A 72,089-nucleotide genomic window follows, 5' to 3' on the forward strand; every position below is an offset into this window, starting at 1 on the left:
CTCCCCCAATCTGCCCTCCCTTTTTATCACCCCCTCCCTTTTCTTTACCCTTTTCTCCCTTGCTTCTTCCCTCCCTCCTATCCATCCCCCCTTTCCCCTTACCCTTTTACTTCCCTAAAGAATAAGCTAAGTTTCTTTATCCAAATGAATGTATATGTTAGTCCCTCTTTAAATCAAATCTAGTGAGAGTAAGGTTGAAATAATGTTCACCCCTCCCTTCTTTCCCTCTATTGTAATAGGTTTTTTCACCACTTAATATGATGTAATTCAACCCGTTCCACCTCCACTTTCCTCTTCTTCCCATAAACTCCCTTTTTAACCCCTTAGTTTTCTTTATATCATCATATCAAAGAAAATTTATATTTGTTCCCTCTGTATATAACCCTTCTTTCTGCCCAAATACATATATATTTCTCAAGAGTTATAAGTATTATTTTCCTATGTAGAGATGTAAAAAGTTTAACTTTATTAAGTATCCTTTTTTCCCCCTTGTTTACCTTTTCAAATTTCTATTGAGTCTTGTCTGTTAAGATCACATTTTCTATTCAGTTCTGGTCTTTTCATCAGGAAACCTTGAAAGTCCCCAATTTCATTGATTGTCCATCTTTTCCCCTGAAAGAGAATGATCACTTTTGCTGGGTAATAGATTCTTGGCTGCAATCCAAGCTCCTTTGCCTTCTGGAATATCATATTCCAAGCCTTGTGATCTTTTAATGTGAAGCTGCCAGATCCTGAGCAATCCTGACTGTGGCTCCATGATATTTAAATTACTTCTTTCTGGGTATTTGGAGTATTTTCTCCTTCACCTGATAATTCTGGAATTTGCCTACAGTATTCCTTGAAGTTTTCATTTTGGGTCTCTTTCAGGAGGTGATCTGTGGATTATTATTTTTTTAATTTTTAAATTTTTTTGGTTAGGCAGTTGGAGTTGTGACTTGCCCAGGATCACACAGCTCATAAGTGTCACGCATCTGAAGCCAGATTTCAACTCAGGTACTCCTGATTCCAGGGCTGGTGCTCTATCTGTTGCACCACCTAGCTGCCCCTTTTCCTTTTTTGTGAGGCAGTTGGGGTTAATTGATTTGCCCAGGGTCACACAGCTAGTAAGTGTCAAGTGTCTGAGTCCGGGTTTGAACTCAGGTCCTCCTGACTCCAGTGAAGGTGTTCCATCCACCATGCCACCCAGCTGCCCCTAAAATCCTGTTTTTTGTTTGTTTGTTTTTGGTGAGGCAGTTGGGGTTAAGTGACTTGCCCAAGGTCACACAGCTAATAAGTGTCACATGTCTGAGGCCAGATTTGAACTCAGGTCCTCCTGGGGTGGATTCTTTCAATGACAGTTTTATCCTCTGATTCTATATCAGGGCAGTTATCCTTGATAATTTCCTGGAATGTGGTGTCTAGACTCTTTTTCTGCTCATGGCTATTAGGTAGTCCAATAATTCTCAAAGTATCTCTCCTGGATCTGTTTTTCAGGTCAGTTGTCTTTCCAATGAGGTATTTCACATTTTCTTCTATTTTTTTCATTCTTTTGTTTCTATTTGACTGGTCCCTGGTGTCTTATGGGGTAACTATCTTCCTACTGTCCAATTTTACTTTTTAAGGCATTGTTTTCTTCTTTTTGTTCCATTTGGCCAGATTAATTTTTTAAAGAATTATTTTCTACAGTCAATCTTTGTGCTTCCTTTCCCAAGCTGCTAATTCTTTTTTCATAATTTTCTTGTGTTTCTTTCATTTCTCTCACCATTTTTTTTCTACCTCTCTCAATTGATTTTTAAATTCCTTTTTGAGCTCTTCCAAGAAGGCTTTTTGTTCTTGAAACAAATTCATCTTCCCTCTTGAGGTTTCTCATGTAGGCAATTTGAGAGTATTGTCCTCATGTAAGTTTGTGTTTGTCTCTTCCCTGTTGACACAGAAGCTCTCTGTGATAAGAGCTCTTTTTGTTTGTTTGTTTCTTACTCATATTGCAGCTGGGGCATCAGAGTTCCTGTTTCAAACTTCTTATGCTGGGGTATAGGAGCTGTGTCACTGGATTTCTACACTGAGGCCTCTCTGGCTTGTGGATTTCTCACCACCCTGGGCATGCTCTTGGATGGCTAGGCCTGGTTGTGCCTGTACTGTGGGTGGCCCTCTAGCTGGCAAACTGCCCTCTTGGCTGGTACAAGTGGGTTTCATCACTGTCCTCCTGTGCCACCAGCTCATTGAGCCAGGATCCAGGGTACTCAGTTGCTTGGCTATGCCCTACAGCTTCCTCCTGACTTACCCCTACCCCCTCCATACTATACTATGCTACAGTGTGCTACACCTCCCTTTTGCCTGAGTGAGACAGACCTTTCCTGAAGTTTTCTAAATTATTTCTGATTGGAAGATTGTGTCTCTCTGTCTCTTTGCAGGTTCTGTAGTTTCATAATCCATCCAGAGGCTTGATTTAATGTTCTTTTTGAGGGAACCAAAGGACAGCTCAGGCAACTTAATGACTACTCTCCACCATCATGGCTCCACCTTATTTTTATTTTAAAGAAGTCCTCATGGGGCATCTAGGTGACACAGTGGACAAAGAACCTGACCTGGATCCAAGAGGACCCAAACCCCATTCCAGTCTCACAAATAAGATACTCCTTAACTGTGCAATGCTAGGCATGTCCCCCAAGCCTGACTGCCCCCATACACACACTCAAAAGATAAACAAACAATAAATGCTTCATAGATATCATTTCTTCATTATCCATTACCACCTGTGCCCTCTGTCTAAATTTATTCCTTTCAACTCCCCTAATTCTGAGAAATTTCTTATAAGTTAGAAGTATCATCTTCCCATGTAGGAATGTAAACAGTTTAACCTTTGAACATCCCTCATGATGTCTTTTTCCCTTTTGCCTTTTTATGCTTCTCTAGGATCTTGTCAAATTTTCTAATCACTTCAGGTCTTTACATCATGAATTCCTGAAAGTCCTCTTTTTCATTGAAGTCCAACTTTTCCCCCTGAAAAATTATAATTAGTTTTCCTGGGAAGGTGATTCTTGGTTGTAATCCCAGTTCCTTTGCCCTCTGGAATATTATATTCTATGCCCTCTGGTCCTTTAATGTAGAAGCTTCTAGATCTTGTGTTTTCCTGATTGTAGCTTCACAGTATTTGAATTCCTTTTTTCTACCCCTACCTGATCTTGCCTCTCAAGGCTAGTGCCTGGTTCCCACCATAGGCAAGACAACCAAGTTCTGTTTCATTGCCAGCAGTGACCCCTGTAATTTCCCACAGCCAGCTGTTTGACCCTCTCACCAGACTGCGAATTGAGTTTTAGAAATAGCTTCAGCTTCTGCTGATTCAGAAGTTCCAGAGGTCTCTTTCTCTGGTGCAGCCTGCCTTGGGCTGAATCTGTGTCAGTGAAGCCGTAAGGCTGGGCACCACTCCCACCCTAATACAGTAGACCTTTCCTGGTGATATTCTAAGCAATCTTTGGCTGGAAAATGACCTCGCCCTGTCCTTTTGTAAATTCTGCTGCTCCAGGAATTGTCTTTTTGCATTATTTGTAGGTTTTTTGGAGTGATCTTGTGGGGAACTCTGAGAGGTGCCAGCCTTTTCTCCACCATCTTGGCTCTGTCCCCTGAAACTCAAGGAAAACTATTAAGATAACTGACTTATATCAACATTAAAATTTAAAAATATGGGGGCAGCCAGGTGGTGCAGTGGATAGAGCAACAGCCCTGGATTCAGGAGGACCTGATTTCAAATCCAGTCTCAGACCCTTGATACTTAATCTCTGTGTGACCCTGGGCAAGTCACTTAACCACAATTGCCTCACAAAAAAACTTTAAAGTATAATTATCTGAATAGATGCAGAAAAAGCTCTGAATAAAGCAAAACACATTTCTATTAAAAACACTTGATAGGGGCAGCTAGGTGGCAAAGTGGGTAGAGCACTGGCCCTGGATTCAGGAGGACCTGAGTTCAAATCCAGCCTCGGACACTTAACAATTACTAGCTGTGTGACCCCACGTAACCCCACTTGCCTCACCAAAAAAACCCCACAAAACAAACAAAAAACACACTTGAAAGCATAGATATAAATGGATTTTTCCTTAAATTGACAAAAACTATCTAAAACCATCTGCAAACATTATTTGTACTGGGGATATTCCCAGTAAGATCAGGTGTGAAACATGGATACCCAGTGTCACCAATATTATTCAATATTGCATTGTAAAACCTAGCAATACCAGTAAGAGAAGAAAAGGGGATAGAAGGAACCAGAATAGAGAATTAAGTAGTAAAACCATCTCTTTGGCAAATGATAATGATGATATACTTGGAAACCCCAAAAATTCAGCTCAAAATTTCATTGAAAAACTAATAATTCTACAAAATAGCAGGATATTAAGTATACCCACATAAATCATCAGCATTCCTATACACACAAACAATACCCTTCAAAAAAGAGAGTATGACGTATCTCAGTTAAAATAAATCTAGACAGTATAAATACCTGGGAGTTCACCTGCCAAAACAAACCCGGGGACTATATAAAGTTATTTTTAAAGAACCCTCTTTATGCTAATGAAATAAGAGTTACATAGAAATATATTAATTTCTCATGGCTAGGCATGGCCAATATAAAAAATTACGGTTTTATCCAAAGTAATATACATATTCAATTCCATCCCTATTAGATTATTAAAAATTATTTGACTGAATTAAAAATAATAATAATAGGGGCAGCTAGGTGGCACAGTGGTTAGAGCCACGGCCCTGGAGTCATGAGGACCTGAGTTCAAATCCAGCCTCAGACGCTTAACACTTACTAGCTGTGTGACCCTGGGTAAGTCACTTAACTCCAATTGCCTCACTTAAAAAAATAATAATCATTTGGAAGAACAAAAAGTAAAGAATATTGAAGGAAATAATGAAAAAATTTGAAGAATATTTAGGATTTCCATATCTTAAAATATGCAATAAGTCAGTAAGCTATCTGGTACTGGCTAAGAAATAGAAAGGTATATTAGGAGGACAGAGCAGACCAAAATAAATGAACATAATACTCTTGGATTTAATAAATGTAAAGATTTAAGATTTGGGGATAAAATTCATCATTTGGTAAAATTTATTGGGAAAACTGAAAAGTAGTATGGGACAAATTGGGCTTAGAACAGTATCTGACACAATTTTCCAAGATAAGCTCAAAATGGATCCATGACCCAAATACAAAGAAATATTACAAGAAAATGTGAACATCATGGAATATATTACCTAGCATACTTATGGACAGCAAACAGTTTATAAATAATCTAGAGAGAGAGAGAGAGAGCAGAGTTAGGTGTAAAATGGATAGTTTTGATTGAATTAAATTTAAAAGACTTTGTACTAAAAACAGGGGCAGTTGACATCAGAAGGCAAGAAGAAAGTTTTGGGGAAATATTATAAACAGTATCTTAGATAAAGTTCTCATATCTCAAATATATAAAGATCTTTTTAAAATCTATAACAATATGAGTCATTCTCTAATTGATATTTGGTCAACTTACATGAATTGCATTTTTATGATGAAGAATTCAAAATTTATAATCATATAAAATGCTCTAAATCATTATTGATCAGAGAAGTGCAAATTAAAACAACCTGAGATATCATTTTGCACCTGCCAGATTGGCTAAAATAATTGAAGGAGAAAGCAACAAATCTTTGATGGTAAATGGAGAAATTGAGAATCCCATTCATTGTTGGTAGAATTGTGAACTGATTCATTAATTTTGGAGAGGAAGCTGTAATTATTCCTAAAGAGTTACTAAATAGCTGATACACCCTTTGACCCAGCAATACAGTTACTATGTCTATTTCCAAAGATGATTAGAGAAGATCAAAAAGAACATTTATGTTCTAAAACATTTATAACAGCTCTTTCTGGTGGCAAAAGAACTGGAAATTACAGGGATGCCTGTCAATTGGGGAATGGCTGAACAAGTTGTGGTAAATGATTGTGATGGAATACTGCTGTGCCATAAGAGATGATGAGCTTGATGATCTTAGAAAAACTAGGATAGACTTGCATGAAATAATGAAGAGTGGAATGAGCAGAAGCATATAAGAAGCAGTTTCTTGTCTGTGTCTGAGATGATCCCTACAGTGACCTTGTAGCTGATCCCCTAAAGCCCTCAAAACACAATTGAGATCAGCGGTGAAGGAAAATGTGGTCCTGCCAGCAGGAAGTCCATGGACAGGGAAGAGGAAAGGAAGCTTAAAGTAAGTCATCAACATATATGTTGATATATTCCACCTGTTATGTTCCAGACACTGTTCTAGTGTGTTTTAAGAATATAATCTTATTTGATACTCTCAATAAACCTGTGTAGTAAGTGCTATTATCTTTCCATTTTATAGTTTGGGAAAGTCAGGCTGATACAAAGGAAGGTGGATCTGAGGAGGTAGTAGTCAAAAGCAAAACACTTTTGAGGATGGGCAGCATTGAAAGGAGAGAGAGGGAGTAGGATAAACAAAAGGAAAATAGGATGGAAGGAAATGTACAGTTATAATAACTGAAATAATATATATCAAGTTTCTCTGATAAAGGTCTATTTCTTAAATATATAGAGAAGTGAGTCAAGCTTATAAAAATAAGAGCAACTCATATGCATAAACTTTATGAAACATCAGCCCCCTTTTCAGGTCCTTAACAAATTCTTGATGGCAGAATTTGTCACTAAAAATCTTTTTGCTCTAATGTACAAAACATATCAGTAGTAGAGAAAACTGGCCTATCTTATTAATATATCTTTGAATTGGGTATGACATTTGTTCTCCCTTATGGAACTGTTCGAAAGGGAACATGACTTCCCAATATTAGGGCATTATATCCCTTTTAGGTATGACTCTTTCATAGAATCACAAGTTTAAAGTCATCTAGTGATTATATAGGCCAATACTTTCATTACAAATATGTAAACAGCCCCAAAGAAATTAAGGGACTTAACCAATGTGACACAAGTATTGAGCCAGGGTTCTTTGCACTGACCAATTCTACTCCCTTTATCTTCTTATCAAGCTAGCCTTGTAGTCTTCTTTAACTAATCTAGACTATATATTCTTGAAAGGTAATTTTTCCTCCATGTTATGTAAAACTCCCTTTGTCAATTCTCACTCTTATAAAGCCCAATACAATGCAAATTGATGTATCAATTATCAGTCTTCAGTCCTATTGACTGTAATTTGTTTATACAGGGCTCTTGTTTTCATACTGGTTTATTGTTCTCTAATTAAAGGCTGAGTCAGTTTCTTCTAACTCACTTGGCTATCCAAATGCTTTAACTGAAAAAGTGGCACTCCTTGAAGCCAGCAAGCTATATGCATGCACCTGTAGGGTCAGGTCCCAAATGTATTTCTATCAAACAAGTTCAGCTTTCACGCTTGAGATGGTGGTATCAGTTTCATGGCACATCAGAAAAAGTCTATAAGCTTTTCATTTCTTGAGGAAGATATTCTTTAGAAGGAACGTTTACCTATTGATAGAGAAAACAGAAAAGTGTGTTTTGCTTGAGTTTTCTGCTTCTTTTCTTTCTTGGCTCATTAAAAAGCAGGTAAAACATGTTAGATATAAAATCTAATCCAAGAAGGATCATGAGTAAAATTATAGCAGAGAAGTTTTATGTGTATAAAATAAATGTTTGAGCCTGGAATGGTTACACACGTCTGTCTGGGTATATGAACAGCTTAGTGTATGATTTAATCACATTTGGCAGTCACTACATTATAAAAACAAAACAAAGTAAAAGATCAACCTGACAAAAATCAAATACTAAAATACTTTTAAGCTCTGACTTAAATTGTGAAAAGACTTAAGTTTTCTAGTTGGGAATGGTTAAACTGAGCATCAGGATTAATGGCCAAAAGTTTTACTTTTGAACTTTGAAAATACAAATTAACATATGCATGCATACATTAATGTATATTCACACACAATGCACATACACGTACACATACATGTGTGGATGGGTATATATAATGTATGTTATCACTAACCAAAATGGCAGAGCTGATCAGAGAACATTGGAAGTAGTATATCTTAAAATGTTCATTTATCCATCCATTCAGATAGAATTTAAAATACATAATAATGCAACACTCCATAACAAATATTTAATAACTACCATGCAGGATGGATTATACTTTGATAACAAGAGAACCATGAGATCTGTAAGTCTAAGATCAAAAGAGAGATTTAAAATTATAATGATACTGGTCGGTATGGGGAAAATGTTTATGAGTAGAGACAGGTTCTCCCAGGACAATTGTAGTCCATGGACATAAGGAAAAGTGTCACAAAAATGGAGTTCATGGTTGAAAACAAAATGTAATCATTTTCAATGATTCAACTATATAGAACAAGAATAGGTTTTAAAAGGGGGGCAGCTAGGTGGCAAAGTGGAATGAACAGCAGTCCTGGATTCAGGAGGACCTGAGTTCAAATCTGGTATCAGACACTTTACACTTAGTAGCTGTGTGACCCTGGGCAAGTCACTTAACTTCAATTGCCTCACCAAAAAAAAAAAAAAAAAAGAATAGGTTTTAAAAGCATGTAAAAAAGTAATCAGACATGAGATTTCTCAGGTCTCCTATGTTAAAGTATAAAACATCTTTATTTCCTCATCTGTCCTCCATTCCTATAGTTTATTTGCTAAGAAATATGTGTCACTGATTGCAAAGGCTAATTCCTCTGCTTTTGATTCTTTATCCCCCCATCTCCCTCAGGGGCATGTCTTATCAAGTATTTCCTCTTTTGGATCTTCTATATAGTTTTCCTTACTAATTCCTTCTCTGCTGTCAAAGTTAGGTGTCATCTATCCCTAGTGTATTTTCTCTTGACTTTGCCATCCCAGCATATGGTATTATTTAATAAGTCCTTGTTTATGGGATGATTCAAGTTCAGTATTTCCTTCTTTTCATTGCCAAATGCATAAAAAGTCTGTTCACTGCCTCCAGTTTCTCACAATTCATCCCTGTCATAAGCCCTTGCAAACTGGTTTCTTAGACCACCACTTAATTTACTCACACTGTTCTCTCAAAGATGGTAAATACTAAATCCATATTATTTCTATCAACCCACATCCATCTTCTCTGCTGAATTTGATATTAACTTACCCAACCTTGCTGAATACTCTTTCATTCCTTAGCTTCTTTATACCACATCCTCTTGGTCTTCCTATTTTTTTCTCTCTTTTTAAGTTTCCTTTGCATGACCATAAGCTATTTCCTATACTCTGTGTACAGACACTCTACCTTGATGACTTCATCTATTTCTATGGGCTCAAATACCATTGCTATGTAGATGACTGACAAATTATGTGTGTGTGTGTGTGTGTGTGTGTGTGTGTGTGTATGTGTGTGTGTAGATATCAAAAATCTCTCCTGGACTCTAGTAGTCCATCTCTAACTGCTAGATAGCTTCAAATGAATATTCTTTCAGGATCTCTAGTCCATCTGTATAAAATTAATGTCATCATCTTTCTTCCTAAACTTATCCCTTTTTTTTAGTGAGGCAATTGAGGTTAAGTGACTTGCCCAGGGTCACACAGTTAGTAAGTGTTAAGTGTCTGAGGCCAGATTTGAACTCATGCACTCCTAACTCCAGGGCCAGTGCTCTATCCACTGTGCCACCTAACTGCCCCTAAACTTATCCCTTTTAAAAACTTCCCTATTCCTTTTGGGTTTTCTACCCTCTTCCATTATTCCAGCTTCAAATCTCTAGAGCCATGCTTGATTCTTCCCTCTCCATAGCCACTCCTTCTCATAACAAAATTCTTTCCAATAGTCTTTGATTTTACCTTTGCAACAATGCTCCCCTTTTCACCTTTTTCTAATTTCACAAAGCCATTAAATTACTTCTTGCCATTATCACCTCTATCTTGGACTATTTTCTTTCTAATTTGTCTTTTTTTTGTGAGGCAATTGGGGTTTAGTGACTTGCCCAGGGTCACATAGCTAGTAAGTGTCAAATGTCTGAGGTTGATTTGAATTCATGTCCTCCTGAATCCAGGGCTGGTGCTTTATACACTGTGCCACCTAGCTGCCCCTCTAATTTGTCTTTCTATTGGTATTGTTCAGATATCTAATCCATCTATGACTCAAAAGTTTATCTTCCTAAATCATAGATCTACAATGTTTTAAGAAATCAGAAACCTCCAATGACTCCTTATTTCCCCTAGGATAAAATACAAATCCTCAGGCTCTCTAGAATATAATTCCAACCCACCTTTCTATCTCTAACTTGTTATTCATTGTCATGAAGTCTATCACTAAAAAACTAGATTATTAGATATTTCTTGAGCTCAGTGTTCTATTTCCTACATCCAAGCACTTGCATAATATGTCTCCCCATGCCTGGAATGTACTCTTAAAAACTCTAAGATTCATTAAGCCTTTAAGGCTGATTTCACTTACTCCTTTTTGAAGACTTTCTTCTTCTCCCACATTACCATTATTCTCTTACCTTATATTTCCTGTATCTGTGCACATGTTGTATTAGTGAGTAGAGAATAGGCAGCTTGAGAGCACAGCCTATTTTATGTGTCTTGGTGTTTCTAGAAGCTAACACATTTTAGATTTTAATGAATGTTGAATTTAATTAGTTTGAATAATAATGATAACCTGGTTGCTGAAAGAATATGATGTTAAAAATGCTGTATTTTGAGTCAGAGAACATAGGTTCAGATTCGAAGTCGGATAAGAGTATAATGTTATGATAACAAAAGTAATAACTTTTTATAGTGGTCTAAAGTTCACAGTGCTCTTTCCTTTTATCCTCACAGCTACCCTGAGAGATGGGGACTATTTTTGTCCCCATTTTAAAATGAGTATGCTGAAGTTAACAGAGGTTAAATTATTTGTCCAAAGTTACACAGATAATAAATATATTTGCTGGATTTGAACTCATCTTTCTGATTCCAAGTCTATTTCTTTTTCAAGTGTACCACCGCCCCACCCAACCCCTGAGGAAATGAAGGTTAAGTGACTGAGGCTGGATTTGAACTCAGGTCCTCCTGAATCCAGAACCAGTGCTTTATGCACTGTGCCACCTAGCTGTCCCCCAATTTTTTTTTTTTTTTTTGGTATGGCAATGAAGGTTAAGTGACTTGCCCAGCTTCACACAGCTAGTAAGTATCAAGTGTCTGAGACTGGACTTGAATTCAGGTCCTTCTGAATACAGGGCCAGAGCTTTATCCATTGTACCAACTAGCTGCCCCCAACTGTACCAATTTTCTACCTGATTGCTAAAGAGACCTTGGGCAATTCTCGTCCCCTCTGGGTATCAATTTCCTCATTTTTAAGGGGAGGAATTTGGATCAGATGATCCCCAAAGTTTGTTTTAGTTCTAAATTTCTGCTCCTGTTAAATGTCAAATAAATTATATCAGCAGTAATTTCTATAGAAATTCAGGAAACATACTGTTTAACTTGCTGTTTTTTTTTTTTCTGGAATGAGTAAGCTTTTCTTTGGAGTTGGAGTTTTGTAACAGCACTAGAGTAGGATGGAGCTTCCTTTGTTTTTTGTTTTTTCTTCCAAGACCATATACTCATTTTTATCCAAGGGAATAAAATAAACAGGAAATGAAGATTAGAAAAAATGACTTGTAAATGTCTATAGTTAAAGTAGTTAAAGTAGCAAAGTAATAGAACACATTGAGAAAAATATAAATATTTTAAGATGATCTTGAGGATTCAAATTTCTTTGACTCTGATGACTTTTCCTTGTATGAAATTAAATTTTTTCTTCTCAAAAAATCTAAATGAGGCACCTGAGAAAGGAAATATCCTTTTTTTATTACTTTTTTTGAGAGAAGCTGATGATTAGAGAAAAAAACATAGACATAACAAATGTCAATTTCAGAAGTTTTTTGAAAGGCATTTGATGCTTTAAAATTTAAAATTATTTCCTACATTTGCTAATTTTATGTTAAATGGTAAGAGTATAAGAAATACTCTATAAATTCAGATATACTTGGTGGGAGGTGGCGGGGTGGAATTTGGATGTACATTTTTAAAGTGAAGTTATCTTGTTCAAACACTGTTTAGTGAAGGAAAGTCTTAAAATAGATTTACAAACTCATACAGTTGAAGAGATGGAAATGCTCTTGATTTATCAAAAGATAATAGTCAGATATAAATAGAATGCTCTCTGCATAGATCTAGTTACATATAGATATAGCCATATATGAACAATCTTTAACAGACAGGGCCTCATCTTCTTTCCCATGCAAAAATTGCATGGGCTGCTTGTATGTCTCATCAGTAGCAGGAGCTTTTTGCCTAGTTCTAGTTCCATTTTCAAAATGGGTCATTTCATCCATCCTTTGATAACTTGTTTGTTAATCCTTTGCTATTGGGAGCTCACCATATTGATGGAAACTAAGTGTGGTCATTTGATCAACATAGCCTCCTGTAACTTAGATGTATAATACTTAATATATTTGGTAGTGTCAGACTCCCTGGTAGCTGAGATGGCAGATATGCACTGCCATGCCTGGCTTAAATATTGTTCTTAAATGAATGAATTAAGAGGGGAAAAGTGACTTAGTAAAGTTGGTGGAAGCCAGATTTTTGAAAATATAAATAGAATGTGGTTGCAGCTGTACAACTGTGGCCAAAACAAAATAAAACAAAATAAATTGGTTTACTTTACTGTGCTTTTTCTCCATATAAAGGAATTCTGCTTCTGGTCTTGAATCCATTTAGAGACATTCTGGTCTTACCTCTTTTACCATGTTATGGCAGTTCTAATTCAATCTAATTTACTTTGACTTTTGATTGAATATACCCAGACTATTACTGTAGAAACTGGGTTTCCAGCTTTTCCTTTGGCCATTATTGATCTTCCAAAGGTTTTTCACTCTGAAAAATTATATTTAAGTAGAATAGCTCGAAGATATGTTATTAGTGGTGTAGATTAGGTAGAATTGAAGATAACAGCAAAACTGAAGCCAACAATTGAGCAGATCCTGATATCTTCCTTCCCCATCATATCCTCTGAATGGTGTAGGAGTGTATCACATAAGAATCTATTGTCTTATTTTTTTTTCATTTTGTTTTACTATGGATTCAAATAATTTGTTTTGAAATTCCTTTCATGTGGAGAAATTGAGCCTATTTTGTGGTTATAATAATTGATAAATAACCCAGTGATACTGCAGGCACTTAAAAACACTTCACTTTTCAATATTAGTCCTAGCAGCACTTGATAGAGGATGGAAGAGTGAATGAAGGAAGAACTCCATAAACATACTAATACTTTTTTTAGAAGACTGTAACAAGAAATATCATCTGCTATAACTATTCTGAAAACTCAACAATTAGAAAAGTATCAAAAGATACTGACCTTTAATTTTACATAGTTTACCACCATCCACAGTTCCCCTGATCCATCATGTTAGAGTACTGATGGTTTAAAGTCAGAATTTATGAGATTAGATTTCTCTTCTGCCATGTGCATTGTTGTCTCACCTAACACAATGGACTGAAAATCTCTGAGTTTCAGCTTCCTCATATGTAAAATGAGAATACTACTACTTTTATAGTATATCACACAAAGTTATTTCAAGGAAAACACTTAGGTCTAATTTAAAAGGAAATAAGAAATAAGTTAGGTATCTGGAAACAGTAGTATATCAAGAGGAAAAATGACCTGATATGTTTTCTGTGATCACTAAAAATAAATTTTAAGTTTAGATTTCTTTTGCATTTCATATACCTCTTATAAAAAACTGGCCACATGTATGGACATATTTGAGTCACTGTTCCTTTATGAAGTGATTCAAAACCAACTTGATCATTCATGCAATAGTTTTTGTGTTTTTGCAGTGATTACATCAAATGCTGATCACCTTTGCTTTAGTACAACACATTGCAGTTTCTCAACCTCTCATTAAATTGTTTCCAAGCCACAAGTGTTTGACATTCATGAGAACTGATTTAAAATGGATGTGCAGATACATGCATATACTTATATGTAAATTCTGTACACTGCCCTAGAGTTGCTTCCTTATTCTCTTGTTCTCTTCTGTTACTCTGAAATTGTACTTCATCAATTGAATAATCATGTGAATATGATGTTATTAATTTGATAATCATGATATCTGGATATGTATATTACAAGTCATCCTGAAATCATCATGGGTCATCATCATAAAACTTCCTTTATCAATGCATATTTTTGTGTGTGTGTGTGAGGCAATTGGGGTTAAGTGACTTTCCCAGGGTCACACTTCTAGTAAGTGTCAAGTTTCTGAGGCCGGATTTGAACTCAGGTCCTCCTGATTCCAGGGCCAGTGCTCTATCCACTGCACCACCTAGCTGCTCCTACCAGTGCAGATTTAAAATTCATGTAATTTTTAGTTTTACCAAATTCCTAGATCTCTGAGAGATTTAAAAACTTGTCATGGTTCATGCATCCAGTGTTTCAGAAGGACTTGAACCCAAGTCTTTTCACTTTGAGGTCAGCTATTTATTGATTTATTGATGAGGTAATGGCTCCAATGGAACAAATCATAACCAGAATTTAAATAAAGAAAACTACAAATCATTCTTTCTAAAAATAAAAAAAGAATAATTGAAGAGACATTAATTGTTCATGGTTAGACTATAGCTATATTAATAAAATGATTATAATAAAATAAGTTCACAGAATTAATGCTATAATAAGCAAATAACAGAGATTACTTTTCAGAATGAAACATAATAATTACAAAATATTTTAACCTAAAATCTTAAGGGGGGTAGGAGGAGTAGCATTTGGTAAATGTGTTGTAATTCAGGAGAGTAGGCAACACAAGTTACTTAATATGTTTTTAATAGAATGTGGTGCTTGAAAAAGAATTTCATTAGAACTATGTATTTTAATAGGCTGAGATGAAGCAGGAACATAAACCAGGAATTAGGGATAGCTAGTATAAAGAAAGGCTCACATGCAGGAGATATATTGTCACATGTGAGGAACAGCAAATAGGGCAGTTTAGCTGTAACACAGAGTGTAAGAATGAGAGTAATGCATAACAAGTTGTGAAATAGGGCAGCTAGGTGGCACAGTGGTTAAAGCACTGGCCCTGGATTATGGAGTACCTGAGTTCAAATCCGGCCTCAGACACTTGACACTTACCAGCTGTGTGACCCTGGGCAAGTCACTTAACCCCCATTGCCTGCAAACAAACAAACAAAAAAAACCCAAAAGAAGTTGTGAAATATAGTACTGGAGGCAAAATGAAATTGGATTTAAATCTCAGGAGGAGAGTTTGTACTTTATCCTACAGGCTATAGTGAATAATTGTTGTTTTTAAAGTACAAAAGTGACATGGTTGAACCTGGACATGTGAAAAACCAATTTTCTAACTTTATAAAGGATAAATTGGAGAATTTAGGGATATATCCATTCATGCCCTATATATTTATATCAGATGGCTGCTCATAAAAGGTATTTTTGGAATCTGGATTTAAATGCCATGTATTCTGTTACATATTGTTGTGTCTGTTTTATTTAACTATTTATATGCAACTGAGGATTCATTTTCTGTACATTTGGAAGAATAAATTATTGGGAAGTTGTCTAAAAAAGCTAAAATGGCAAAATTTTATTAGTTCATGCCAACAGATTAGATGGCTTTGGGGATGTTGAATAGTTCTTTAATATATCCCAAATAATTTCTGTCTAAAGAAGCCAACCAATTTAAACATTAATGATCTTTTATTTTTTCATCAGTACCAAGTTACCTTTTTGGGATGTAAATGGTGGTAGTTTTTTGGTACAGATTTGGAAAAGTTCAGATATCCAAAATATGTATGCACTGAAAGACAGAAGGAGTGGTGCCCACAGTTTTGTGATGTTTAAAATCTAAATGTGTGGTTAAAATCTAATGTGTTTTCACCTTAAATTAGAAGCTTATAGCACCAGTCTTTGGGCATTAAGCATTCATTAAAGTGTATGAGAAGTTAGCAAAAGAGAGAGGAAGAACATATGGAGTTCAGATAGAAAAAACCTAGCTACTCTCACGACTCCACTGGAACCTCCATCCCCCATGGAGACCTCCAACAGAAAGAGAAAGATCCCCCATTCTCCTCTAGTGGAAGCTCCCTTTGGAATGAAAGAGGGGATGGTCCCCACACACAGCTCCAAGCTAATGGCTGGTAGCATGGATTGACATGACTTACAGGTGGTTCTATGAATAGAGGTAACTTCCAGATGCTAGTCACATGCTTTTTCCTCAGGGTGGCATTGCCCTGGTTCTCACAATGTCTATCTCAGCAGGGTGGTGGCACCCTGATTCTCACAGTTTCCAGGTGCAGGGAAATCCAGGTATGGCTTAGCTCTCATTGTCACTGTCTCCAAGGGCGTGCTTGTCAAAAAGACATCCCACCATGCCAGAACTGGGGCCCCATTTTGCACAGGTTGGTTACACGATCACCCAGTTGTTTTATGGACTTTACCTGCTCATCCAGGTAGTGGGTTTCAGTGAAATCACATAAAGGGGAAATTTTGTCAGTTGCCAGCTTGTGCAGTTCCAGTAATGACTGATTGACAATTTTTTCTTTCCAAGTGCAGAGCACACCTCATTGCCTTCAGTCTGCTCTCCCACTCATTGTGATTTTTTTTTTTAATGTCTTGCATGAAGATGTGGCCGCTGCATTGGTTCTGCAGTTTCATCAGCTTCTTGGCATGTTCCCACTCTCCATGCGATTGGTGGAACAAATACTTGGCAAAGTTCTTCAGGGCCACATCACCTCGGTCAAAGACGTAGGAGGCATAGAGCTCCAGGCTGATCTGCTGGTTGATGGCAGCCTCAGAGTCTTGGTGGTGGTTTATCAAACATGAGGAGGAGACAAGATTGTCATAGAAGTGGAGATGGTGGAGGCGGCAAAGATGAGGAGGTGGAGGGAGGTGGCAGCTGCGCAGCAGCTATGGCTGAGGCTGGGGCAGGGGCACTGATGGCCAGGGCAGCTGAGGCAGATGGCTGCTGCTTAAATGGTAAGGATAGAGAAGTATGGATTAGTGGAGATAAAGGTGAAGAGATGGCTAAGGGAGTCTCCAGCCTGGAATCCTGCAGCGGTTCCTTTCAAGTACTGATAAAGCAGGAAACCACAGCAACTCCCCTTCCCTGCACTTCTGGCCTAAACATTAACAGTCTTATAGTTTGCTAAATGTCTTGAAATAATGTAGCACCATGATTTTGAAAGAATCAAAATTATAAATAACAAGGGGAATGAAAATGATGAGTCATAATGATAATGGCAATCTAAATGGTAAATATGTGTCCTAGTGTATGTCTAAATTTGGCAATATGTATCCAGACATATGCATCAGTATATTTGGGTTATTAATAGTAAACCTATGCTCATAAATCTATATGATTAGTAGGGAAGTTTAGTTTATGAATTGTTGTTACGAGTGGCTGTACCTTGTAAAAGAGGTATTTCTTGTTTGTATAACAGTATGATCATCTATTAGAATGAAAGTTCCTTGAGAATAGGGGTTGTTATATTATGTATATTTATAATAAGTGGGGCTTAGAAGATGGCTATGTGCTTGTTGAATGACTGATTGATCATTGATTCTATATCAGATGAGTAAGATACATAATCAGGCCTTTGATTCATGCATTAGAAGATTGCTAATTATTTGCTTGTACCAATTATTTATTTCTACATTTGATTCCTCTTTCAAATGGGCATAATCTTATACTTCATAAGATTTTATAGTTGGAAACCATGTTAGAAATATTTTGGTCCAATATGAAATACAATGGATCTCATCCTTAAAACTGCCCTCCCCGGGCGGAGCCAAGATGGCTGAGGAAAGGCAGTGAGCTCCCGATCTCATGACACAATCTCTCTAAAAAACATCCAAATAAGGTCATAGGAAAATGCCCAGAGCAGCAAAACTCACAGAAGAATGTGCTGAAATCATCTTCTAATCAAGAATGGCTTGGAAGTCAGAAGGAGGGAGCCCAACCCCACAGTCACCATGATACAGATCCAATCTCAGGAAGTCCTCACCAGAGAAGAAGACCCCCAGAGCCTTTGAATCAGCTGAAGCACCAGTGTCATCTGGAACTAAGCTCACAGTCTGGTGAGTGGGCTGAGCCCTGGGCAGGAGAGAGACTACAGGGGTCTATGCTGGTGCTAAGGCAGAACTTGGATTTTACACCCCTACCAAGAACCAGGTGGTAGGCTTGAGTAGAAGTGGCCTAGGTCGGGGAGGGTCACAGGCTTGTTGGAACTAACAACCACAACACACAAAGCTGGTTGATTGGCAAGTTGGTCTGGGGTCATCTAGGACCAGGAAACAGGCTGGGTGAGGGAAGAACCTGATTCTCCTTAAATCATACCACCTGGGACTTCTAAAGCTTGGGATACTGCAGCCTGGAAACAGTGCCCCACTTTAAGGAGCTAAAAGTCTAGTAAAAGAAAGGCAAGATGAGCCAACAGAGAAAGGTGAGGACCATAGAAAGTTTCTTTAGTAACAAGGAAGACCAAAGGGCATCCTCAGAGGAAGATGTCAACATCAGAGCCCCTATATCTAAAGCTTCCAAGAAAAATAAAAATTGGTATCAGGCCATAGAGGTGCTCAAAAAGGACTTTGAAGATAAAATTAGAGAGGTAGAGGAAAAAATGGAAAGAGAAATGAGGGGGATGCAGGAAAGACATGAGAAAAAAGTCAACAGCTTGAAAAGTCAAATGGAAAAGGAGGTACAAAAGCTCTCTGATGAAAATAATTGCCTAAGAATGAGGATTGAAAAAATGGAAGCCAGTGACTATGAAAAACCAAGACACAATAAACCAAATCCAAATGAATAAAAAAATAGAGGGCAATGTGAAATATCTTCTGGGGAAAACTGCTGACCTGGAAAAGAGGTCCAGGAGAGATAATTTGAAAATTATTGGTCTACCTGAAAACCATGATCAAGGAAAGAGCTTAGACACCATCTTCCAAGATATCCTCAGGGAAAATTGCCCTGAAAGAAGCTAAAATAGAAATTGAAAGACTCCATCAATCACCTCCAGAAAGAGATCCCAAAAGGAAAACTCCTAGGAATATTATAGCCAAATTCCAGAGCCTGCAGATCAAGGAGAAAATATTGCAAGCTGCCAAAAAGAAAGAATTCAAGTACTGTGGAGCCCCAGTCAGGATAGCACAAGATCTAGCAACTTCTACCATAAAGGACTGGAGGGCATGGAATATGATATTCCAAAAGGCAAAGGAAATGGGATTACAACCAAGAATCAGCTACCCAGCAAAACTCATCATTATCTTTCAGCAGAAAAAATGGGACTTTAATGAAAAAGAAGACTTTCAGATATTTGTGATGAAAAGACCTGAACTGATTGGCAAATTTGACTTTCAAATACAAGACCCTAGAGAACCATAAAAAAAAAAAAATTGGAGCTGGGGACATACCTGGGGTCATACAGTGGGCCATTGTCATGTCTGAGGCCAGGTTTTGGCTGGGATCCCCCTGGGTCCAGGGGTGATGATTTGTCCACTGTGTCAGTTAGCTAGATGATAACATCTTTAGGGTTAAATTGAGGGGTGAAGGGCAGAGGTGAAATCCTACATGAAAGTTACAGGAAAAGGCTTATGGAGTGGGGGAAGAGATGGGAGAGGAGCAGGGCAGTAAATGAATTTTACACTCATCAGAAAAGGCTCAAAGATCTTAAACTCATCAGAGCTGCCTCAAGGAGGTACTAATAGATACACCCAACTGGGTGGAGTAATCTATTTAATCTGGGCAGTAAATGAGCCTACACTCATCAAAATTGGCTCAAAGACCTCAATATCATTAGAATTGGCTCAAGGAGGGAATAATGTACACACTCAATTGGGTGGAGTAATCTCTATAACCCTGCAGGAAAATAGGAGGGGAAGGGGATAAAGAGAGAGGGGCAAAAGAATGAAGGGCAGAGTGGGGGAGGGGACAGACAGAAGCAAATCCCTTTTGAAGAGTGATAGGATGAAAGAAGATGGATAATAGAATAAATATCATGGGGAAGGGAATAGGATAGAAGGGAAACAGTTAACAAAAGTAACAATGAAAAAGAGAAAAGGGGGAAAAATTGTACAAAATATATTTATAGCAACTCTTGGTGGAGGCTAAGAATTGAGAATCAAGGGAATGTCCATCAATTGAGGAATGATGGAAAAAGCTGTGCTTTATGATTTTAGTGGAAAAGACTTGTGCTACAGGAAATGACAAACATGTTGATCCCTGAAAAACCTTGAAAGACTAATGAATATCGATGTATAGTGAAGTGAACAGAGCTGAGAGGACATTGTGCATAGTGACAGCACTATTGTTCAATGAGTAATTGTGAATGACTTAACTACTCTCAGCAGTGCAATGATCCAAGACAATGCCAAGGAACTAATGAGGAAGCTTATTATGCACCTCTATAAAAAGAACTGATAAAAAGAACACTTGTGGATTGTACATATATAACCTGATTGCGATCTCCTGGAGGGGGAAGGAAAGGGAGGGGGGGAGGGAGAAAAATTTAGAACTCTAAATCTTATGAAAATGAATGTTGAAAACTACCCTTACATGTAAATTGAAAATAAAAAAGAAATGTTTAAAAAAAAAAAAAAACAACTGCCCTCCCTTTTTTCCTGGACATTGCCTATATATTTCATTGTGTATTGCTTAATACAGTCATGCATTATATTAGTATTTTTGGAAGGAAACACTACATTGTATTCATATTGAGCTTTTAGTCAACTGAAATCAATTTAACTATTTTTTTCATAAATATTATTTTCCCCATTTAGTTAGTTAATAAATATGAAATCAATTAAAAAAATAAAGGAATTACCTGGTCCAAACTCCCTATTTTTCATATGGGAAAAATTAAATCCAGCCCATTTGAATGACTTACCTAATGTCACATGGAGCTTAAATTTGAATGGAGTTCCTCTGATTCAAAATCCAGTATTCATTCTACTGCATAATGCTGCCTTTCTGGGACAATTCTAATACATAGAATGAATTATATTTCAGTAGTACAGTAGAAAGAACATTGAACTTTGCTGCCAAACCTAGAGCCTGGTGAGCTGTTTTGGTTCTCTCACTCCCTAAATGACCTTGATCAAGTTACTTAAGATTTCAGATTATCTGTTTTCTCATTTTCAAATTAATGGGTTGGATTACATGGCATCTGATATATCTTCTAATTTTAAATATCAGATCCTTTCATCTAGAAGACAGGAAAAATGTTTTAGAAATATGGAATAGAGACAGCAAAAATTTGGAGAAAAGTTAGAGTAAAACATTTTTTTTTTGGTGAGGCAATTGGGGTTAAGTGACTTGCCCAGGTTCACACAGCTAGTAATTGTCAAGTGTCTGAGGCTGGATTTGAACTCAGGTCCTCCTGAATCCAGGGCTGGTGCTTTATCCACTGTACCATCTAGCTGCCCCAGAGTAAAACATTTTAAGGAAGTATATCCCTTGTCAATGAGTTCTAGTTTATTGGTATATTTATAGGAACTTTCATGAATAAAGGGAGTCAAAACATCAATGCAGAATGATTATGGAGGTAAAGATATTTTAAATATAGAAACATAAGGAAAGTAAGTGAAAAAAATTACCAGGATTATCTGGGTACAGTCAAGAGGAAAAGGATATCCCTAGGGTGGCTTGTGGCGTACATGCAATGTAAGAACGTGATTATTTGGAAACATTTTTTATAGGCAGTATGGTTAAATCTTAGTTTATTGGATTATTTAGTTGGGCTGTAGGTATTTGTTCATTTTCCTAGTAGTATGCAGTATTTTAACTTTCTAAATGAAATGCTAGAGTTTATGTTAGCTATCTGTATAATAGATGTGCATACTCATGAGTTTAACACAATAGTGCCATATTACTAAAAAACAACTGAGGAGAAGCCCCACCCTATAATTTCTGTGGCCTATCCATACAGGAACTAAGAAGGAATGGAAACTCTAGTTACCACAGTTTCTTTTGCCAGACCCAACTGTTTTGTTTTGTTTTGTTTTTTCCTACCCAGCTCCATTTTTATAGAAGACAATAGAATATAAGCTTTTCCAATAGAATGGCAGCCTCATGAGATGAAGGCTTGTTCCCTTTTTTGTCTTAGTTTTCCAAGCACCTGGTACATAGCTAGTGCTGAGTAAATAATTATTGTTGCAATTTGCATAGTGACTTCACAGCAGAGAACTATCTAAAAAAATACTCTAATCCCTTAGGCATTAGACCTCTAGGAATCTTTCTTTGATAGTTTGCTGGGTGGCGAAAATTATGTAAGAGAATCCATGTATAAATTTCTTAGGTACCTTCTGCGCTGAAAATACATAGGGAGTGAACCTCTTTAGGGGTGTTAAACACTGACTGGAGCATCCTTATTATTTTATTATTCATTTAATAATGATAGCTATAATTTATGTAGTGCCTTAAGATTTACAAAATACTGTACTGCATGATAACATTTCATCTCTTCTAATGAATGCCACATATGAAAACAAAGTTAGAATTTAACATCAAGTAAAATCAACAAACACATTGTGGAACTGATTAGCTCTCCCTATTTATCCAAGGTCCAACAAGAGATATAGATGGTTTTCTTCATCAATGCCATCATTAAAAATTGTTTAACCAACGCAGAATTTAGAATCTTTTTCTGTTATAGATCATAGAATCTTAAATTGATACTTTGCATAATCACTGACCTCTAAGATATCTTCCAACTCTATTTTGACATGAGAAAACACACATTTAAACTCACTGTTTGATGTTTGTATACATAGCCTTTACTTCATCCCACCTAAGCAAATATTTAGCCCCACATTTTAACACCTTCCATGAATGGACTTTGATTTTTGCATTTATAAGTGAGACCATTACATTTGCAAAATTATTAGAAAGTTCTTCATAACTTTAAACCAAAAAATCTTTCTCACAATAGTTACTATCCCTTTTTTCCACCTTGGGGCTCATCAGAATAAGTCATATCTTTATTTTTCTCCATGAAAAATAAAATATATGAAGATAGCTCTTGTTACACTAAGTGGTCTTCTAATTTCCCATTCTTTAACATTTTTGCATAATTTTCCTACATCTTTAGGAGGCAGATGGTTATTTTACTGTTCTATTCATTCAGCAAATATTTGTTGAACATCACTACAGAGTACTATGCTAAATATAGATTGAGCGGGGAAATAAACATATGAGGAAAATACCGTTTCTTCCTTCTAAGGGGTGTTCAATAAATATGTCAGATACAACAAATATAATAATTCTATCACATATCCTATAACTCCCATATGCTTCCTAACATTTCTCATTCAATCCCTGTGCCTCTTATAAGACAATTTGCCTGTAGCTACACTCAACAAAATATAAAATATAAAACTTTGAAGAGACCTTCAAAGATCATCTGGTGAGAAAACTATGGAATTAGGTGGGGAAGGGGTGAAGTACACATTGCAGAGTGCACATTGCAAGGGATTTTTGAACTGATATGTAAAGTCATAAATGAGTAAACTTCTAACATATCTAACTCCAATATCTTATGGTAATAGGTAATGAATCTCAAAGGTTGTACCAAGTGCCATAATAAGACTTAGAGTGTAGTCTCCAAAATGTATTATTCCTGGTTTACAAGGACTAGCCTATTTAAGTACAGATATGTCATAACCAGTAGGTTGCCCACTTTGTTATGAATGTTGTGGCCATGATGGTAACATTGTTGTCTTTTGTGCTCTTAAGAGGACCAAGAAGACATTACTATGTCTGGGTCAAGGTAAAGTGTGACTGACTGTTAATAATCAGACCAGTATAAATTCTTAAGACTCTACCCCATGTTGTGCACAAATAGTTCATATGAACATTTGGAGTGTAGATGTCTTTAAATTTATACATCAGACATTTCTTTCAAGTTACTTCAATTCTGCTTTGCTCACAGAGCACAGTACTTTCTTTGATACAGACACACCCTTTGTCTCCCATGCCTCATAATTGATAACAAAATTCTTCAGAGACCCCTTGACAGTGTCTTTGTTTCTCTTATGATCTCCATGTGAAAACTTGCTTTGCATGAGTTCTCTATAAAAATAGTATTTTAGACAAATTTATGTTTGGCATTCAAATAACGTATCCAGCCTATCAGAGTTGTACATTTCTGCAGTAGAGTTTGAATGCTTGGCAGTTTGGCTCAAGAAAGAACCTCAGTGTCGAATACTTGACCTTGTCAGGTGATATTCAGAGTTTTCCTAAGACAATTCAAATAGAAGCTATTCTGTATCGCAGCATGATTCTGGTAGACTGTCCAGTTTCCACAGGCATATAGAAATGATGTCATCATAATGGCTCTGTAGACCTTCAGTTTGGTAGCAGCCTAATATCTCTTTTCTCCCACTATTTCCTTCAGAGCTTCCAAAACACTGAACTAGCTCTGGCAATGAATGTGTCAGTCTCATCATTTATGTGGAAATCTGTGGAAAGAATACTGCCAAAGCAAGTTAATTTATCCACAACATTCAAAATTTCCCCATTTACTGTAACTAATGGTTTCATGTATGTATGGTGCAATGCTGGCTGGTGGAGGACCTCTATTTTCTTGATAATTGTCAGCCAAAATTAGCACACGTGGCAGAGAATCAATCCATACTCTGGGGCATATCAGTATCAGAGGCTGTATTGAGTGCACAATCATCTGCAAAAAAAAGTCATGCACCAGCTTTCCCTCCACTTTAGTCTTGGCTTGTAGCCTTTTAAGTTAAATAAGTTCCTTTCAGCACAGTATATGATCCTGATGCCATTGAAGGTATCTAACAACACCAAATAAAATAGCATGCTAAAAAGTATGTGAGCAAACCCACAGTGCTTCTGGAAAGCAAGAGAGTATCTTCCATTATCCAGAACTCATGAAAACATTCTGTTGTGGAACTGTCACACAATACTGATGAATATCTACAGGAAACCAAATTTTGCCTTAATCTCCTTCAAGACCTCATGATTGACAATATCAAAAGCCTAGGTCAAATCAAGGACTATTATGTGGAGAATGCTGTTGTGTTCCTAACATTTCTCCTGGAGTTGTTGGGTAGCAAACCGCATGTCAAAAGTTTCTTGACCCTTTCTGAAGGTGCACTAGATCTTGGGGAGATAACTGTCTTCCAGGTGAAGGATCAGCCTATTAAGGAGGACTCTGAAAAGAATCTTGCCAGCAATGATTAACAGAATCCCTTTACCTTTATAGATATGGACAAAGGAGTCATCTTTGAACTTCTGGAGGAAACATCCTCCTGCATTATAACCTGGAATATTTCAGTGAATTTTTGTATGAGCAGTGGCCCTCTTACCTTGTAAATCTCAGTTGGAATAGAATCAACATCAGGTGCTTTGCCACACAAGAGGATTCTAATGGCATTCAAAACCTCTTCTTCATTTGGAAGTTTAACTAGAGAGGGATTAACTTCAATCTGAGATATATGACCACTTCCTTTAGTATTGGTTGAAGACAATCTGTTGAGAATGTTATGAAAGTGTTCAGCCTATTTCTCCAGGATCATGTCCTTATCACTAATCAAAGTGGCTCCAACAGCACTGAGTATTTGAGATGCACCAAAGATCTTTGGTCTATAGAAAGCCTTCGAACCATCATAAAAGAACTTTGGATCATTACTATCAGTGTAAAACTGAATTTAATTTGCCTTGTTATTGAACCAATAAACTTGCATCTCTCTAAGCTTCACTTGCACTTTATGTTTGATGGAGTTAAACTCTGCCTTCTTAGAGGAAACTGAGTTATCCTGCTTGTAAAACCTGTGGATCCTTTCACTTAGCAACTTTTGAATCCCCCCATTTTCATCAAATACATTGTGATGTTTGTGAGTTTTCTGGCCCAGATAAGTAAATATGTTGCTGTACACCAAATCTCTGAAAGCTGCCTACTCCTTTTCTGCTCCACTATTGAAATTGTGTGCTAGATCAGCTTTCCATCCAAGTTAGCAACAAACTGTTCATGCTCAGAAAAGCATTCCAATCTGCTAACATTAAGTCTTCTGACAGTCATTTTGCCTTGGCACTGTGTTTTTATTGAATATGAATTTGTAGCTTGGAGATGATAAATCTATGATTGGTCTAGCACCCTGGGCCACACATTGCCTTCATCATTCTCATATGCAGTGGGTCTCTTATAATGACATTGTCCATTAAATGCCAAAGTTTGTTGCAAGGGTACATCCACAATATTTTATTGCATCTAGGTAAATAGAAGACAGTGTTCGTGATGAGAAGGTCATAAGATGCACAAGTCTACAGTAGTAATTGATCATTGTTGCTCTTTCTGACTCCATTCCCCCTGAAGACTTCCTGCCATGTCTGATAGTTTGTGCCTACTCCGTGATAAAGTCACACAGAATTACAAATTTTTCTTCTTTTGGCACAGTTATAATGAAGGTTTATAGGTTTTCATGTATTTTTCCTTTGCCACATCAGGTTTTTTCATGGTGGGAGCATATTCATTGATGATGGTGGGCTGTGGTGCTTTCCTACAAGTAGCAATCACATTGTCAAGAACCTGACATACACTCCTTTTGGGATGCACACAATCTTATTGACTAGATTAGTTTTAATTGTAAAATATATGCCAGCTTTACAGCATTCCCCAACACTGTGGCCATTCCAGCTAAAAACGTATATTTGGCTCTGACTTCCATAAGCTCACCTTCCTTTGCTAGTCTTACTTCACTGAGGACTTCTATTTGGAGTTATCTCTCAAAAAGACTTGTCTGTCAGATCTACTGGATTTTGTGTTGTCTATAAGCATGTGCACATTTCATGTACCAACAGTGAGTGAAATCATCTTAGCAAACTTTGCTGTATTTTTTTTTTCATTTCTACCACTGGGTAGGATCCCCACCTGCTACAGTAATCAGGGCAAGGTTAAATTAGGTAAAGTAGAAAATTTTAGGGCAGCTTTTCTAGCCCCTTTCTCATGCCAAGAGGTGAGAAGTGTGCTCCTTAATAAAGGTGGCTAACACACCTAGGGGACTGTCAAATCACACTGCTACTTCTGTCCATAGAGATCACTTTATGGCCTATGCTGCCTATGTTCACGGTTGTGACTATAGCTCCCAATGTATCCATACCTGATTCTTTGTCATTTGCCCTTCACCACAGGACTTTGAGGCAGGTAGAAATAGTAGTGATGCCTTTGACTCATGCATGAATTAGATTTAAGTGAGAGATATTTGCAGAACATCTTTGGCCTCATTGTCTCTTCCAGGTATTAGAGTCCAATGGAAAGATAAAAGTCAATATGACTGGTGATGGCTCTGGATGTAGTGGATGACCTTGGTTTCTGTGACATCTAAACAAGCTCTAAATACTACATAGTGTTTCCTTCAACCACTTTCATGGTCTACTGGACCAAATTATCCACATCCACTCATTCCACCAAGGAAATCTTCACATACTTTGGGTAGTCATACCACTAACTCACCAATGGGATGAGGCCTGTTTTAAATCTTCTACTTGGTTTAGCCCATCTGTCAAAATGGTTTAGTAGGCTTCCCTGAATACCTATATACCTCTGGCCATGGTAAAAAATGAGAAAAGTAAAATACAAAATTTCTGTTAGTATGATGTGGCCCACTTACATTTCTTCTGAGATAGAGGTAGAATGCGGAAAAACCCCACAAAATTCCTAATAATCAAGCCATCTTTACACTGTCTATAAACATTAACCTAATTTGTAGGTACTCTAAATATGAAAAATTTGTCCACTGATCAATAAGCAAACATAATACTGAAAGAAGAGAATCCTATTGGTTCTGACATTTGTGCTATAAAGGAAACCAGAAGACAAAGGAAGTTACTGCTAAACAGAAGAATGGCAGAAAGATTCTCCTTAGAGAAACAAATAAAGGAATTGGCAGAGTGAGTTTTATTGTGCATCCAAAGACAATAAAAAACAATTTCATAGAACACTTGGTCATCCTGTCTTGATTTGCTCAAGATAAGTGTTTGTGAAAAGACCACCGTGAAGATAATTATAGCTTGTATGCCAACATCTTGTTGTAGAGAATGAGGAAATAGAGAAGTTCTATGAATAACTCTATGATAACCTCCAAAGGAAATCAGCTTATACATTCATTTGACAGGTATTTGTTAAATGACAATTGTAAAACAAGCACTATCCTAGGCACTGGGAAAAAATAAAAGGCAAAAATAATATGCCACCTGTTTTAAAGGAATTTGCATTTCAATGAGAGAAAACAATACAGAAATGTAATGACAAATTACGAATACATTTAATACAAAGGAATGTGGAAGGGAGGATGGCTGACTACTTGAATAGGAGAGAGGACCTGAGTTATTTCCATCCAGAAGCTAGATATTCTGTCATTTGTTTGTTGTTTGTCCTTTATTTTCCAAGAGGACCAATGATATCACAGGTGATATCTTTACTTGTGGATAAATTGGTTTTAAGCGAGGCAGAGTTGAACGAAGTCATCAGCCTCACTGTCTCTTCCTGAGCTATTTAATCACTCTGGCAAGACAAAAGTCAAGGTGGCTGGCTATGAATACAATGGATGACCTTGGTGTCTTCAATGCCTGACCAAAATCGAAGTGCTCCACAGCACCTGCTTTAAAAGCCTTCCTGCATGTTGGAACAAATTATGCTCATCTGCTCATTGCAATGGGGGAAATCTTCACATCCTTGGGGTAGAAATCTCCTTAACTCACAGACAAGTTAGAGGTCTGTTGGTTAGCAGGTTTTGGCCAATGTGCATGCTACAACTTCCTGGATGCAAAGGTAAGAGTTGGATGAACCAGATGGATACCAAAAGTGGAAGAGCAGCCCTTAAAAGGGCTTGGCAAGCCCCCTCCCCACCAGAAGTGCTAGTCCTCCTAAATACTGTGACCCCATCTTTGGCTGCGATTGGCCCTATACATCCCATATTATGAAAGGGAAGGAGGGAGAAAGGGAGAGAGGGAGAGAGATGTTAGAAAGAAGTGCATTCCAGGATTGAAAGACAACTTGTGAAAAGGTGGGGAAATAGAAGATGGGATGTCATATTAGTTATAGTAGGTAGATTAATTTTGCTGGAAAGTGGAGTTTAAAATGGAGAGTTCCATGTAATCAATCTGGAAAAATAGATAGGATCCATATCATGAAGGTGATTAAATGCCCAAAAGAAGAGTTTGCATTTTATTTATAGAAGCAATAGAGAGAGACTGAAGCTTTTTGAGTAGGAAAGTAAATATGCTAATGCCCAATAATTTTAATGCAAAGGAAGGCATAAGTCAATTCAAGTCAATATGTATTTATTAAGTATTTATCATGCCCTAGGCACTGTGCTAAACACTGGAAATAAAAATAAAGCAGAATAAAAAATGACCCCTGCCCTCCAGGAGCTTACATTCTAATTGAAGAAGACAATAGATAAAAAGAAACTTAAAAGAGTGGAAAGGGATGGTATTTTCTTGCCAGAAAGACAAGATAGAGAAAATTAAGAGAGGCAGGAATAGAGTCCAGAGAGAAATGAAGGCTTGGCTGGTCTGGCTGCTTTCCTTTAAACTGAAAGGTAAAATGTATTCTGTTTGTGCATAACAGGGCTGAAGAGTACAAAATGAAAATGTTCAAAGGCTTGTAGTCTACATCATTGTCTTAAGCATTTGTCTTCTGAATACTCTCTTCAGGAGGTGCTAAACATAATAAGCACTAAATATCATTAAAAATAAAATTGATTAAATTTGCTGGATAGGAAAAATGTTAACAATTTAATAGTCTTTTACACATAATTTGTTTCCATATAAATAACTGATTTTAATGACCAAATATTAAAATCTATATCAAATTGGAAGAAAGTGTACAAATGATATGATGTGCGATGGAGGCAACTTCAACTTGACCAAATTAAACAAATTGTTGACATAGAAAAGCGGAAAATAGATGAAAGATGAAAGAAAATCAGCACTCTCACATGATTTCCTTAGGAAATTTGATCAGTGTAAATCAGCAGCCAGTAAGAAGAGACCAATTGAACCTAAAAATTGCCTCAGCCAGAAAACACTTGAGCTTCTTGCCAGGTGGAAATATGGCATGCAAGCAAGAGCAACACTGGTTTAGAATATAAATTAGTTCATACAATTTTATAGAAGAAACTTGTAGGAGATTCTAATCAGTGGCACCTCATAAAGCAGAGCAAAGGAGTGAATGGAAAACAAGTTGACAGCTTGGGTGGGTGGAGGGAAATGAAGTAAGCCTAAAGGCATGTAAAGATGAAACTAAAAGAAGGACAAAGAATACATGAAAAAAGGAAAATATCTACCAGGATTTCTGCTAAAGAAAAAAAAAAACAAAACTTCAATCTCTATCATTGAAACAGGAGGTACCACATATGAAATTGCCATCATCAATGCAATCTATGAGGAGGACAAATGCAACAAAGAAAAGAAAGATGGAATATGAAGGTAGCAGAGACAAAGGACACAGGAGAAAGTTCATGTTGGAAGTGATAGAATCTTGAGAGCATTGAGGGATAAGTTCCCAAAATAGCTGAAAGAAGAAAGAACCTCAAATACTTGGGAGAACTGTAGAAATTATTACTACTAAAAAAGTGATATTAATAACTACTAACTCATATACTTACTTACTCATATTTATGAAACTTTTTGAAGACCAATGTCTGTAGCTAGGTGGTACAGTGGATCAAGTGCTGGGTTTGAAGTTAGGAAGTCTACTCTTCCTGAATTCAAATCTAGCCCCAGACACTTACTAGTTGTGTGACCCTGGGCAAGTCACTTAACCTCTCTTTTCCTCAGTTTCCTCATCTACAAAATGAGCTGGAGAAGGAAATGGAACATCACTCCACTGTCTTTGCCAAGAACATCCCAAGTGGGGTCATGAAAAGTCAGACATGACCAAACCATGACTGAACAACAACTATCACCCTTGCTAAAGTTATGAAGGGAAAAGCAGACTTCTTCAAATGATATTAAAAAGCAAACCACATCTTCACAATCACAGAATTAAATGGCAGGTATAGAGAATATAAGATATTACTATACTGATTTTTTTAATTAAAAAAGACTAAGTAGACCAGAATGTTTCCTTAAACTCTCCTCTTCAATCATCTTCCACATTCAAAATATCAAGTAAAATACTGAGACATATGCTTCTCACAAGTATCTTCCACCATTTCGACAAATATCAAGTGCAGTCTTCAAGTGGAAGAGAATAGAAGAGGAATTCCCTTATAGATAATAAAATCCTCCAGCTGTTCCTCTTAGTGAATTTCATTTTGTTGTTGGTTGCATCAAACTCAAGAGCATAGAAGAACTTCCAAAATAAAATCTACAATCACTCAAAAGAGTTTGACTTAATCATACAGGAATCACCAGGCATATGAGGATTGTTTGTTGCCTTGGTTATGCTTTGCAGTTGGAAGGGCTGTTCCATTTCTACATATTACTTAGAAAGACATTTCAATTGTCTATGAACTAGGACAAGATCAAATAAAAAGAGAAGAGAGAACTTTGTTGCTTTGGGGGAATTCTGTAGCTCTTTTAATGACCCAAATCTTTTTCCCCAAAAGGTTAATCAATAACATTCCAGTAATGTTGTATAGCTTCAAGTTATTAAATACCTTATTCTTTGAGGAGAGTTGTGAATCATTAATAGGTTGATAGAAAAGTATCTGGTAGGGTTGCATGGAAGATGTCTAATTGAGAGAGAACTTTTAAGTTGTTTATTTTAATTTTCTAAACCATTTTAATAGTAGCAATAAAATGTGGAATTTTGAATTCTCCTTATCTCTCAATTATATGACTATATAAACATTACATTCTGCATGAACCTGTTGTTTTCTCTTATCTCTAGCTAGGATATCCTTGATGTGTATGGAGATTATTTTCATAAAGATTTTGTAGATATGGGAAAGTAGCACTCTATCTTAACCATTTTGGAGGGGGATAGATTAAAGAAGGTAGTGATGAAATCTTTTTTTTTCCTAAACATTTTAATTCTTCCCTGATTTAGTTTTCTTAAGAATGGAGACATTAATGGCCTCAAAAGTGATTAGCTTTCAATGACACTCTGGGTATACTTATTTTATGCTAGAGACTTTTCCCATCTTGGTCTTTTACTCTTCCTCATAAATCACATTAAATACTACATAAGTTCCAATTATTATTACTTCCCCTCATCACCACTTATTTGCTTTGTACTCTTAGGCAACTCAATCTTTCTATCCTGTTTCTTCACTTGCAAAATGGGCATAGCACTTGCATTCCGTATGTTGAATTATAGTTCTCATATGTTCCTAATGCTGGAATGGATAATGATGATTTTATCATCCACACAGAATTCTATGAGAAAAATACTTTGTAAGCAGTCAAATGTTACAAAGCATGAGTTATCATAATATATTTAAAATTGTAATGTCACTGAGTGTTAGAGGGTTTTTTCCCCACCTTAGAATGTCAAAAGAGAAATCTTTCTTGTAAGAGAAAGACATCTGTCCTACAATTAGATGACTGATATAGAGAGGAATAAAGTAAGGAAAATACCTGCTTCCTTTGGGTTGGACTAGGTTCATGGAATGTGGGTCACAGCTGGAGGAAAATGAGTATCTAGAAGGACATGAGGTTTGATTCTAAATAGTTAGGCAGCTCAGAAGCCTCTAAAACTCTAAATTAGTGGTCCCAAGCTCCTGACCACAGAGGTTTGGGCCTTCTTTCAACAAACAGCTGTCCTCTTTTTTAGGACAATTTCGTACTGCAGGCAAACCACATGGATTCTTTTTCAAGCAGTTCAAACTTTTCTCAGTACCATCTGTTATCTTTCCCTTATTTATAAACTGAGAGGAAGATCTTATCAAAGTGAGAATCAAAGGGAGCTTCTGGTTTTATTGTTTTCCAGACAACCTTCTGCAATTCTGAAACATGGAGCTAGACCTCTTGGGAGCCATGATGTGCACTAAAAAGGTGTTTCTTTTTGATGATTTCTCTGCTAATATCTTTAGGCTGCCTGGAAAAAAGCCAAAGAGAACCTGTAAGGGCAGTTAGGTGGCACTGTGAATAGAGCACTGGCCCTGGATTCAGGAGGACCTGAGTTCAAATCTGGCCTCAGACACTTGAAACTTACTAGCTGTGTGACCCTGGGCAAGTCACTTAACCCTCATTGCCCCATCAAAAGGAAACAAAACAAGGAGAACCTGTAGCCAATGTTTCCGAAGACTGTGGTTCTGCATCATTACCAGAAACTCTCCTTACTTTTTCCCTATAGTATATACTAAGGTTGTGAAAAATAATTACTAAAAAACAAAACAAAACAAAACAGAAAAGACAATCCTCTTTCCCCTTATCACTCGAATATCCCATTCATTTTTCTATAGTTTTTATAATTCTATGAGAATCACATTAAAGTAGCATAGTGAATGGGATAGACTTAGAATCCAAAGGAAGAGAATATTTCTGATATTTGCTGAAGTATTCTAGAACCTTCTGTCTGTAGGTGATATTATACTTTACATATCAAGACCCAAATCATTGGGAGTCAGCATGACTGGGTTCAAGTCCAAACTCTGATTCTTTCCAGTTATATAACTATGGACAAGTCACTTCACTTTTCTGAACTATATTTTTCATAGCTATAAAATTGGAATAATAATTATGATAATAATAGTACTTATAATAAGTCTCTCACAGGCTTGTCATAATATTCAAATTCAATTACATAACATCAAAAGGCAAAGAAAGCAATGATTTTGCAGTTGACATAAATGTTAAATGCATTTGGTTCCACAAAATAGATTTGAGTATAAAAAGAAAACCTATCTCTTACATACTTCCTACTTTTTAAGACATACCACTTGAACTATTCTACTGTATTTTATTATCAGATATTAAAACCCTTTCTCTAATAACTTTTCTCTCTACAGTTCTGGAAGCCTTAAAATAAAAATTTCACCATGTATTTTAAAAAAATACCATAGAATAAAATGTACAAATTTTGTAACAGCTTGCTATATCAAATATTTGAGAATTTTCTGCCCTGTACATTAATTTCTAACCATTAATTTGAATTTCTGTTTTGTTCACTTTAAACTGGAAAGATGAACAGTACCTACTACACAACATAATAGTTCCCCACTCACATCTCTCTTGAATGAAAAGTTTCTATCAAAAACAGAAAGAAGCATCATCCTTGGAAAAGTGTTGAAGATAGGGTATATCAATGAAAGCACACGGTTATGAATCAGAAGAACTGGGCTTGAATCACATTTCTGTAACTGACTATGTGATGCTGTCACTTCCTCTGCTTTGGTCTCTATTTATGAATATGGAAATTGATCTGACTGGATGAGATAAACTCTAAAGTCCAATTCCAATCTATCGTTTATTATATCATGATATTATCTAGTTATTATACTTTCTCTTTTATAGGAAGTGTGATTTAATGGATAGAAAGTCTTGGAATCATGAAGATCTGAATTGTAGGCCTGTTACCAAGTCATATACACTTGTGACTGTTGGCCAAGAACTTAATATCTCAGTCCTTTGTAACTCTGTAATATTATAATTTGTAGAGTAGTTACAAAACTGCCTTGGTGGATTTAATTTTTGTCAAATTTTTAGAAAATGTAAATCTTTAAGAGCATGTATAATTCAAATAATACATACTATATTTTGAATATAAATGTAAGTAGTCACCTAAAAGATACAGCCTTAAATTAAGACCCAGACAATGAATAATTTATAATCGGTATGAGACATTTACTTATTGGGAATTGCTGATATCCATGAAACTACAAGTCTAGTCCTCTTTTCACCTCTCCCTTCCCATTTAATTTGTATATTAAAAACAGCTTACCTTATATTTCTTTTTTCCTTAATAGTATTTCATTTTTAACAATTACATGTAAAGACAGTTTTCAACATTCATTTTTGTTAATTTTTGAATTCCAAATTTTTCTCTCACTCCCTTCCCTCTCTCCTCCCCAAGACAATAAGCCATCTGATATAGGTTATACAGTACAATTTTGTTGAAAATATTTCTACATTAATCATTAAGTAAAAGAATAAGAAAAAAAGGGAAAACCCACAAGAAATATAAAAACAAAAAAAACAAAAATAAAGTGAAAAATAGTATGCTTCAATCTATATTCAGAGTCCACGGTTCTTTTTCTAGATATGGAAAGCATTTTCCATCATGATCCTTTTGTAATTGTGTTGCTTAGAAGAGCTAAATCTATCACAGTTGATAATTATACAATACTTTTGTTACTGTGTATAATGTTGTCTTGGTTCTGCTCACTTTACTCAGCATCAGTTCATGTAACTCTTTACAAGGTCTTTCTGAATTCTGCGTACTCATTATTTCATATATCACAATAGTATTCCTTTCTTTTCTTGTACCACAACTTGTTCAGCCATTCCCCAATTGATGGGCATTTCCCCGATTTCCAATTCTTTGCCACCACAAAGAGAACTGCTATCAATATTTTCCTACATGTAAGCCCTTTCCCCTTCTTTGTGATCTATTTGGCTAGGCCTAATAGTGGTATTTCTGGATTAAAGCCCTTTCAGAATATTTCTAAATTGATTTCCAGAATAGTTGGATCAGTTCACAACTCCACCAGCAAATCCATTGGTGTTCCAATTTTCCCACATCTTCTCCAACATTTATCATTTTCTTTTTTTGTCATATTAGCCAATCTGGTAGGTGTGAGGTGGTACCTCAGAGTTGTTTTAATTTCATTCCAATAAATACTGATTTAGACAATTTTATATGATTATTGAGAGCTTTAATTTCTTCATCTTACATTTTATTTTGAATATAAGTAACTGTCTGAAAGATGCTAATTTGGATTAAGACCTAGACCATGAATAATTTATGGTCAGTAAAAGAGAGATCTGGTATAGTGATAATATAGGATAATGGGTAAAGTGCTGGAATTGGAATCAGGAACAACAGGTTCCAGTATTACTTTTGACATGGGTGTGACCCTGTACAAGTCATTTGTCTTTTCAAGATCTCAGCTTCCTCATCTGTAAAATGATTGCATTGGACCTGCTGACCTTTTAGAGGTCTTTTCCATCTTTTGATCTATTATCCTAAGTACACACTTTAGGGTGTAACTTTCTGTTTTTTAAAGAATTTCCACAGATATGTTTAGATTAATACTATGAGATGCATATGACCAAGAAACTTGTACTACATTTCTAGGACAAAACTAAAAGATAGATAATGGTGGAACAAAGATATGTGCTTCTACTGTAGAACACTTCTAACATGGTCCAGTTACTGAGTCACGACTTCATGTTTCTTAATCTTGGCAGTAGAATAAAGTCCTTAGCAGAGCACTTTTTTCAAGTCCAAAAACATGACACTTCAATGCTCTATGCATAACTTCTCTTTTTATGTCTACAGGATTTACAATGCTTGCAGATGGAAGTAATTTAATACCATGGTGATCTTTCATCTAGCCTGTTTCCTTTCAGTGACCTTATGTTTACTATAAGAAAACACCAACAAGGTGTCTGATTTCTTCATGGAAAATGGCAACTATTTAAAACAAAAGGATTTTGTCCAACAGAATCATAAATCTTTCAATGTTTCTGTAATTTAACAAAAAAAGCTTCATTTGTTCTGTGAGGAACATTTGACTAGGAGACAAGGCCAGTTTGACTTTCTAATAAAAGATGTACTTTTTGGAGGGAGAAAAAAAGATAGAGGAATAAAAAGTCAGTGTTCTATCCATGGAAAGAGAAGTAACCCTTCTCATTTCCATGGCCCACATCGAAATGCTTGCAACTCATCATTTTGAATGATGCCCCCAGAATCTTTTCTGACACTTCCCAGGATGCTTTGAGAATAATAGCAAGTTCTATGCTCCCAGCATTCATCTCTGCCTCGACATGTGGAGTTCCTGTTGATTTCAAAGACAGTCCCACACTCTGAAAAGAAGATTCATACTGGGAAGAGGTCATTAGTAATCACAATAATATACCTTTCCATAGAATCTTCCTTCCTCTATCACCTCGTGCAGCACTGACTTCTATTTATGCTTTTGGCATTTGAATAGGTCCCATCATAAATAATGGAATTGAACCCCTTCAGCAGAAAACAGAAGCAGCAACTGGAAGCAGACTTGAGAACATTAAGGAAATAGATAACATCTGCCTTCCCAGGATGCTTTTTTAAGATTGGAAGCAATTTTTTCCAGAGGGAGAAAAAGGCTTAAACAGGAGTGTTTACTCTATTTTCAGAATGGATCAAGTATTTGCAAAACCCAATAAGTTCATTATTAAATGCAGATGTATGTGCAGTATTGTAAAGCCGAGTATGGGATTGTAAATTCAAATTAAAATGATATTGAAGTGCCACATTGTATACAGAACAGTATGATAGACAGTGAGTGGAAAAGCAAGTTATATTACTGGTAATAATAATGATAATGATGACAATAATGATGGTGATAATGAGATTGGATATGTTACATTTCATCCTTGTTCCTTTCTCTGATATTGAAGTTGTAGTGAAGATACCATAATTTATGGAATATTGTATAAATAAGAGTAATTATAGAAAAATGACTTGTCCTATGATAATTTTTATCTGAATTTCCTCAAGAACAATAGTTAAAATGATATAATAATAATCATAATAATGAGAGTGATGAGAGTGATGATGGTAAAACAGGATGAGGTTCATGACATTCCTATTTTACTATCTGCTGATGGAGCTATACAGTTAGGATAAGTCTGCAGCGGATGAAAGTATAGCCTAACCTTATTGAACTATAAAAAGGATTAATTTACCTACCTGTGCAAGAGCCTATAGAACATTAAATATAAAAAAAAATAATAGCAATGAGTGATTTGGTACCAAGACTCTTTTTATCTAAATAGAATTGAAAAATATGGGAAGAATGAGGTAATAATCATGATATTTAACACATTCTACTAATGCAATAATGTCCAAAACAATTCATTTAAAATTTTGCATTTTTCAGGGAGGCAATTTAAGCCCATAATAATTCTTCCTAGTCTTATATGCAACATAATGTCCCTAAATCAAACTGAGTATGACATAAAAGTTTACAGAATTCAGCCAAAACCTTGTATGAAACCCTTGGTGAACATAACTAATAGCAATCTACATAGCTCCATCAAAAAAGGTATCAAGCAGCTTCTTTATCACATGCAATCTTTTCATGTCATCAACGTTATTTAGAGCTAATATCCATAAATACTAAGGGCTTCAAGCTTGAACCAAGTGGTCAAGTTGAGTTAAAAGTGGAAGGCAATACTTATAAATCCTTTCATCCCTTCTAGGCAAGATACAATGAACACAAATCTAGGAAAGAGAAATGTGTCTTAATACATTAGAATTTATGGGCATTCTGAAACCAAAACTTAATGGCAAGAAAACATTCATAACAATTAACACCTTTGAAATACCATTTAATGTACCTTTGTGGAACTGTAAAATGGATTGTGGTAGGATTGGAAATAATTCTAATAAAACCACATAAATATTAATGAAACAAAGGGGTTGTCACCTAAGGCAGCTTTATAAAATTTGCTTGGCAAAAAGGTAGGAGAGACATAATCAGAACAGATGAATAGATTAAAAAAAGAAAAAAAGAAAAACTACAATAATACTTTTGAATAAACAGTTATCACATCATTGAGCAACATAAAGGTGAAAATAGGTACATATTATTGAATTTGTTAAATGTAACCTAAAGTGATTAGTTTCAGGTGGAGTTTATGCAATACAGAGATTCCAGGTGAGGAATTCAATGTTTCCCAATTTGTGATATCTACATACACTTTGCCAAAAATATGTAGATAAAATACTAAACAAATACATGAGTCATTTGAATTTGTCTGTGAAAAAGGAAGTGTTTGTAATGACAATTCATAACCTGATCATCAACACCAGACGTTATAAAGTGTAATCTTTGTGAAGCCTGTAATAAGTGATCAATGTAGATTATACAACAAATCTATAGCAATAGCGAAATGCATTGCTGTTGCTGTAAACATTTAGCACCTATTGAATGATTGTTGAAGACATTGCCTAGATCCAATAACTGTGCATCAAAAGCTGTATTTCAGGCACTGTCAGATGACAAATGTTTCTATCATCAATACCTCAAAATCTCCTGGAGAACTCTTTCAATAACCTATACTATAACCAGAATATTATCTGATCTATTTATTATTAATTAACTAATTAATTTATTCATTCATTCATTTGTTTCTTTGTTTTTGATTGATTTATTTATTAAAGACTGAATTATTACCTCCAGTTATTAAAATGTTTCATTGATACATTTTTTTTTAAACAGGGCAATGAGGGTTAAGTGACTTACCCAGGTCACACAGCTAGTGTCAAGTGTCTGAGGCCAGATTTGAACTCAGATACTCCTGAATCCAAGGCCAGTACTTTATCCACTGAGCCACCTAGCTGCCCCATTGATACATTTTTTTAATGTCTTTTTTTTTTTTTTGCGAGGCAATGAGGGTTAAGTGACTTGCCCAGTGTCACACAGCTAATAAGTGTCAAGTGTCTGAGGCTGAATTTGAACTCATGCCCTTCTGAATCCAGGGCTGTTGCTTTATACACAGAGCTACCTAACTGCCCCCCATTGATACATTTTCTAAAAAGACTTAAGAACAATGTTTTTAATCAAAGTTGCCATTACTAATATATATGTATACACACACACACACACACACACACATATGGAAGAAAATGCTTTCAAAATTTAGAAACCTATCAGACGATATAATATCACATTACAATGTGATAACAATCATATCATTTCTGTTATTTTTCTTTTACTAGAGTTGTACCAAATTATTATTTCACTGAATCTATAGAAAATGAAGTGATATTCTAAAACTTTTCTTCAACCTCAAAACATAGTTATCATATTCACCAATGCAATAGTTTGTAGAAAATTATCTGTAAGGGAATATCAGCAATAAATCAACTGTACAATTCTATCTTAACTCTATTAAAATTACGTACAGATCTTTCATTAAAATATACAAATATGGACACATACAACTGACATTTCTGTGTCACTTTAAACAAGGAATAATCATGGAAATTATGATACAATAGAAGGACAAGACCTTTGCAGAGATATTCATGATGTATAATATTACATGATAATGCCTTTGAAAGATGCTAATAAAAATGGTTTATGGTAAAGAAAGCAAATATAGCAATATAATAGTATTTGGTGCTGTAACATACATTAGAGATCATCTGATTCCTGTGTTTTCTCATTCCATCACATTTACTTTAAGTATTTTTAAATACTGAACAGATTTATATAAATAAGAACAGAACAGTGTGAATTATTTCCAGTAAAAATATAAAACTCAATGCATGGGTTTCAAACTTCTTTCTGCATTCTTGCCACTCTCCAACAAATAGAGAATGATTCCAATAAGACAACCAACCAGGAAAAATATTGGGGTTGGTTGTATCAATTATGATAATATGTGTCAGTTTATGAATGCCATAAAAATAACATTCCTCTGGGGGGGGGAGTTTCATAAGCTTATCAACCCCTTTGCTATTATTCTACATCTCTTGTTATTCAGTCATTTAGACATATCCTACTCTTTGTGATCCCATTGATCAAAACACACCAGGGCATTCTATCCTCTATTTCTCCAAGTCTGTCCAACTTCATATTCATTGTTTCCATTATACTAGCTATTCATCTCATACTCTGCAGTTTCCTTTTCTTTTTCTCTTCAATCTTTCCCAACACCAGGGTCTTTTTCAATGAATCCTATTTTTTTTATTGTTTTTTGTGGGTCAATGAGGATTAAGTGACTTGCCCAGGGTCACACAGCTAGTGTCAAGTGTCTGAGGCCAGATTTGAACTCAGGTCCTCCTGAATCCAGGGCTGCTGCTTTATCCACTGCACCATCTACCTGCCCCCAATGAATCCTATTTTCTCATTATGTAGCCAAAGTATTTAAGCTTCAGTTTCAGTAGTTCAACTTCCAATGAATCATCTGAATTGGTTTCTTTAAGTATTAACTAATTTGACCTTCTTGCTATCCAAGTGCTTCTCAAAAGTCTTCTCCAGTACCACAATTCAAAAGTGTTGATTCTGTGGTGCTCAGCTTTCTTTCTTTTTTGCGAGGCAATTGGGGATAAGTGATTTGCCCAGGGTCACACAGCTAGTAAGTGTTAAGTGTCTGAGGCCAGATTTGAACTCAGGTCCTCCTGAATCCAGGGCTGGTGCTCAGCTTTCTTTAGAGCCCAACTCTTACAGCCATACATTGCTACTGGGACAACTATAGCTTTGAATATATGCAACTTTGTTGGCAAGGTGATGTCTCTGCTTTTGAGTATGTTGTCCAGATTTGCCATAGCTATCCTTCATCACGTTGGATTCATTTCATTAATGGCTACAGTTACTGTCTGAAATTATCATTGAGCCCAAGAATATAAAATCTGACACTGCTTCCATTTCTTCTCCCTCTATTCACCAAGAAGCAATGGTGCTAATTACCAAGATTTGGGTTTTTTATGTAAAACTTCAAGGCAACTTTTACATTCTTCTCTTTCACCATCTTTAAGAAGCTGCTTAACTCCTCTTCACTCTCTGCCATAAGAATGGTATTATCTTTATATGTGAGATTGTTGATATTTTTCCTTGTAACATTAATTCTATCTTTTGAGTCTTTCAGCCTGGCATTTCACATTATGTAATCACATATAAATTAAATAAATAGGGTGGCAATAAACAATATTGTCATACTCCTTTTCCAATACTAAAGGGATCAGTTGTTCTATGTTTGTTTATAATTTTTGCTTCTTGGTCTGCATACAATTTTCTCAAAAGACAAAATGATCTGGTATTTCCCTCTTTTAGAGGACTTGCCACATTTTTTTGTGATCCAGTCAAATGCTTTGGTGTGCTCAAGGAAGAAGAAGCAGTTTTTTTCTGCACCTCCTTGCTTTCTCCATAATCCAGGAAATGTTAGTAATTTGGTCTCTAGTTCTTCTGCCTCTTTTGAAATGATTCTGCTCTTCTGGTAATTCTTGGTTCACATATTGCTGAAGCCTAGCTTGAAGAATCTTAAGCATAACCTTGTTGGCATATGAAATGAGTGTTATTGTGTGGTAATTTGAATGTTGTTTGGTATTACCCTTCTTTACAGTTTTCAGGTTAAAATTATATTTCCAATCTACTAGCCTCTGGTGTGTTTTCCATTCTGACATATTTAGTGAAGCACTTTTTAACAGCATAGTCTTTTGTGATTTTGAATATTTCAGCTGGAATTCCATCACCTCTACTAACCTTATTGTCAGCAATGCTTCCTAAGGTGAACTTGACTTCATTCTCCAGAATGTATGGCTCTAGATCAGAAACCAAAAAATCTATGTTATTGGTGATGCTAAGATCTTTTTGCATAGTTCTTTTGTCTAGTACTGCTACCTCTTTTTATGTTCTGCTTTTAAATCCATACCATTTTGCCTTTTATCATACCCATTTTCACTTGAAAGTTCTCCATGATATATGTAATTTTCTTGAAGAGATCTCATCTTTTTCATTCTGTTGTTTTCTTCTATTTCTTTGCATTGCTTATTTAAAGAGACTTTCTTAATTTTATTCTTTTTCAAAATCTCAGCATCCCCAAATAAGAAATGTCTTCCTGGTAATTATCCCATAAAAAAAAAGAAGTGGTGATACCTAAAGATAGGCTATTTGTGTTATGAGTACTTACTATAGTTACTTAAGTATCTTAAAAGGCCAAAATGTGTATATAGACTATTGTACCTTGTGTGAATCAGTGGAACTAATGATTACAGATATTCTGGAGGACTTAGGATTTTTGATGAACTATTGTAATGTTTTGAATGTGTAGCATATATTTAATTATTGTGGGGCGATATGAAGAAATGTTCTTGAAGTTATATTGTTAATTGATGTGCACCTGCCATAGAATCATGGAATCTTAAAATTCAAAGGGATTTTATAGGCTGTTGTTTTCAATTCCTATAAGCTAAGAAATCCCCACTGAACCATCACCAGTGGATTGTCATTCAAGCTTTTTTAAAGACATGTCATTTGCAGAATGCACTGTCTCCCTAGGAAGCTCATTCTGGTATTGGATAGCTCTAAGTTTTATACAGCTTTTCCTTGCATTGAACTTTCCTTTGTACCTCTTAAACCTTCAGTCATTGCTCCTAGCTCTGGCCTCTAGTGCTAAGAAGAAAAAATCCTCCCCACATGGCAAATATTAAAAACAGCTATCCTGGTGTCCATTTTCCTTATTTTGGATAATTGTCTCAGGGGCCAATATGGCAGAGAGAATTCAGGAAGTTGTCTGAGCTCTCTCAATTTTCCCTCAGAAGCAACATTAAATCAGGCTTTTAAATGGATCCTGAAGCTCCAGAACCCACAACAAAGACAGAAAGACACAAGCTTAAACCTTGAGATAATTTAGGAAAACTTCAGCAAAGGACTGTCTCACTTGGATAAAAGGGGAGGATGTCTGGGAGAGTCATCAGGAGACTCTTGGCCAGAGCACTGATCAGCACGTAAGGCTCCCAAGTCCTGGCTCAATGGGCTGGTGGTACAACAGGATAGTTGTGAGACACTCAGCCCTGGCTTAGAGGGCAAACTGCCAGCTAGAGAACCACCCATAGGACAGCAGCATGAAGTTGGTATACATCAGCACAGAGCAAGCACAGAGCTGTGAGGAATCTGCAAACCACAGAGGCCCCAGAATAGAAAGCTAGTAACAGACTCTTGGCCCCCAGCAGAAGAAGCTTGCAACAGTGACCCCTTTGCCCCAAGAGCAGGACTCTACTATAAAAGTCACAAAATAGGCTAAAATATGAGTAAGAAACAGAAAAAAACCTCTTACCATAGAGAGCTTCTATGGCAAAAGAGAAGACCAAAATCCAAGCTCAGATGAGGACCACACTTCCAAAATACCTATATGTGAGCCTCAAATGGGAAAATGAATTGGTCTCAAAACCAAAAAGCCTTCTTGGAAGAACTCAGGAAGTATATTAAAAATCAAATAAGAGAGGTAGAAGAAAAAAATAGCAAAATAAATTAAAGTTATACAAGAAAACAACAGCTTGGAAAAGGAAGCACAAAAATAGCCTGAAGAAAACAACTTCTTAAAAAATACAAATGGGGAAAAACTATGAAGAAAACAACTACTTAAAAACTAGAATTGGCAAAATGGAAAGGGAGGTACAAAAGCTTACTGAAGAAAATAATGCCTTTAAAATTACATTGGGAAGGTGGAAGCAAATGACTATTACACAATAGGAATAAGTCAAACAGAATCTAAAGAATCAAAAAAATAGAAGAAAATGTGAAATATCTCATTGGCAAGACAACTGACCTGGAAAATAGATCCAGGAGATATTATTTAAGAAGAATAAGATTACCTGAAAGTCATAATCAAAAAAGAGTCTAGACACCATATTCCAGGAAATTATTAAGGATAACTGCCCTGATATCCTAGAACTAGAGGATAAAATAGTCATTGGAAGAATCCATTGGTCACCTCCTGAAAGAGATCTCAAAATGAAAACTCAAAGGAATATTGTAGCCAAATTTCAGAAATATCAGGTGAAGGGGAAAATGCTACAAGCATCAAGAAACAATTTAAACATCACGGTGCCACAGTCATTGGGACCTGGCAGCTTCAACATTAAAGTATTGGAGATCTTGGAATATGATATTCTAGAAGACAAAAGAATTTGGATTGCAACCAAGAATCAACTAGCCAGGGAAATTAAGCATTATCTTTCAAGGGAAAAGATGGACATTTAATGAAATAGGAAACTTTTAAGCTTTCCTTATGAAAAGATCAAAATTGAACAGAAAATTTGATCTTCAAATACAAGATTCAAGAGAAGTATAAAAAGGTAAACAGAAAAAAGCATGTTAATTTATAATTGTCTCTATTTTTTCAACCAATTTTCATTATGCATATTCCTTATTACCTCATAATCCCAACTATCTTTCTCTAGATGCATATCGATTTATAAATGTATTGTTTTAAATGTAGCATCTAGAACTGAATGCAGTGTTTAATAAAGGGTATGATCAAGGCAGAATACTATGGAACTATGACTTTTCAGAACACTGTGTATCTATTAATATCTTAATATCCCCTAAGACAGGATTATTGCTTTTCAGATTAATTGCATTGATTTTAATTTTCACAAATACCCAAAACTTTAAAAACTAAACCCCTTAGGTAGTTTTTTTTTTAATTCAGGTATAAAACTTTACATTTGTTGAATTTAGATTTCATCTCATAGGAGATATCTCAATATTCTAGCCTTCCAGATGTTTAGATCATAAAAATAGCACTTCAGGTTTTTTTCCATAAATTTGACAAGAATAACATTGGAACAAATTAATTAAGTCACTGTGACAATGTTAAGCAACCTAGAACCAAGGACAGATTCCTGAGGTATTCCTGTATAAGTCAATTTTTAATAATTGAACTCAATTAATGACGAAATTATGAGTTCAGTCATGATCTTTATTTTAGGATTGAAAAGGACTTTAGACATCCGCTACTCCAACTCTCTCATTTTCCAGGGACCCAGAGAACTTGTCACTTGCCAAGGTCATACACAAGAAATTAAAAAACAAAAACATCCCGAATTTAAGCTGAATTTCTTTGACTTCAAATCCATCACTCTTTCCACTGTATTTTTCTGATTCTATGTAATCATTCTAAAACCAATCTCATATTTTTCCGTTTAGTCTATAAAAATAGGCTGATCAATTTTGTGAAAAGTTTTGAAGAAATCTAGCTAAAGGCTTTCTGTATCATTCTTCTCATCTGCCAATTTGATAACACTGTCAAATAAAAGCATGAAGATAGTCTGAATTATTTTTTTTAGTGAGGCAATTGGGGTTAAGTGACTTGCCCAAGGTCACACAGCTAGTAAGTGTTAAGTGTCTGAGGGCGGATTTGAACTCAGGTACTCCTGACTCCAGGGTCAGTGCTCTATCCACTGTGCCACCTAGATGCCCCGATAGTCTGAATTCTTGATGAATTCATATTGACTTTTATTCTTCACTATTTTACTTTATACATGTTTCCAGGGCATATTTTATGTAATATGCTCTAGAATTCTACCAAGAATGAATCAATTCCATGGGCTATCACTTTCAGATTCCATCCTTTTTCTCTTTTGAAAATTGCAACACTTTCCATTTCCATTCCCTCAATACTTCTCCCATTCTTTATAATCTTTCAAGGATAAATAGATAGGTAATTTTATATCATGTCTCTGCCACTAATTTTGTGATCTTGGATAAGTCACTTCTCTGGGACTCAGTTTACTTATTGGTAAAGTGTGTGGGGAAGTGAGATATAAAATTCCACTTAATTCTAAATCCCTAGATTCCTCTTTTCCTTACTAGGTCATTTTTATAGATTGGTATGGGTATCAAATCATTACCTAATAGCCAAATCTCTAGTGATAAGTTACTTTTATATTTTTATTCATGGCTGGGGTGTACTTTATTCCTCATTATCAGGACAAATAATTCTTCTGGGGTCAAAATAGTTGGAAGTCATAAGGGGAAGGCTCTGGGCCTCCCTTAGCTTCAGCAGTTGCTCTGCCTCCCTCCGCCTCCATTCTTTCATCTTATAGTCAGGGAGATAAGCCAGAAAGGTAGAGCCTAGGACAATGGCAATAGAGATGCCAAAGAAGAACACAACTCTCATGTTCCAGAGGTCTATGATGGGGTCTGGGTTCTTCTTGTAAAGGTTTATATCTTCTGTTTCTGGGTCTTCTCCCCAGGGGCCATCCAATCCCTGGAGCCATTTCTCCACCACTGGTGGGGTGACCATGGCTCCTGTCATGGTGGAGGTCCATCAGAGAGAACCAGCAGCTGGCACATGCTGCCCCAAGAAATCACCAAGAGCAAATCCCTAACAACCCCACTGCTGCTCTTGAGGCCGCCATGTTTCCAAACCTGCTAGTGCAGGAAATCGGATAGGAACTCATCATGAGCTACATTGAACTTAATTAGGTTACTCCTTTTCTGGGCCCACATTGGAAGTCTTTTGAGTTTTTAGAGTACAACATGCTATGATTTATATTCTCCCTAACCTCTGAGAAACAATATTCAGCAGGATATCAGGATAGAATTTACATGGGGATATTATTACTAGAATGGATATGAGATCCCATAATTGACATTAGGGAGCCCTTAAATGGTAGAACTTATAATCCATCCACAATTTCTCATACTGTTTGATTCTTGTCGGTGTTCTCTGAACAAAGGATATTCCAGTGTGTTAGAGAAATTGCTCTGGATTTTTGACATTTTGAAGGTAGTAGAGCAGCATTAAGACTTGTCCTCAAAACATGACATGACTAGATTTTTTGTTATATGTATTATTACATTTCTAGGGTAACTGGTAATGTGCTGTAGTATACTTACACACATGATATTGGGGATTGTTCAGAGACTGCAATTCCATGATTTGGAGGAATGGACCTTTTTTGTGGTAAAACATTGGTGTTAAAGAGTTGGACTTTTGCATCCAGGATCTATATGAGATCATTGAAAATTTTATATAAATTCTCAAATTCATTTTAGCCCACTCTTTTCTTCATATTCAATTCTGAGTAAGTCAGTTAACAAACATGTGATGGAGTCAGTTTAAACTGGCTGATAAGAACCAATTGTTAAATATATATTGTGAGTATCTATACCGCAGATATTGGCCAACATGACAAATAAGGACTTGATGTATAAGTGATGGAAAAAATTGTGGTCTAGACCTAAGACAATGATGATAAAATGATAACAAGGAAAATTGAGCTTAAAAAGGTGTTGTATGTAAATACTTTTTGTTAATGAGCCTGTTAAATATTTTCCAGAAAACACCTCTTAATATAGAGTAAATTGAGGGTAATTTTAGTAGGAAAGCTTTAGCGTTAAAGGGGACCAGTAAATTCTTTCCAGCAGAAGTTAGATTTTAACTGAAACTTAAAGGGAAATCAAGAAATCCAGAAAGTAGAAGTAATGAGGGTTGACATTCTAGGCATAGGGGGCAACCAAATGCACTGATTTGGGAGATGCTGTGTTTTATGTGAGGAACAGGAAAAAGGCTAATGTCATTGGATTATAGTGCACAAGGAGATGAGTAAACTATAAAAAGAATAGAAAAGGGGGCAGCTAGGTGGCACAGTGGACAGAACACTGGCCTTGAATTCAGGTGGACCTGAGTTCAAATCTGGCCTCAGACACTTAACACTTACTGGCTGTGTGACCCTGGGCAAGTCACTTAACCCCAATTGCCTCATCAAAAAACAAAAAAACAAAAAGAATAGAAAAGTAGGAAGGATTGAGGTTATAAGAAGTTTTAAAAGCTAAACAGAAGACTTTCTTTTCTGTTTCTGTTCTTATGTTTGATCCTGGAGATATTAGAAAGTCACTGGAGTTTTTTGGATAAAATGGGATGACATAGTTAGACATGCACTTTAGGTAGACATTTTTGATAGTTTAATGGACTAGATGGACTAGGCAATGGAGAGGTGAGGCTGGGACAAAACCCAGAAAGATAATATAATAGCCTAACTGTTAGGTGATTAGGACCTGTACAAAGCATGGTGGCAGTATATTATGCAAATAGAATATACAGGGCTTGGCAACAGATTGGATATAAACATTGAAGGAGAGTTAAAAATTGAGGATGAAACCATGACTACAATCCTGGGTAACTGGGAAGAATGAGATGTCCTTATGGTAATAGAGAATTGATGAAGAGGGAAGGGTTTTTTGGAGAAAGTAGTAAATTCAGCTTTGGACATGTCGAATTTAGCTTGTCTATGGGATATGCAGTCTATGATGTCCAATATACAGCTAGAGCTACATGACCGGAGTTCAGAAGAAAAAGTAAAGATAGAAAATAGATAATAAAGATACTATTTTTTTTTACAGGGCAGTAAAGGTTAAGTGACTTGCCCAGGGTCACACAGCTAGTAAGCATCAAATGTGTGACACCAAATTTGAACTCAGGTCCATCTGAATCTAGGGCCAGTGTGTCAACCTAGCTGTCCTTCTAGATAATAATTGAATCTATGGGAGATGATGGAATCACCCAGCAAAACAGTATCAAGGTTAAGGAGAAGACTCAGGGAAAAGTCGTGAGGGACACCCATGGTTATTGGGCATGTCATAAGAGAAAATTTATCAAAGAAACTGAGAAGGTAGGAGAACCAGGAGAGAGAAGTGTCACAAAAAACAAGAGAAAGGCATACCAAGGAGAGCAAGGTGATTGACAGCATCAAAGATTTCAAAGGAGTCGAGGAAGAAGATTGGAAAGCGCTATTAGATTTGGCTATTAAAAGGTCAATGAACAACTTGGAGTGTAGTTTCAGTTGAATCGAGAAGTTGCAAGCAAGGCTTTGAAAAATTAAGAAGAACATGAAGGAAAAGAAAGTGAAAAGACTGATTTTAAGCTTCATTCTGAAGTAGTCACACTAAAAAATGGAGGTGAAATATTCTGGGTCCAACTTATTGTCTATTTGTAGTCCCTGTCTAACATAATGTCCTGATGAATTGCTTCAGTATACTACTTGTGTGATTACCTACCACAACTAGAGCAAGATCTCAGTCTTCTACCACTTGTTATTTTGTTGTGTGAGTTTCTATGATGATCCTTTAGAGGCAGATAATGATCTCATTAAGGAGATCCATTATTATTCAAGGTGCTGATAAAATAACACCAATATTCTCCATTAAGAGGAATAGCTAGAAAATTTCATCCCCTATAAAAAATTTCCCCAAGTCAAGTATTTATTCATTCAACAATTACTAATTAAACATATATTATGAACTAAAGCAACTGCTGTGTGGTGGAGATATAAAAACAGCTCTGAACCTCAGAGAGATTACACCCTGCTTTGGGGAAAAAAATTTACATTGTTTTAAAAATGGAAAAAAGCCATGGAGGAGAAAATAAGACTTCAGAAATGTGGATATTAAAATCAAATAAACCAGATTATCCTGTGAGAATTAATGGATGAAATGAGAAGAGGGTCATTAAATCAGTAGAGATAAGAAAACTCTTCTGGAAGAATGAAAGATCAAGGATATCAATGGAATCAATACAAAAATGTGAACAAAAGTAGCTTGGCAGGGCCAGATTTCAAACTGAAGAAGAGGTTGAAGTAAAGCAATTTAGCCAGGGTCACAGACTTTAATCTAGGTCTAAATCTAGATTTGAATCCAGGATTTTCACCTACAACTCTCTGTTTTTTAGGTCTTTTTTCTTTTTGAAATCATTTGTTCCTCAGTACCTAGTTTGGTATAGTTGTTTTGCCTGAAACACTGAGCAGTCATTGACTATTTAGGTGCTTCCATATAATTTAACAACTATAATAAAAATTATTAAGCAGTTACTTTTATAGAAAGCATTGAAACTTTATGTGTGAAAGATACAAAGACAGAAAAAGAAGTCCCAACCTTCAATGAGCTTAGAGTCATGTGGAGCAATATAACTATATACTGAAGTGTCAGTACAATCGATATCTAGTATATAAAAATCTATACAAATTAATGATGAGAGGGAGAGAACAGTAAAATCTCAGAGGTGGGATGAAGATTTGGGGGCAAGGAACTCCTCTTGTATTACATTGAACTGTGAACTATACATTTAAAAAAAAATCATGCTTTTTACAATCATAGGTGAAGAGGGATTGAATCCCCCATATGGGACACCACCTATGTAAAAACATGGAGTTGAGAAATCAGAGATCATGTATTGGAAACAGGCAACAGCCAATCTAACTTGCAATAAATAGTATGCATAAAAATGAATAAAGAAATAACTCTTAAATTGAATTCCTAGAATCTTTACCATAAAAAAAACATCAATGGGGTGCAGCTAGGTGGCGCAGTGGATAAAGTACTAATTCATGAGGACCTGAGTTCAAATCCAGCCTCAGACACTTGACACTTTACTAGCTGTGTGACCCTGGGCAAGTCACTTAAACCTCATTGCCCTGCCAAAAAAACCCCAAAAAAACAAAACTCTCAATGAATAAATGTTTATTTAGCACCTACTATGTGCTAGGTATTGTGCCAAGTGCTGAGGATACAAAAAAGAGGCAAAAGACATTACCTGCCCTCAAAACAAGTAGGTCCCAGGTTGAAGAAGCTTCAGATATCAGGCTAAGGGATTTATATTTATATGCATGTTTTTCTATTTTATCCTGAGTCAATAAGGAGCCACTGAAAATTTTAATAGGAAAATGACACGATTATAACCATACTTAAAGAATATCAATTTAGCTGTTAAACTGAGGAGAATTTTGGAGATGAGAAACCACAAGCAAGGAAATGTCCACAGTATCCAAAGAAGTGATGATTTATTTGTCAGACTAACTTATCTTTTCTAATCACCTTTTCTTGGTATATCAGAAAAACTGGAAAAAAAAAAGGTTGTATTTGATCAATTCTGGTTAGTAATTGGACTCAATGGGTATAAGGTTATAACTCTTACACTGGAAAGAAACTTCCTGCAGGATAGGGAATATGAAACTTAAAACTGTTTAAATGAGGAACAAATGGTTCCAGTAAAATAAAATAAATGTTTTTCAAATATGCATTCTTAATTATTTTTTTAGGATGAGGGTTTACATCAACATTTGATCCAATAATTCCTAACCTTAATAAAAACTGCATGTTGCAACAAATTCCCACCAGAAAGTTGAGAGGTATCTGGAACACAGAAGACAGGTTTGGCTCACAACAAAAAAGGCATTTGACTCCCAGAGGCAATAATTTTTTTTTCTTTGAAAATTATTAAACAGTTCAAATTTTGTGAATAAATCTGTTTGAAGTAAAAATGCAACTTAAATAGTGGATGCTATTACAAATTACAAAGTTAAAACATTGACTGATTTTTCTCTACATTTTTGAAACTTACATTTTTTTTTTTACTCCCAAGCTTTGTTCTCCATATATGGGCTGTATTTGTACCTCCATAGGAACAGGTGAAATTCAAGGGTGTTGAAATGTAAAAAGTGCCTTTAGAAGTTAGAGTTAAGAACTTTTAGAAAACAATAACATAGCTGCACTTAGGAAAGGACTTTAGTTCAAACACAGATGTAAAAAAAAAAAAAAAAAAAGAGGAAATAAGCTTCCCTTCTCTCCCTAGAGTCCTGTGAATATTATCAAGGACTAAAATTAATTGCCACTAAAAGCAGCTTTTCCCAAATATCATTTACATCAGAATTGTGAATTCTTTTTACTAAACTTAATAGCCAATTAAAATGTAAGAAAGTGCCCATTAAGTACTACTGCAAAAGGCTTCTAGAGCCAAGAAACAACAGTAGGAGTGCTCATCTAGCAATACACAGACATTTTGTAGCATGGTCTTTGTCATTAATAAACATCTCCGAGGCATCAGAGGGAAGATACATTAGATACTTTCTTCATGGATTTGGAGCTCCTGATAGAAAATGTGTATTTTGAGAATACCTGATAAATAAAAATTTGGATTTAGAGAACTGACAATTATTGACTTAAAGAATCTATTTTTGCTTTACTAGTGGAATCATCATTTCTTTAAATACAGGGCTCCATGATATATTCAGCTATATTCAGAGATTCTTAATTGCACTTATAAATAGTGAAGTACCTAGCTACATAGAAAATTTGGAACTTAAATATTGGTTTTGCTTTTTTTCATATTTTGGAAACTTTCAGTTCTGTCAATAAGACATGCAGTCTTTCATTCCAATTCAAAAAGAAGTCACACTCAGAAGATTTGCTATTACAATACAATTATTTTAATATTATAAAGTCCCAATTTCATGCAAGACAGTGACAAATGTAGAGATAGTACAAACTTTGCTCTCAAAGAATAGGAAAAGTACAATGAACTATTATCAAAGTTCAAAGCTGAAGGAGGTTCAAATAAAATGCTATAAGAAATTTTATAGGGAGGAAAATATTTGTACCTGGAGATATGGTAGTGGGGGAAGAAAGTTGACAGAGAGTTGGGCCTTCCAAGAAAGTAGGGAAGGATTTTGAGAAGCAATGGAGTGATGAATTGAGAGAATGAGGAAAAGGGTTAAGAAGTCCCAACTTTTTAACTTCTGTATTTACTACAGATATTGAAAGTCAAGGCATAGGTTATACTATAGATAAAACCGTAGAAACAGGAGAAGGAAGGATAGCAATCGGGAAATGGAGAACAGATTTGTCTGGGAAAATATTTGTTGAGATCTGAAAAAAAAAAAAAGACCACAATGCTCATGAAGTGACTTTCTTCTTTTCTCTGTACAGATCAGCATGTATTTTCATATATGATTCAAATTGAATAATCTTGGTGAACAAATGTATTTGGCACTTGGAGGTGGAATAATCATGAAAGATGTAGACAATGACTCAAAACATTCCTTGTGAGACCACACAACTAATAGTGCACTTTTTGCTTCAATTCATTACTTATAGCCCAAAACACATTCTTTTAATAAATGAGAAATATGTTCTCTCTTTCAACACTTCTAAATGTTGGGAAATCGCTCATTATTGTATGAACACAAAGCATATTTAAGAAATAGCTCATTTCTACTTCCTTTTAATGTTACTTGCAATTTAAAAAATCTTATTGTAAAAGAATCGAGGCATTTCAGGAAGCTGTAGTCTCACTTATAGAGTACTATTGGTATGTGCTGATTTTCATGACATTTTTCAACTTTGTGCATTTTTTGCATTATGGAAAATTCATGGGTTCATCACAGCCTGGATGGATGTCCCTTTCTCTCTCAAGTTCCAATTTATTTAGGAAATTGAGTTAGGAGCCAGGAAGGGCTGGTGATTGTGTGTGTGTGTGTGTGTGTGTGTGTGTGTGTGTGTGGTGTGTGTGTGTGTGTGTGTGTGTGTGTGTGTGTGTGTGTGTACAAAACACAGCCAATCAATTCCCTTACTCCCTCAGCATAATCCACAAATATGTAACTCTTTTCCTACTAACTCATTGCTGTCCATTTTGAGTTGTTGAAAGGTTAGTGTCTCTGGGAATTCCGAGCTATTATCAAAACAGTCTCCTTCCTTTCCATTGTACTTAACTATATTGTTACATATGTACTTTATATCTAGACTGTTAATCATACTTTTCCAGAAACCTTTTAAGAGGCAAAAGTTATCAAGGCAATGTGTTTGCAAATGATCTGTGTTGTTTCATATTTTAACAAAGCTTCTGTCTAAATTTTAACTTTTTCTTCTACTGCCGTCCAGCATATCTATGAGTTAGAGCATTTAGAAATCAGTAGTTTCTATAGTTACTACAAGAACTGAAAATTAATCTTGAAATTGGAGGAGGGATTATATTAAAAAACCTTTAACCATATGCATTCCATTAATGATTCAATGTCTATGAGTAAGTTTTTAGAAATTGACTTTTAGTGACCAAAATGTGAAGCAAAATTATATGCTTTAAAAGATTAAGTGAAATTAGCTTAGGCATCAGTGGTTTGGCCTGAGAAACATGCATTCTTCAAGCCACATCTCCCATAGCAGGTGGTGTTGGTTGTATTTTTCTGCAGTATTTGCTCTCTGGCTGTCCCCTTAGATGACCTGAAAAGATTCTTTATTCACTTGGTCAAAATTGCTATAATGTTTATTTCTTAGTCTCTAATATAATATGATTTGGGCCTGAACATGCAGGTAATTTTATGTTGGAATCTTCTTCCTCCCAGCCAGTGGGGTAGGTGGGGCATGCTTCAGAACAATCCATCTTCCTTTGGTTTCTAAGAAGGTAAGAAACTCATCCCGGATTAGAAAATAAATAAAATATTGTAATATATTGTAGTCCAGAGCAGAAGAAAAGGAAGGAGGGTGGAAGGTTTGTTTAAGGTCTTTCTTACATTATGTTCCATGATTCAGAAAGTTTGATGACCTAGTAGGCATTTATTCTTTGATAGTTGATTTGCCAATCACCATATCCCCATTTTCATGTAGACCATTGTACTATAACAATTGCTAGTCTAATTATTACATAGAAATAGAAATAGAGAGATACTCATTCAAGCTTAAAAAGGTGATAACATTAGAAGAAATAAAAGAAGTGCTATTTTAGCAGATGTTAAAAGGTGATGATATTTAAAAAGTGACAGGCAGAAAACCGATATTTTTACAACTTCAGTTAAAATTCATGCATCCATAATGATTACTAAGGGGAATTTAGGAAATTATCTTTAACTTCTGAGGATGATGTCAGTGAGATAATCACACTATTGAGTAGTAATAATAGCAAAAATTATTAAAGTGATAATACACTTATTAAATAACTCTCATGTAATATTTCAGGATTACAAAGTTTTTTATATCCATTGTCATATTTGATCCTCACAATACCCATATAAAGTAGGAAGGAAAGTTATAGTTATATCCCATTTTACAGATGAAGAAATTATAACAATGAAATTTGATAGAATTGTTCCAAAATCATATAGCTAATAAGACTAAAGCTGAAACGTGAACTCAGGTCTCATTTGTAAAATCAATGCAAATTACATAACACAATCAATGTTATTGTTTACAAAAAAATTGCTTGCTATCTATGGTCAACCTTTTGCTCAACCTCTCTGTAGTTAATTATGTTTATGCTTGAAGCAAGGCTACAATGTAGACCCTTATTTCCAGCTTATCTGGGCAAAATAGGTATGCTGATAGAACTGTGAGAACCCATACATAACATGAGAAGAGCTCAGAGGAGAATTTTGATGGAGGATCAGTATAGATACCTAGAATAAATATACCTATGCCAAATTATGAGTTCCTCCTGAGATATTTAGTAGATAATAGGAAAACCTAAAATTTATACATTTTCATGTTGGATTTAGGTTTATACAGTGTGATCCTTTGCATATCTAATTTTTCACATATATTTTAATTTAAATGATAATCACATGCATACCCCATTCTAGGGAAATTCAAAATACATATTTATTCTTCCTCAAATACCTTAGTCACTCAGTTCCTCAACCTACTTAGCTCCCATGAGTGATTTCTCTTCCATCTAACCTCACCCACACAAAAAGATGGTCATATCTCAACTGGACCCTCACTGATCCTAGTCAATCCTACCATACCTCCCTTATCAACTCACTATCCTATTCTGCAGAGTAGATCTTCCATACCTTTCCACAACTCCTCAAATCTCCCATAAGTCACCCTCCACTCCATTTCCTTAGCTGAGAGAATACCTCATGTCTTAGAGCAAAAAGTTGAAGTCATTTACCATGAACTTCTTCTTCTCCTCTCACTCAGATGCCTTCTGTCACTTTTTCCTTCTCCATCCCTCTGCCAGCTGATAAAGTGGCCTTATACCTTATCAAGACTAACCCCTCTACTTATTTAAAAGATCCTATTCCATCATGTTCCATTCAACAGGTTGCTAGCTCAATCCCTTCTTTCACTTATTTTTAATCTCTCCCTCTCTACTGGATCATTTCCTAACACCTACAAACATGCTCTTGTATCACCTATCCTGAAAAAAACTCACTTGATGCTTCATCCCTGTAAAGTATTTTCCTATATCTCATCTACCCTTTTAGATAAACTCATCAAAAAAGCAGTCTACAATATGTGCCTTCACCACCCACTCTCTTCTTAACCTCTTAAAACTGTTTTTTTTTTACTTACCATTTTACCAAAACTGCTCTCTCTAAAGTTACTACTGATCTCTTAGTTGTTAACTCCAATGGCCTTTCCTTCCTTTACTTCTTTGCAGCCTTTGACACTTTTGATCACTCTTCCTTGATACTCTCTTCTCTCTAGATTTTTGGGATACCACCGTCTGCTGCTTTTCTGCCTATCTGACCACTGCTTTTTCTATCTCCCTTGCTGGATCTTCCAGATCATGTTCCTTAATCAAAAGTGCCATAGGTTCAGAATCTTAAGCTTTCTGTTCTGGGCCTTCTTTTCTCCCTCTATACTATTTCATTTAGTTCTTTCATCAGCTCCATTGTATTTAATGAACATCTCTGTGCTGATAATTTTCAAATTTACCTATCCAGTTCCACTCTCTTTGATGACCTCTGCCCTTATATCTCCAATTGCCTTTCAGAGATATCAAACTGGATATCCAGTAGACATGTTAAACTCAATATGTCTGAAACCAGAACTCAGTATCTTTCTTCCAAACCTTCCTGCTCTCTCCTAACTTCCCTATTATTGTAGGAAACAACGTTATCCTCCCAGTGACTCAGGTTTCAATCCTAGGAATCATTCTGGATTACTTATTATCTCTCACTTCACCATGTCTAACCAAAACCTTTGCAACATCTCTTGAATACATTCCCTTCTATTCCCTGACACTGATACAGTTTGAGTGAAGGCATTCATCACCTCACACCTGAACTATTACTATAGCCTGATAGTGGGTCTGCCTGCCTCAAATCTCTACCCACTCCATCCATCCTCCATTCATCCACTAAAGTTATTTTGATAAAGCACAGCTCTAATCATGTTAACACCTTTCCCATCCCAATAAACTCCAATGGCAACCTCTTGCTTCCATAATCAAACCCAAATGTTCTATTTGACATTCAAATTCCTTCATAACATAGCCCACTCTCACCTTTCCACTTTTCTTACTCTTTACTCCTTGCAATATGCTCTTATACACTGATATTGACCTCTTGGCTGTTCTACAAAGAGGACACCCCATCTCTCACCTATGGGGATCTTCCTGGCTGCCCTTCATACCTGTAATGCTCTTTCTCTTCTGTCCTGACTTTTGAACTCCCTGGCTTTCTTTTAGTCATAATTAAAATTCCAACTTTTACAGGAAGTCTTTCACAACTCCACTTAATTTCAGTTGCTTTCCTCTGTTGGTTTCCTATTTACCCTGTGTATAGATTGATATATATATATATATATATATATATATATATATGTGTGTGTGTGTGTGTGTGTGTTTTGTATCCATAATTAGATTGTAATCCCCTTGAAGGCAGGTATTTTCTTTTTTTAACCCCAGTGCTTAGGATAGTGATAGAATAGGTGCTTTATAAATATTGAATTTTGATGCATATCTCCCATGTCTTACCTTCCACAGTGTATAACATGTTTTATTTATCTTTTTTAATGATCACAGAGCCTAGTACAGTGTCTTACCTACTATAAGTACTCCATAATATATTTGTTGAATGAACTTTGTATGCTAATGTTATATTGTTTATTTAGCAAAATATCATTAAAAATGTTTATCTAATTCCCACTGTGTGTGCCATACTGTTCAAGGTACCATGTGGAAAGATGATGGTTGTTGGAGACAATGATATTGTATTCTCATAAAAGAGTCAAGAAAAGCATAATTTATAAAAAGCATCACAAGAAAGATAAATAAATGTAGAAATAAATCCAACTATGATTTTGAAGTTTTAAGTAAACAACTGCTAAGAAGACTGCTAGACAGATTAGAAAGACTGGGACCTGGTAGATTTCGTTTAGGAGGGCCTTAAGAAAGTAAGGCATTTTTGAATTTATTTCAAGTTACACAATGCATTTGAGTATTACTTTGGAATATTTATGTTCAAAAGGCTTTAGATATACTTTTTTCTTTTATGTTAGTTAACATTTTATTTTTTTTCTTCAGTATCACATGTCTCTTTTAGTATCATTATTCTCTTGGAATGCTTTAAGTCGTGAATACCAGGATCTAAGAACCACAAAAGCCAATAGAAAGATGCACATTGTTCATAATAAGGACATTGGATATTAACAAAAAAAAACTTTTTACTTTTGACCAAGTGATATCACACACACACACAAACACATACACAAATCAGCAAGGATCAGGGATATGAGGGATGGAATCAAAGAAACCAGTGGAAAACTAGAGTCAGTGGGAGAAATCTATGGTGGACTTTATGAAGTCCAATGATGCAATGGGACGAAAAGATATGGATGGGTTTTGATCTTCACTTATGGAAGGAAAACCTTTATGCATGAATATATGCATAAAGTATTTATATGTATACTTACATATGTTACTATATGAATTTATTTAATATATATTGAACTTCAGGGTTTCTCTTGAGATCATGGTAAAATTTTGACCAGGAGAAATGTATTCCTTATATTTAACATGCATCTTTATTTCATCTTTTGTGGTTCTTCTGAAATCATGGTATTCAGAACTCCAAGACTTAGAAAATCAATGGACAAATAAAGAAAGATATTCTAAATGTCCTGATCTGCAGAAGACAAAATTTGAATGGCAGTTAATATAAGAGGAATATTCAAAACCTTCTGAATAATACTTAGATGTATTATATGATTTGAAATCATTCCAAAAATGCTTTATGAGTATATGACTACTGTTATATTTGCATAATGTTTCTCCTATTAGAAGATGAGCTCTTTGAGGACAAGGTCAGTGTTCTATTTTACTCTGTGTCCCTGCAAATAACTACAGTGAATGAGATATAGTACAGCTTTTGACATAATAGCATTCTATTATCTCCAATGTTACCAATAAGGAGACTGGTTAAGAAAACTTAACTGACTTATATTGGATTAAACAGTTTTTAAGATTCTATACCCTATTTTAAACACGTCTTCCTTGCAACAAGTCTACCTCCCTATTCACTCTCCCATTTTGTATCAAACAAGTCATAACTGAACCTCAGTATCCTTGCCTGTAAAATGAAGTAATTGAACTATTGGATCTGTAAATCTTTTACCTCTGAAAATTTATGCCATAAGATTATGTCCTATGCATTTGGGACTCAAATTAATTGGAAAATAAATACTTTAAATATATAGAATACTGGGAAATGATAAGGAGAGCAAATGAAATAATTGCAAAACATACATATACATGTATATATGTATGCATGTATATATGTGTATACATATATGCATATACATACACATATATGTGTGTGTTTGTATATATATGTATATATACACACACATAGATAACTTAACAAAGTAAAAAATGTCATGGGAAAGGAAAGTTTGAACATCCAACATCTTGAAGCATCATGGTGGATATTACTCTATAATGTTGAATAACTATGTGACCCTAGACAATTTAACGTTTATGTACCCTAATTAGCTCCCTAGAATGCATTGCAATCTATGCTGAAAATTTACAGATCCTTTACTTACCCATGCAACATATAATCATCATTTATCCTCCTCTCTCAATAAACTCAGCTGACTTTTTAAGTGTAAGTGACTAGACAAGTAGACATATATTTCTTGGAATGAAATTTCACATGAACTATTTGAGAAATATAGGCTTTACAACCTAGATGAGCAAAATTACCCCTGATTACATGTGTAAGGTCATTAATTTCAATAACATATCAAGATCCCTGGCATGGTGACAAGGACACCCAGCATGGACAGATGTTGAATTCTCATGTCATCATTAAATAATTTACCAAATTAATACTATGTAAGTTAGAGTCTTGTCATTTTTCTATCTGTTGTCTTTACTGCTATTTCCAGTGGCTCATTGACACATTCAATCTTGTATAATCTACAGAGAAACACTATTTTTATAAGTGTCTAACATCTGCCCTATATCCCTACAAGTTTTTTTCAAAAAATGTTTTTATTAAAATTTTAATTTTATTAAAAAGATAAACTCTATTTCAGTTTGTTGTGGTTCAAAAGTTGGTTGGTCAGAGACAGCTAGGTGGTGCAGTGGATAAAGCACTAGCCCTGGATTCAGGAGGACATGAGTTCAAATCCAGCCTGAGACACTTGACACTTACTCACTGTGTGACACTGGGAAAGTCATTTAACCCTTTTTGCCCCACCCCCCCAAAAAAAAGTCGGTTGGTGAAGGCTCATTTGCTCAAAATTAACCTTTCTGTTTGATTTGTTGAAAACATTTGGAATAGTGAATCATAAGTCTCCAGCATGTAAAGGTAAAGAAGAGGTAAAAGAAAAATGGCTACTTTAATGTTGTTGTCATTCAGTTTTTTCCAGTCATGTGCAACATTTCTTGACTTGATTTGGGGTTTTCTTGCCAAATATACTGTAGTGCTTTGCCATTTACTTCTCCAGCTCAATTTATAGATGTTGAGACCGAGGCAAAGTGTCTGAGGCCAGATAAGAACTCAGAAAGACAAGTCTTCCTGAATCCAGACCCGACACTCAATCCATTGTTCCACCTACATAGTACAAAAGGCAAATTACAGAGGAAGGGGACTTTTTCAGAAAGAGCAATTGGCCTTAAGAAAGCATTGACTACTTCAGCAATTAAGATTAGGTCATTTCAAGACATTATGTCTCTGAGTGATTATGTGAGTAGTACATTGATATTGAGAGGTTTGCAGTTAGTGGCAAGGCCCTCCAGTGATAGCTCAATATATCCCAGTATATCAAAGCTATTTAGAGGGACTTAAAGGCTTTTCCTGAAGAATCACATTAGCTATTCATGCTAAGAGAAATAAGTCTTTATTTGACATAATTTAATACGAGGAAAGGCATGTGAATTAACTTGAGACATCCAGGGACAAAATAATTGGGAGAGGAAGAGAAAGCACAAGGAGACATTTCTACCATAGTTAGTAGGTCTCTCAGTACATCTAAGGTATCTTTATGGATTTGGAGGATTATTTCCTTAGATGAGAAAGAGGTGCAATGGAATTTATAACCCAGCAGGACACTCTGTTCTAATCTACTACACACGTTTTTCTAGATAACTGCCATTCTTTCTATTTTTTTGTTTTTGTTTTTGTTTTTGTTTTTGTTTTTGCAAGAACTAGGCTGTGTCACACAAAAAAAGGTTATTCATGGATATGGAGTGGGTGTAGTGCTATTATTGGAAATTGAAGGAATTAGTTCAGATGGTTTTCTGTGGCTGATGTTGGTTTTTGTTTTTGTTTGTTTGTTTTGGCCAGGGAGATGCCAATTAGCAAAGTAAAAATTTCCAAAATGGAAGTTTTCAAATATAGAGGTAAGGTAGAGATAGAAAACAAGCATATTTAGAGGAAAGATCACCTATTCTGAGAGGGCTAGCTCAGTCTTGGGATGTGAGACACAACAGAATTATTACAATCAAGTTAATAAGAGATGGTTTGGTGTAGTGAAAAAAGTTAGGGGACAGGAAGGAAGTAAACATTTATTAAGTGCTTACTTTGTGCCAGGTACTGTGCTGAGTATATTATAGATATTTCATTTGATCCTCACAACAATCCTTAGAGGAAAGGTGCTATTATTATTCTTATTTTAACTATCAAAAATGAAACAAATAGAATTTTAGTGACTTGCAACTAGTAAGCATTTGAGACTGAAATTGGTATTGTGACTTCCCGACTCTAGGTCCAGCACCCTATTCATTGTATCACTAGTTACCAAGTGAAGGAGACTTGGGTTACAAGTAAAGTTGAGCCAGGAACAAGTTCTTCAACTTGAGATTACTCACTTAAAATTTGGAGGCTTGGAAATTTTTGTAGAATCACAAAATTTGAGTTGGAATTGGTTACAGAAGTCATGTGGTCCAACCCCATTCCTTATGAAGAACCCCCCAGGTAATATTGCATTTCTTTGTGTATCTCCTGCTAATGGGGCCAGGGATTGGGCCCACTACCATGGAGGGTGGTCTAGTCCTCTTTGAGATAGTTCTAAGTATTAGGAAATATTTCTTTATATTGTCTAAATCTGACCTTCAGCACTGTCAACCCTCCTAATTCTACCTTCTTCACCTGCAAAATGAGAATAAAGATACCTTGACTGCCTGAGTCATAGGATTAAAGTGAAGAATAAATATATTAATGTACTTGAAATTGCTTGTAAAATCCTGAAAAAATTCAGAGATATTTGTGACAGATGACAGAGTACACTGCTATACTTGGAATGTTTTTAATGGTGTTGTGTCTTTATTTGGGTTTGTGCCTTATAAATGAGAACTAATTTATGTTTGTGTGTATAAAGAAATAGTTGTATAGATAGATGTGTGTATACATACATATATACACATATAAAAGTATACATATACATATTCATATGTTTTATGTGTGTTATTATATACACATAATGTATATATATACAATGTATACAGATATGTGAATGCATAGAGTCACATATACATGCATTTTATATATAATAGATACATGTGTGTATGAAATTATAAAAAGAAACTGTAAGGCTTCTTAGTTGTCTACAATTAGTTCTGTATATATTTAAAAAACTATTATGTTTGTTAGAATACCAAACAAACTTATCTGGTTGAAGCAAAAAAGAAAGAAAAGAAAAGAAAAGAAAAGAAAAGAAAAGAAAAGAAAAGAAAAGAAAAGAAAAGAAAAGAAAAGAAAGAGAAAAAGAGAAAGAAAGAAAAAAAAGAAAAGAAAAGAAAGAATGCTTTAGAAGGATGACTGACTTTTTTTAAAAGCACAACTATTTAAAATTGGGATTCTTAACCTTTTTTTTTGTGCCATAGATTCCTTTGGCAGTCTGGTAAATCCTATGCACCCCTTCTCAGAACCAAGCTTTTAAATGCATAATTTAAAATGCATAAGGTTACAAAGAAAATGAATTATTTTGAAATAAAGTTATCAAATTTGCTGTTTTTTTCATGGATCTCAGGTTATAAACCTGTGATTTAAGAGTACAATCCCAGATGTCAAAATAATAATAAATAAACATTTTGATACATATCTTCATGAAAGGAAATTATCTTATCTACTTTCTAGTGATTCTGAAAGCATAACCATGAATTGAGTAAAAATGCACATTCCCAGAGACTAAGTCAAAGATATTGTCTTCTCATTGGCCTTCCCATTTATTTTTATTCAGGGCTCAAAGTAAAGTTCCGTTTGAATATTTTTAAAACTCTCTTGAAAACTTTTAAGTGTACATTGGAATTAAGCTAAGGGGCAACTTGCTGGGGTACTAATCTTTTATTCACAAATTTCTTAGGTTTCTAATCTGAAGAAAGTAAGATATTAACTACTTTCCTTAAAGATGGAATTTCATTTTTGTGCACATTGTGTTTTAAGAATCTGTCATGAGGGGGATAAAGCACCAGCACTGGATTCAGGAGGACCTGAGTTCAAATCCAGCCTCCAACACTTGACACTTACTAGCTGTGTGACCCTGGGCAAGTCAACCCTCATTGCCCTGCATGCACATGAGAGAGAGAAAGAGAGAGAGAGAGACAGAGAGAGACAGAGACAGAGACAGAGAGAGACAGAGACAGAGAGAGAGACAGAGACAGAGAGAGAAAGAAAAAGAGGGATAGAGGGAGAGAGGGAGGGAGTGGGAGGGAGGGAGGAGGGAGTGGGAGGGAGAGAGAAAAAGGGAGAGTGGGAGAGAGAGGGAGGGAGAGACTGTCATGAAATTGATATATCTGATTGCCTTACCTTGAGAGATTAGACTATAAATTACCTCAGGGAAGGGACCATGTCAGCTAAAATTTGTAGTTTCCTCCATGCATGTGGCTCTGTACAGAGTAGGTGCTTAATAAATATTTGTCATTTGATTGTATTATTCACTGGCTTAGGGATCCAAAGACCTGAGTTCTAGTCTGAAGTCCATGAATTAACTATGAGACTCAGGAAAATACCCTTCACTTTTTCACTGTGAGATGGAGAAAGTTATAATTATAGTATTTACTTCACAAACTTGTACTAAGGAGATTCCTTTATCAAACTTAAAGTGCTGCTTAATATGAATGTTATCCTTGTCATCACTCTCAACATCAAATCCATCATAATCACCATAGTACAGTGGAGATTTCTTTCCCATTAGAAGACCCAAAATTATTTACACAAAGTATGGTTTTCATATAATCCTGTGTATGTAGAATGGAAAAAAATGCTGTTTCTTATCAATCCATTCAGTTACACAGCACATAAAGATAGCAAGAAATTCCTAGTAAAATGTGTATTGCCTCCCTCTGTGCTCTTTCTTTCATAGATCTTTAAATTTGCCAGAAATTCTAGTCTTGTAATCTAACCTTCCATATAGCCCAGTAAGTACAAACTTTCTGCTATAGGCTTAATGTATAAAATTATAATTATTTTATTAAATAGCTAAATATCACACCCACCCAGGAGCAAGGACTTCATAAATTAACTTCTTGCTAGTTAAATATATGAAGATTTTTATGATTTCATCTACACAGATATTCCCTCCACTGATGTAGATCAAACCTCCTCTGTGTCTCTGTTAAATAGATTCATCCTGTTGTGCCCAATCTGCTGGAAGGGATGACCTTTGATCATATTTAGGCCAGTGGAGGGATGATGGACATATCATGCTCATTCTAGAAGTCTTTCTGACTTGGTAGAAAATGTAAGAGATTGTGACATGCTGATATGACTTTCAAAAATCTACATCATCATATCCCAAACAAAGAGAAAAAAGTAGCAATATGTACAAAATTATTTATAGCAGCTTTTTATTGTAGTGACAAAGCATTGGAAATGAAGGAGACAACTTTAAATAGTCAAATTAAGAGTTTACAATTATAATGGGATACTATTAAGACTATTTCAGAGAAATTAGGGATGACAAGGAAAATAATGCAATGAAGTGAGCAGAACCAGGAGAAAAAAAAAAGGTATCAAGTTTCCTCTTTTTTTAAAATTTGTGGATCTCAGGTTATAAACCTGTGCTTTAAGAATATAACCCAAGACCTCAAAATAGAAACATGTGAGCATTTCAATACATATCTTCATGGAAGGAAATTCTCTCATCTACTTTATCTTTGTAGTGATTCTTTTTCTTTTTTTTTGGTGGGGCAATGAGGGTTAAGTGACTTGCCCAGTGTCACACAGCTAGTAAGTGTCAAATGTCTTAGGTCAAATTTGAACTCAGGTCCTCCTGAATCCAGGGCTGGTACATTATCCACTATGTCACCTAGCTGCCCCCCTTTGTAGTGATTCTGAAAGCTTAACACTGAATTGAGTAAAACTACACATTCACAGAGACTAAGAAAAAGATATGGTATTCTCATTGGCCTTCCTAATTAATTAATTAATTGATTGATTGATCAATTTGTTTGTTTGTTTATTTATTTAATTAATTTATTCATTCATTCCATCAGTCATTTATTTATTTATTCATTTACTTATTTGCCTATCTACTTATTTATCTTTTTATATATTTCTTTGTTTATTCATTCAATCATTCATTAGTTTGCTTATTTAATTATTTGTTCATTCATTCATTCATTTATCCATTCATTAATTCATTTATTATTTTGTTTGTTAGTTTAGTCATTAATTAATTAATTAATTAATTAATTTATTTGTTTATTCATTCATTTATTTATCCTATTAATTTGTTTACTTATCTATTGTGGGTTTTGGGGGGGTTATTTATTTTATTCATAGAAAAAAATTTATATAATAAAATCAGTATTTTTAAAAAAAGCAATAAAGAGTTATAAACTATGGTCAATGCAATGACCAATTGTAATTCCAGAGGAACCATGATGAAGCATTCAACCCACCTCCTGAAAGAGAGGTAATGGCATTGGGTTAGATTGGAAGAAACATCTTTTTTTTTTTGTATGAACAATGTAGAAAACAACTTTTCTTAACTAGCATATTGTTACAAAGGGATTATTATTCTTTCTTTCTTTTTAAATGGTGGGGGATTTGGGAAGGAAAGAAAATAGATTTTTGTCGAATGTAAAACAATAATATAAAAAATATTCCATGCCCAACTTTATACCTTGATGTGGCATCAAAGTTAGACTTTGGGATTAAATAGCAAAGTAGAACAAATAACATAGATTTGATTACGAGTTTGTTTGTTGTTGTTCAATTGATTCAGTTATGCCCAACCCTTTGCAATCAAATGTACCCTAATGTCTATTGGGTTTTCTTGACAAAGATGCTCTATGGGCTTGACATTTTCTTCTCAAGTGAGTTAAGGTAAAGGTTATGTGAATTGCCCAGGGTCACACAGCTAGTAAGTGTCTGAGGCCATATTTGAACTCAAGTCTTACTGACTCCAGGTCCAGTGTTCTATCCACTGAGTCACCTTGCTACTTCCACTGGAGAGTGAGTTTAAGGGATAGTTTATGTTGCTCACTGTTTCTTACACAAGTAAAATCTCTGTTGTTTTGATTCTCTACCTGGAAAAAAGAAAATTTGTTTATCTGCCAATTGGGTTGTAGAAACCAGTTGTTAACCTTTTAATACTGCAGAAAGAATGAACTATGGGACTTTTATGTATTGAAGGAAATTAGGAATATAAAATGAATTAAAGAAATGTCTATTTCACTGGTTGCCAGGGCAGTAATCTTTCCTTCAATTCATTCATCAGTGCATTCACACTCCCATTTTATCCCCCACTCCTCAATTAAGATGATTTAAGTGATAGCTTGTCTAAGGCACTTTTTGGTCAATCTGGTTTTTAAAAATATATAGCCTAAATTGTTGGTGTTCAATGTCATCGCTGCATATCTATGAAGAATTAAGAGATGTGAAAGGAATAATCTTAAACAACATATTGTTTTGGACATGATTAGAAACATGCTTTCATCTTTGATTTTCTTTTCTATTTCATAGACCTTTATTTATTTTCATAAAGGGGAAAATAAGAGCTATTAGGAGGGAATGCAAGACAATTAGTGCCAAAGTTAAAGGGAATGATCACAGTTGGATATATAAAAGCCAGTGAAGTCCAAACTGCCTTGAGTTCCTGAAGGGATAATGGTGGGTTGCTTTTGTTATTAAAGGGCCTTAATTTGAAATTTCAAAACAGTATGCACAAAATAATTTTTAAAAACCAATCATGTTTGCAAAGGTTCAGTTGGACTTTCTAGAATTTCAACTTCAGTTCTTTTCAAGTATGAAAGATGTTTCTATCAGTATACTTAGTGCACTGGAAAAAGTGCTGGCTCTGGAAATGGAGGACCTGGGTTCAAATCCTACTTTTGCTACTTACTACATGATTGATGTTGGGCATATTATTTGATTTCCCTGGGTCTCATTTTCCTCATCTGTAAAATGATGGGGATGGACTAGATCAGAGATTCCTTACCTGAGATTCACAGATTGTAGAGGGACCATGGTTCGATTTGAGAGCATCTGTACCAACTTCTCATCCAAGTTATGGCAAAAACATATTTTTATTTTCACTATTCTCCTTCTGAAATTTAACATTTTCCTTAGTAATGAATGTAGGTGACAAACATTATTCTGAGAAGGGATCTAGAGACTTCACTAGACAGCCAAGCCAATATGCATGACACAGAAAAAAGGTTAAGAACTCCTAGACAAGATGGTATCAGAGTCTCCTTTGAGCTCTACATACACAAATCTAAGATTTTGTGAAATATGAAGTGGGAAATTGTCAATATCTTGACTGAATGTCCTGGCCAGTATTTTTACTGTTGGGCATGGAGTTCTTGGGTCCTGTTTCCACAGGTGAAAAATCTAGAAAGGAGGAGAAGAATTGAGAAAAATGAAATGGCCTTTTGAACTCTGACAGTCTAGTTCTGAGAATGAAACATTACTAAATCTCTATGGTACTATGGGTGACCTAGGTCATCTGTACCCCCAAATCCCATTAGTTTTTTATTAAAAATTTACATATATACTAAATAGTCTAACTTGCAGTCTTCTAGTTGCCAACATTTTCTATAATTTAAAAATGTTCCCCAAATTCCATACCCCCTATAAGAAATATTATCCCTTTGCCCCATCCATTTTATTAGAAGACTCTTAGCAATTTAGGTAATAGATTATAGGGGCATTTACTATGAAAAACATTATAGAAAAATGTATACTGGGGACATAGCTGGATTTACAGTAACATGCAAATATTATTAATAGTTTTATCATTTATATTCTCAGTGTCTATTAGGTAGTACAGTGGTAGTATTGGGTGTAGACTCAGGAAAACCTGAGTTCATATTCTACCTCAGGCACTTATGAGCTGTAACCATGGGTAAATCACCTATTGTCACTTATCCTCACTTTCCTCATCTATAAAATGGGTGGATAATAGCATATGCTTCATACAGTTGTTGTGAGAATAAAATGAAATAACATTTTCAAAGTTCCCTACAAACCTTAAAATGTTAATAAAGTGATAATTATTATAGTAAATATTGCTACGTTTTTGGTGTTGCTATTAACTTTTGTCCTAAGTATTGGCTATGGGACATTCAATTTGTTCTTTTTAGCTCCCACCTTCCAACTCTTATTTTTTTATAAAGCATTATTGATTTTTAAAAATTATCATAATTACACAATTACTCTTTCCTATCACAGAACCAGCCCACTCTTACAACAAAATACAATTAAAGAAAACATATCAACACATTGGCCTTTTATGTCATTTGTATGTCACTGTCCATTAGCTTCCTACTGAGAGTCAAGGGAAAATGTTCCATCTTCAGTCTTTAGAGGTCTCATTTGGTCAATTCATTGATGGAAATTCTGATGTTTTTCAGTGTTGTTGACCACTAAGATATTGTGGTCATCATGTCAATTGTTTTCTTAGTGCTATATCAATTTATATATGTTTTCCCAAGTTTGTCTGCAATATTTATATTCATTGTTATTTATGATGTATGTATAGGTAAGTGACATGAATATAGTATTCCATTACATTTATGTCACTTACCTGTATATACATGCAAACCTAAAATTTATGAAAATAAATTTATTTCATTATATATTTTTAAAAACAGGTTATAATTGTAGCTCTGAAATACTTTTTAAAGCAAAGAATGAATATAGTTATATATAAAATGTATGTTAGGACAACTTTCAATTAATGTTTGAATTCATGGCAAAATCTTTAAAAATAGGTCATTAGTAAGTGTTGTGAAACTGTTTGAAGGCATCATCAATTTCCTCAGGTGCCCCTCCTAATTCTTGATATTCAAATTGTTCTACTGTACTTAGTCCTTAATTCTTCCTGTACTTAAGCACTTCAGACAAAGTGATCCACAGAGACTTTGCCTATTGTATAGAAATGGGCTGAATTAGGTTCTGGTATTGTCAGGAAATATTGTTTGAGTGAGGACATATTTCATGTTTTGCATTGATTAGTAAATATTTCCATATAATTCTTTTATCTTCCCCATGAGGCCTCATAGATTGGCAGATTGGTATAGGAGAAAGAAATGGTCACCCAGTCAGTTAAGTATGGATTCAGAGCCTGCATGTGGAACATACTGGCAAGTCATCAGCCCTCTTGGTTGCCCAGGTAACTACCAAAACTGATTTGCAAATTTCCTGCAGTTTATAGTTTTAGTGAGAGAGTTTCTTCACTCATAATCCCTTAATACTGATGAAATCAGTGGAGCCAAGATGGAAAAAGTATAGGCTGAAACCCAGCTTAACTCTCCCCACATTCTCCTCTAAGCAATTTAAAAATAACACCTCAAATCTAATTTTGAGGTGGCAGAGCCAACAAAAGGTGACAGTGTTCTAGCCTAATAAAACCCAGGAAGTCAATAAGAGTGGTCTGTTACACCAGCATGGGTGCAGGTCTAGAATGTGGCCGGAGTGCCAGCATTGGTCCTTGGAGTTGGCTGTGATATCAGCTGCAGCTTCAGGGGTTCTCAGTTCAGAGAGGGAAGAGGGTCAAGGGACTAGTGAGAAAGAGATTGCAGGGGACCTGTTGCTGTCACTGGTCACAGCTGATTGGCAGGAGAAGGTCTGGGTCACAATTCCAAGGCTGAGAGGAGCACTTGTGATTGGTCACAATGAAGGAGGGGCTCTATTCATAGTTACAGGGTCAAGAGAAGCACAAGTACTGTACTTTACTGTGTAAAGACTAGAATGCAGACCAGGAAAGAAAGCAGTGACCACACCTCTCCCAGGATAACAGCACTATGGAAGCACTGACAATTTGCAGACCTCCAAAAATAGCTCTGAAAACAATAGCACAAAAAAGAATCAATCTAGGCACATTGCCTCCTTATTCCCAGGTGAGTAGAACACAACTTTAATTTAAAGTTCAAAATGAAGAAGTAGGCTGAGAAAATGAGAAAACAACAAAGGAATAACTTGAGTGTCAAAAGCTACTATGGTGGTAGGAAAGAACAAGACATAAACTTAAAAGACAACAACTTGAAAACAGCTACAAGCAAAACTTCCCAAAGAAAATTGCTAATTGGACCTAGAGTCAGCAAGAATTCCTTTAGGTTAGGGGCAACTAGGTGGTGCAGTGGATAAAGCACTGGCCCTGAATTCAGGAGGACCTGAGTTCAAATTCAGCCTCAGACACTTGACACTAGCTGTGTGACCCTGGGCAAGTCACTTAACACTCATTGTCCCACCAAAAAAAAAAAAGAATTCCTTGAGGTGTTATAGAAACAGGTAAAAGTAGTAGAGGAAAAAATGAGAAAAAAAAATGAGTGATGTAAGAAAATTATGAAAAGAGAATTTATAGCTTGGTAAAAAGGAGGCACAAAAATACTGAAGAAACCATCAAATGAAAAAAACAACAGAATTGGCCTAATGTTAAAAGAGACATAAACAATTCAGCAACTAAAAAAACTTTAAAATTAGAATAGGTGAAATGGAAAAGAATATACAAAAATCTGCCAAAGAAAAGAACTTCTTAAAAACCAGAATTGGTCAAATGGAAAGAGAGACAGAAATGTTCACTGAATTAAAAACTGAAATTGGCCAATTGGATGGTAATAACTCCAGAAGACTTTAAGAAACAATAAAACAGGGTCAAGCAAATAAAAAGTAGAAGAAAATTTAAATGATCTTATTGGAAAATACAACTGACCTGTGAAATAGATCTAGGAGAGATCTTTTTTTTTGAATATTGGACTACTGAAAGCCATGATCAAAAAAAGAGGCATAATATTTCAAGAAATTATAAGGGGAAATGTCCCTAATACCTTACATCTAGAGAGTAAAATAGAAATTTAAAGAATCCTTTGGGATTGTCTTGGATCATTGTATTGTTGAGAATAGTCAAGTCATTTACAATTCTTCATCAAACAATATTGCTGTCTCTGTACACAATGTTCTCTTGGTTCTTCTCACTATACCCTGGATAACAGTATTTTCCATAAGGAGAAGGTCCCCATAGCATTGGATGGTGCAAAGTCAAAATGAATCCAAAGTAGTTTTGTAGT

At 35.4% G+C, this 72,089-nt stretch overlaps 1 protein-coding gene and 1 pseudogene across 1 annotated transcript; both read right to left on the bottom strand.

Moving 5' to 3' along the window:
- Window positions 1-16,325: 16,325 nt before the first annotated feature.
- On the bottom strand, window positions 16,326-36,974 carry LOC122732013 (annotated as a pseudogene).
- Window positions 36,975-46,544: 9,570 nt separating this feature from the next.
- Window positions 46,545-46,889, bottom strand: LOC122732014 (NADH dehydrogenase [ubiquinone] 1 beta subcomplex subunit 11, mitochondrial-like). Its single transcript, XM_043972220.1, has one exon. It carries the CDS (start codon window positions 46,887-46,889, stop codon window positions 46,545-46,547), a length of 345 nt encoding a protein of 114 aa, XP_043828155.1.
- Window positions 46,890-72,089: the final 25,200 nt, after the last annotated feature.

Source organism: Dromiciops gliroides, chromosome 6, assembly GCF_019393635.1.
Source record: "Dromiciops gliroides isolate mDroGli1 chromosome 6, mDroGli1.pri, whole genome shotgun sequence".
Classification (NCBI taxonomy): Eukaryota; Metazoa; Chordata; class Mammalia; order Microbiotheria; family Microbiotheriidae; genus Dromiciops; species Dromiciops gliroides.

What these genes read in the sequence shown, in the direction of transcription:
- LOC122732014 (XM_043972220.1), bottom strand. Translation starts at nt 46,889, where the DNA reads ATGACAGGAGCCATGGTCACCCCACCAGTGGTGGAGAAATGGCTCCAG.